The 55,666-nt window shown below is 38.6% G+C and overlaps 1 protein-coding gene across 1 annotated transcript; it reads left to right on the forward strand.

Moving 5' to 3' along the window:
* The first annotated feature begins 4,202 nt into the window (after positions 1 to 4,202).
* On the forward strand, positions 4,203 to 21,551 carry LOC138166069 (flavin-containing monooxygenase 5-like). The gene is made up of 6 exons (XM_069094512.1): positions 4,203 to 4,242; positions 7,069 to 7,217; positions 11,452 to 11,655; positions 12,780 to 12,940; positions 14,473 to 14,618; positions 21,394 to 21,551. The coding sequence occupies exons 1-6, from the start codon at positions 4,203 to 4,205 to the stop codon at positions 21,549 to 21,551; spliced, it is 858 nt and encodes a 285-aa protein (XP_068950613.1).
* The last annotated feature ends 34,115 nt before the right edge of the window (positions 21,552 to 55,666 follow it).

The raw sequence follows: 55,666 nt of genomic DNA on the forward strand, positions 1-55,666 counted from the left end.
CTCTCTCTCTCTCTCTCTCTCTCTCTCTCTCTCTCTCTCTCTCTCATCTTCAGTCACTCCTTAACCAGTAGCTCCTTCTCTACTACAAACATACCCATCTCCCCCATTCTCAAAAAAAAGCAAACCCACCAGCTTATATTTTTTCTCCCATTCACATAGAAATTCCTAAGAAAAACATATGCATACTCATTGCCTCTAAGGTCTCACCCTCTCACTTCTCGACACATTGTGCTTGGATTCTGATCCCACTATTCAACTGAAATTGCTCTCTTCAAGGTTAGCAGTGATCTCTTTAATGTTAAATCCAATGAACTTTTAGAATACTCATTTTTCTGGATTTCTTTGTCATTTTTAATGCTGCTAGGCACCACTAACGGTGGTTAATCACCATATGTGGTAACAAATACTCTCAAACTCTTTAGTCTTATCTTTAAGACCCTGTGCAATCTACCCCATACCTATCTTTCCAGATTTATGTAACATTAGCAGTAGCAAAATGCAGAGGAGTATGGATAGAAGCAAGCACACAGCCCCCACAGTCTAACATCAATGTGTATCACAGTGGGTGGCATGATGTGATATGAATGGCATGGTATAGAACAGCACTATTGTCACACAATAAAATTCTCCTCCTGTGGAGTGTATTGTCACGCACTCACTCCCCTTCACCAGATCTGTTTTGGCCAGACTGGACTGATTGCTGTTCTCAAGGTAACACTCTCTTACCCCTAGGATTTTTTTTCTAGGCTTTGCCCAAACTTGCAATGCATTCTGCCTTCATCTCCTCTTAGGATACTATGCTTCCTTCAAAGCCCAGGTCAAGTGTAACTCAAGTGCAACTATAAACATTTTGCTTATTCTCCCATCCCCAGTTTGTAATCTCTTCCTCAATTTACCTCATATTATAATAATATACATAGTTCATCTCCCCACCACCAGCACCAAATGCAAACTGTTTGGGGACAGCGACTATTTTGTTTTCTCTTTATTTCCCTTGTATCTAGTACAGTGCCAATTCTCTGACTTCCTGCCCCTTTTCTTTTTCTTCTCTCATTCCTACTATTCTCTTAACAGCGTCGCATACAGACATTCCTTAACTCCATTGGTAGTCCTCAGGACTAAGAAAGGTTTTCAAGATTGGTATGAAAAAAAGACAGTTTTTGAAAAGATAAAGAAATGAAACAATGATTTCCACTAAGATATTGCATCTTGTAGAAATAATAGGTTTACCAAGCTGGTGCTTTATTTGGCAACAGAAGAAATAGTAAGGGAGATGGAGGACATGGCAATATGGACTGGTGATATTCACTACCTGGCAATGGGAGGAAACGTTTCTGAACTCACTTAAAGATAGGAACAACCTCTTTTAAAAGCCTCTTTTAAGGGGTAGCTAGGTGGCACAGTGAATAGAGCACCATCCCTGCAGTCAGGAGGATCTGAGTTCAAATCCAACCACAGATACTTGTCACTGACTAGCTGTATGACATTGGGCAAGTCACTTAACCCTGATTGTCTCATCTCCTTCCTCCAAAATAAATAAATAAAATCTTCTTTCAATTTCCCCAGGGTGAAGAGGACTTTGTGTTCTCATAGATTGGGCCAGTTGAGTCCAAAGTCTGGTGAAACTAAAAACCGAGTTGGAAAAATCTTTTAATTTTAGCCCTGTGATAGATTATATCTGTTTTCTGAAGACAAATACAGCTAACTTTCTAGAATCTTATCACCACATTGATTTCAGGGTGATAAAGTTTTCATTCACAGAACCTCAGTGACCAGAGCGTCACTTTTGGCATCAGGAAAATGTGAATTCAAATCCTACCTCCAATATAGGCTAGCTATGTGAACCTTGGAAACTCATCTCTTCTGTCAGAGCCTGAAGCAAACCTATAAGACTTAAAATCACAGCCCAATTGCAGATCTATTTCCTTTTTCTTATTTTTGGATGGGGGAAGGCAGGGAAATTGGGGTTGAGTGACTTGCCCAATGTCACAAGGCTAGTAACTGTTAAGTGTCTGATGCTGGATTTGAACTCAGGTCCTCCTGACTCCAGCAGCAGTGCTGTATTCACTGCACCACCTAGCCGCCCCAGCAAATCTATTTCAATCAATAAACATTTATGAAGTGCCTACTCTTTGCCAGGTACTGTGCCAAGCACTGGGGATACAAAAAGAAGCAAAAGACAGTCCCTGCCCTAAAGGAGCTTACAACTGAATGGAAATTCCCCACAGCAATGAAAGTAGGGGTCTGGAAAAATAAAAAAGAATAATCATAACTCCTGTTTGGTTTTTAAAATCACATGTGATTTTAACAACATATGAAGCTGTTACTGACAGTGAGGAGAAAAATTAGAGCAAAAATGACTTGCCCAAGGTCACTCAGCTAATACATGTCAGAGTCAGAATTTAGGACTGTCTGACTCCTAGGCTTTCCCTCTGTCTATTAGACCACACAGCCTTTTGTAATTCTATAATTATTTTTTTTATTAGGTAATTAGAATAAGTAGTTATGAGCAACAAATACAGTAAAAACCCTGGGTTGGGGGAAAGGACTAGTATTCATAATAAGATACTTATTGTCAGGGTAACTAGGTAGTGCAATAGATAGAGCCCTGAGCCCTGTGCCCTGAATCAGGAAGACCTGAGTTCAAATCTGGGCTCAGATCTTAGTTGTGTGGTTCTGGGCAAGAAACTTCTCCACTGCCTCCCTCAAATGAGAATAATTATAGTACCTATTTCCCAAGATTGTTATGAGGGTCAAATGAGACAATAGTGATAAAGGGCTTGCCACAGTGCATGGGGCAGCTAGGTGGCTCAGTGAATAGAGCACCAGCCCTGGAGTCAGGAGGACCTGAGTTCAAATACAGCTTCAGACATTTACTAGCTGTGTGACCCTGAGCAAGTCACTTAACCAGATTTGCTTCAGTTTCCTCCTCTATGAAATGAGCTGCAGAAGAAAATGTCCAACCACTCCAGTATCTTTGCCAAGAAAACCTTAAATGGAGTCACAAAGTGCTGAAAATGATTGGACACAACAAAGTGCTATTTAAATGTGGGCTCAATATTATTTGACTCAGTGAAGATTATGTAAATAATGATAGCTCATACTGATATAGCATTTTAGGGTTTGTAAATTCCTGTCATCACAACAACCTTCTGAGGTAGGTGTGTATAATTATTCCCATTTTTTTGATAAAGAAACTGAGAGACAGGTCACAGCTGATAAATATTGGAGGGCAGAATTGAACCTGGGCCTTTCAGGAGTATACTGTCCATTAGATCAAACTGCATCAGCAGTTAGGAAAAGGTGAGAAAGCAAATAGGTTGAATTTTTCCCTGAATCTCCTCACTGCATCACACGGAACTTTTTCAATGACAATTTCTGAGAAAACTTTTGCTTTTGTGTGGGTTTTTTTTTTCACTATATTACCTTGTGTTTCTTAGGAGTAGAATTGTAAAGCACATTTTAATCTGAATGTACTTTTGCACCTTCTCAGACCACAAAGCATGGCTTTAAGTCGTATGTATGTAAGCACTTCTGGGAAAAACTGTCTCCACTCCAACAATGTGGCCATTATTAAAAACACCTCTTCAAAATTACTCTGAGGGAGGAATGAATACTGACTTGGTCTAGGGACTCCCTGATAAGAAGTAAGTTTCTGGGCAAACATTCTCCCAAAATAGAGATAAGAAGAGGATTATTTGTCCTTTTTTTAAGGCACAAATGCAAGGACCCCTACCAACAGAGACAAAAGCCAAATACCCTTACTTTGTTTCATTGAAGTCAGATTAGCCCAGTGGTGATACCACCTCTCCAAAAATCTTCCTTCTAGGCTCTCTCTTATGGTAATAAAAGAGAGGAGAAAAGTGAGACTGACAAATTATTATTTTTTCTCTCAGTTGTATTAGATCTTGAGGGAGTCGACTCTCTTTGCACCAGCACTTTCCATGTTTTTCTTTCATCTCTGGTCAATGGGATATAATTTAATCTAGGTACAACTTGACCAGTAGTCAGTGAAAAATTAACTCAAGGGGAAAAAGTAAACTAATGTCAAGAAAGGGGATATTGAAATAGCTTCATAGGCCTATTGTTACACCTAAAGAAGTCAACAGGTGATTTCTAAGTCTTCTGTCTCCAAAAGCTGAGAGCCCTCAACATTAAGAGCTAGCAACTCCAGCAACCAACCATATGAAGAGTCCTCCGCGATGCAAGTTGCGAGCAGAAAAAAGAAGAGGGCCTTTAAAGGTATGTGTGTATCTGGCTAACAATGAAGCTGCCTTTAATGTTATCTAATATGTGCCTTCACTTATAAGAAGCATCACCACCTTGGAATTAGAATTACAACTTGTGATTCTCAGGTACCATCATAATCCCAGTAACTAATGAATCTCTCAAGGTGATCGCTTAGCTTATCTCGAATTTCAAACAGAACCATTTTTTTCTGAAAGCAAACAGAGACAAGGGAATGTAAGGCTGACATTTGCATCAGCATGTGTGATATTTGGCTGGCAATTTAACAATTCAACTCAACAGGCAATCATTAAGCCTGCTATGTTCGAGGCTCTATGCTAGGTCCAAGGGCTAGTTGTATCTAAACAATAAAGAAAGGGGGAGGGAACAGGCCTTGCCCTAGAGAAGCTTCCATTCTCTTAAATAAGGTTGGCAAGGCTGTACCTTCATTTGAACAGGCTGCAAACACTAAGTGTATTTTTATATTGCTTTGGTGAAAAATTAAATCAAGTTCCAAGGCTAGTAATATATTCTTTGTGGAGTTATGGTGAAACTCAGAATTTATTATCATCCTACCTATTATTTTTACATTTGCCTGGCTATTTGCTCTGTGGCTGTCATACTTAGTCTCTGTGTGACCACCTAGTTCAGTGTCTGTGGTCTTAGGATCAATACAGGGCTTTTAATGTGTTTTGCCTAACTATTCATTAAAGGTTTGCAGGCAGAGAATTAAAATGCAGCTGAGTCAAAGTGCCGTCGGAATCTTTGGTCATAGAAAGCGCTTCCTCTGGAGAGAAAGCTCCTCAGATTCTGGATTTATGCCGGACTTCTTCCTTTTCTTGGAAGAGGCATTTAAAACAGGGGCCCACAGCACCCCACTTTGGCCTTCTAAGTGCTGCATCACTACCGAATTTTCATTCTCTGACTACTATAGGTTTCAATCCTACAAAGATTTGTGGCAGGCAAAATCTCTGCTCAGTTTAAAGTAACTCTTCTGAGATTAACTCCCTCTTCCTGCCTTTAGGAGAGAAAGCTCTTTGGTAGTCCTCTGAAATTCTGGCTGCATTTACCCTCAGTCAGTATTCAGTTAAAGCTTTAAGGATGGCAGCAGCCTGTGGTCCTGACTCCAAAGGCAGCAGATCAGGCTTAGTAAGGTTCAGGCTCTTTGGACAACAAGAAAACGACGCATGCATTATACTGTTCCCTTCAGCTGCATTTACTTGCAGAACAAGCAACCCAGTTGGCAGCCGTTTGCTCAAGATAAATGTTTAATATCTACACTCTCAGCAGAGGAACCTATTTTAGGGCAAGAGGAATGGGGAGTTGTACAATGGGGGTGTATGATTGTACTGACAAGTTAAACCATATATGAGAATACGCAGCCATATCACAGTCTGGGTATTCACCAAGAATGGTTGCTGCGATAGAACTGGAATTAGAGAAAATTCTTTTTAATCAGGAGGAAATAACCTCGTTACAGATGAGATGTATGGGTGATAGCATTGTTATTCGGAAGAATAGAATGTTAGAAAGGCAATATGGGATAGCATACTGATGGCCCACTGGGTTTGGAGTCAGGAAGACCCAGGTTCGAATCCTCTAAATTGATTAGTTCAATAATCCTGGTCAGTCAGCTCACCTATCTATCCTTTAGCTGTCTCATCTATAAAAAAGAGATGATAATAAGATCTTATACTTAGATACAGGAGGGTTGCTAATGTAGAAACTAAAGCCCAGAGAAGTTGGTGATTTGCCCAATTACCAAAGCACTTATTTGACAGAGTCACTGTGATGATAAAATTAATTAAATTAATTTAATAATCTATGTAAATAACTTCATAAGCTCCATAGCATTAAATACATGTCAGCTATAGTCTTGCTGTTATTATTACGTTTGTGGTTATGTAATCCAATCCCTCATTTTGCAGATGGGGAAACTGAGGCAAACAGGGATTAAGTGAGTTCCCCAAGGTCACACAACTAGTAAATGATAGAACCAGAATATATGATCAAGTTAGGTATTCTTCCAATGATACCAAGCTGTTCTTTGCATTTTGAGTTTATTTTTGCCCCTGTTTACGTAGGTGGCTATAATTCTGCTTTGACTTGTTCATATTAATTATCTCTTAAAAGTTATTAGACTGTTTGAAGTAGCAGAAACATAAAAATTTTTAAAAAGGACTTTTTTGTTTAGGATTTATTACTATAGAGGATTTCATGCTTGCTTTACAAATGTCTTGATATTGCTTCTGTTTGGCAATTAAAAAATAATAACAATAGCTGACATTTATAGAATTCCTTAAGGTTTGCAAAGTTATGCTGCATACATTATTTCACAAGTACCACAACAACCTTATGAGGTAGAAATTACAGACATTATCCCCATTTTAGAGAAAAGGAAGTTGAGTTTCAGAGAGATTGTATCTCACCCATCATCAGATGACTCCTAAGTGTCAGGATTCAAACTCAGGTCTTCCTGATTCCAAGTTAAGCACTTTGTCCATTAAATCTTTCAAATTGTTCAATGAAGCCTCATAATGGCTGATGGATATTAATTACTTGGTCATTGCTCTCCTTGGAAGGGGGTTGACATTAAGTGACCTGATCAAGCATCACATTATCCCAGATTTTTGGCCTGGAGTCCATGCCAAATGTGAGTTTTTCTATTTGTCTTTTTTGGAGAAATAAACATAATGACACAAATCACAGTCTTTGACTTTAATAACGAGATCCATGTCTATTTCTGGAAGGAAACCAACCAACTGACCAACCCGAGAACACATGGTGACTGATTCATTCCCCTTTTAATCTGATACTGAGCATTGATGATTGTTCCTTCAGATGATTCAAGGGTCAATGGAAAAGAAGAGATTGGTGCTGGAATTAATGGTCGGGGTGGGGGGGAGGCAATTAAATGCTGTTTGGATGAAGGACTAGAGCCTACATGTTTTGAACAAAGTGACGATATTGGAGGTCTCTGGAGATTTCAAGTAAATTCAAGTTTTCTTATAAAGGAAACATCATAAAATTCAAGGAATGTCCAATCATATTATTTCCCTGCAGTTAATGGTGTTGAACTTGAAGTTAGGAAGACCTGAATTCAAATCAACTTTACCTATATGACCCTGCTCAAATCATTTAATCTCTGTCTACCTCAGTTTCCTCATCTGTAAAATGGGTTCAATTTTATCATCTATCTCCCAAAGTTATTCTGAGAATAAAATAATATTTGTAAAGTACTTGGCAAAGTTTATGAAACTACATAAATAAATAATTATATATATATATATATATATATATATATATATTACTACTACTACTACTATATAAAATGTACATTTGCCAAAATCACTGTTTTATGGAAAACTTACATAGGGCAAACGTTCACATGGTGGTCAGAAGAAGTGATACAAGGATACTCTCAAGGTCTCTCTTAAGAACTTTGTAATTGATTGTGTGACATGGGAGACACTGGCACAGGACTGCCCAGAATGGCATGCCCTCATCAGAGAAGGTGATGTGCTCTATGAGCAAAGCAGAATTGAAACAGTTCAAAGGAAATGCAGGATACACATATTTAGAGGACCTTGTGTTCCACCTGTGGTAGAGCATCCCAAACTCGTATTGATCTGATCAGCCACAGTCAGACACATTGAAATACCACTCTAGCATAGTGATGTCATTTTGGTCCTCTTCAAGAGCAAAGGATAGCCACCAACCAACCAGTGTTGTTGTTGCTGCTGCTGCTGCTGCTACTGCTACTATTCAGTGGTTTCCTATTTCTTATCAGGTAAAGTTCAAACTTCTTTGCCTGATATTCTAGGTCCTCCAAGATCTGGGACTGCCTTATCTCTTACTACTCTCCATACACTCTAGTCCAGGGGTGGGGAACCTGAGACCTCGAGGCCCTCTAGATCCTCAAGTGCAGCCCTTTGACTGAATACAAACTTCACAGAACAAATCCCTGTAATAAAAGGATTTGTTCTCTAAAACTTGGACTCAGTCAAAAGACTTCACCTGAGGACCTAGAAGGTCACATGTGGCCTTGAGGACTCAGGTTCCCCACCCCTATATCTAGTCTCTGCCCTATCTCCCTCCCGCAACTTGCCCTATGTTCTTCCACCTTTGTTCATATATTCCCCGTGCCTGGAATCTTCTTCTTACAACTCTTTCCCTATTGAATTTTTGTGCATTTTTTAAGACCCAAATCGAATGCTACCTCTTCAACAAAGGCTTCCCTGATTCCCACAACCTATAATGACCTTGTCCTTCTTGGATAAAGGACAGCATCTTCTCTGAATTGCAGCATCTCTCCCAGCACCTTGCACTGTGATCTTCACATAGTAGGTAAAAAAATAAATGTTTGTTGAATAAATGAATATCTAGCAGATGAGAGTGTCCATGTTTGAGTGTTGGAGTAATCTTTCAGACTAAGCAGGTGACATCTAGGTAATAATGATGAGTGTGTTTATGAAGATGAATGGAGGCTTTGTGGGCTCAGTCGACAGAATATCAAAAGATATGAGATATCTCTATAAAACTGTCCTACCACAATAATACATAGTTTGGTAATCTTTGAATGACTAAAAAGAAAATCCACTTTTGAGATTCCCTTCAAATTTCTACTTTTCCTAGGAACCAACCTTAATTCTTTTCAGGTTGAGTTTAAACAGGATTGAACTCATCAGGTGAATCTTAGGGGTTTGAATTACTTTAATTCCATCCCTTCCTTCCATTATTTTAAGACTTATACTTTAGTCCAAGGCCTCAGAAGCGAATGATTTGGGAATATACAAAAAGATGGAGAATACCACACTCTTTCTTTTTCTTCAAATGTTAATTGTTGATAAGCTGTCAATCAACTAAAATCCATCTGTCTGCAAGAAACCTTTTTCAATCCCCCATAATGTTGTACCTTCTCTCTGTAGAATATCTGTGAATTAGCCTGGCTACATCTGTACTTAACTGTTTGTGTGTTTCCCCCATTAGACCGTGAGCCCCTTGCCACTGCTGGCTATCTTCTGTCTTTTGCTTTGACTGAACACATTCCCAGACACATTTTTGTTGTTCAGTTCTGTCTGATTCTCCATGACTCCATTTTGGGGTTTTCTTGGCAAGGATACTAGAGTGGTTGGCCATTTCCTTCTCCAGCTCATTTTACAGATGAGGAACTAAGGTAAACAGGTTAAGTGACTTGCCCAGGGTCACATAGCTAGTAAGTATCTGAGACTAGATTTGAACTCATGAAAATATCTTCCTGATTCCAAGCCCAGGGCTCTATCCAGTATGCCATCTACTTGGCCCCTCACCCCAATACATAGTAGGTGATTAATAAATTAGGTGATATAGATATATAGTAGGTGATTAAGTTAATTAATAGTAATTATTGATTACTATTAATTAATAATAAATTTATACATCGGTGATTAATAAATGCTTATTTCCTGACTAAATAGATAGCCCTAATTTTTATTGGCTGCTATAATGGGAATATTAGATATATCCTGCCCGCTACCACTACCTAGAGATAGCTATATGGTACAAGGGACAGAGCAATGAACCAGGAGTTAGGAAGACCTGACCTGAGAACCACTCTCAGACACTTACTAGCTATATGACTCTGGGTAAGTTACTTACCCTCCTTCTGACTCGGTTTCTCATTTGTAAAGGGATAATAATAGCGCCTATCTTCCGGGTCATTGTGAGGATAAAATAATTTAATATTCATAAAGTGTTTAGCACAGTGACTGGCTCATAACATGTATTAAATAAATGCTTCCTTCCTTCCTACTTTTGTTCTTTGTGCATTTCTTTAGAAATCTGATTCAACCTAGACATTCTCCCATAGGAGTCTGAGAATAATAAATCACATTCATGCATCACTTTGAGGCTTATGAGCTATTTTCCCCACAGTAATACCATGTTACAAGAGGTTAAAATTATGATTACCTCCATCCTATACATGAAGAAACTAAGAATCAAAGAGACTTGAGGAAGTAGCCCAGGTTACACAGTCAGTAGGTGTCAGAAGTAGATTCAAACCGAGTTTTCTGATTCCAAGTCTAATGTTCTTCCAGTAACGCTATGCTGTTTCTTTACAAAGTATATGCTTTTGTTTTAGAGAAGCTAGTGCTGTGTATCTCCCTTCCCACTTTGAAAACAACTGGGGGGGGGCAGCTAGGTGGCACAGTGAAAAGATTCCCACCCCTGGAGTCAGAAGGACCTGAGTTCAAATCTGGCCTCAGACACTTAATATTTACTAGCCCTGTGACCTTGAGTTAGTCACTTAACCCCAAATATCCTGCAAAAAAAGGAAAGGAAAGGAAAGGAAAGGAAAGGAAAGGAAAGGAAAGGAAAGGAAAGGAAAGGAAAGGAAAGGAAAGGAAAGGAAAGGAAAGGAAAGGAAAGACGGGAAAAGGAAAAGGAAGCAACTAGGGGTTTGTTGGGCAGAGGGCTCTTGGATGGAGTCTTAGTATTCCCTAATGGGGAAATGCCTACCAATGCCCCAGCCCAGCCCCCTGCTGTGGGCCCACCTGCCAGGGGAAGAGCGAGAGAAGGCAAAGGACAAGAAGATAAACAAAGGAAGCATCCACACCACAGGGGGGAGAGGCACAAGTTGAGTAAAAATGGACTCTTGGACAGGAAGTTGAACACTGGTAAATTTCATTAAGTGTCCTACAGGCACAACAAGTCTGCTTCAATCCAGAGCAACCCCAGGAGTTCTAGCCCTGCCCCAGTTTATATATGATCTGGAGCAATGCCTGAGCAAGTAGGTCAAGAAAACCCCAGAGATGCACAGCCCTCACTGGGTTATGTCCAGAACCACTGAAGTCTCGCAGGCAGAGGGCGACCTGGTGTCAGGTGAGTCCATCATGCTGGGGACCGAGGCAGAAATGATGTGTGACTGCAAAGAGGGAATGGTCTAACCCTGTCTGACTCTCATCTGCCTGCTGACTCACAGAGAAAATATTTGAGTCAAGAGAGAGAAGTTCTGTGTCCAAAAGGGCAAAGTCAGGTGGTTTCTACCTCCTTGGCACCAAGGGGTTTGAGATGTCACAAGAGTGGCTACTGAGGTTGTTGGGAAAGAGGAGGAAAGGGAGGAAGAGAAGGGAGGAGAAACCACTCCTTCCTTATCATTGGAGATATAGACTATCTATTTCTCATGGAACAACCTGTCTCTTCTGCATCATTAGAAAGGAAATTCCTGTTTCTTACCTCCTATAGGAGAAATATGAAGAAGGAAGACCCAGCATCTGTAGATACGTAATGATTAATACATCAAAGGAGATGACCTGCTTCAGTGACTCCCTTATACCTGATCATTTTCCTAATTATATGCACAACTCACAATTCCTGGAATATTTTCAGATGTATGTCAAGCACTTTGACCTTGGGAGACATATCCACCTTCAGCTAAGAAGGCATACTGTATATAACTGCATATTTGCGTGCATAATATTTATGTAGGTAGGTATTTTGCTTGTATGAATGCAATATGTTGTATATACATGTGTATGTATACATATACACATCGCATACTTCTCTGGGTTGTTGTAACAATCAAATGAGATATTTGTAAAGCATTTTCAAAATCTCTCCACATGTGCACATGTATATATTATATATATATATATGTAAACACATGCCTACTTATTTATTTTTTGCACAAGAGAAGCATCGTAGCTTAGAAAATAAAGGATCAACCTTAAAGGAAAATCCAACTGAGTTCAAATCCTCCCTCTGATTTGTTAACTGTGTGACTCTATGTAACTTTTCAGTGGCCCTGACAGCTCTTTGAGATGGATGTTTTCAGTAATCAATTAACAAGGATGTATCAAGTAGCCATGTTTCAAGCACTGTTCTAGGTAGTAAAGATACAAAAACCAAAATGAGGGGCGGCCAGGTAGCACAGCAAGTAAGAGCACTGGCTCCAGTTTGGGATGACCTGGGGGTCGAATCTGGGCTCAGATACTCAGCACCACACCCAGAAATAACTGGCTGTGTAACCTTGAGCAAGTTACTTAACCCCAATTGCTTTAAAAAAAAAATGAAACAGATCTCACCCCCAAGGAGATTACATCATATAGGGGGAAACAATGTGTATGTATGAAAGCAAATAAAATATTTCTATGAAACAAACATAAGAGAATTTAACAAAAGAGGCATTTAGCTGGGTTAAGGGTAGGGATGCTGATCTGTTATCAGTGAAGGGAGTTTCCACACTGGACATTCCCTCATCAATGGAAATACAGATCCAAAATGGATAGATGTGAGTGTGTCACATATCCTCTTTGATAAAATATATAACATAGATAGTATTTGTTTTGGATATTTATATAATATCCAACATAGGGTTATATATTCATGCATGTACCTGTTATGTATAATACATGCATATATCACACACGTATGCATATGCAACATTTTATTTTGTGTTTGGAAGTTTTGTTCCTTGTCATGTTATCATTTCTACATATGTGTACATCAAACCATGAGAATTCTGTGAAACTGAAAGTTGAGTTTGTGACCTGAATTTGTCCTTTTATTCTCAGATCAAAATGTGCACTGTAAGGAAGTGCCCAGATTTCTATTCCACTGGTCAGTGGGAGGTTGTGGTAGAGGTTGATGGAAAATTTCAAGCCTCCATCTTTGATGAAGTCATGGTTTGTACTGGATGTAACATTGACTCTCATTTATCACTTCAGTCCTTTCCAGCTTTGTTACTTAACCTGGAGAATCTTTAGGTTGGAAGAATATTTCCTAACTAATACAAAGGAAGAAAAAAAAAACTAAGAATATTTATCAAAACATTGTGACTATCAAATTATTTTTGATAAGCATATGACTTTTTATGACCTTATGTAGAAATCAGCATATGTATAGGCAGCTAGATGGCACTGTGGTTAGAATGCTGAATCTGGAATCAGAAAGACCTGAGTTCAAATCCAGCCACAGATGCTTTACTGACTTGAGATCTTGGGCAAATCTCCCTCAGTTTCCTCATCTGTAAAATGGAGATAATAATAGTACCTGCCCCTCAGGGTCATTGTGAGGATCAAATGAGATAATATTTATAAAGAGCTTTCAAATCTGATGGGATATAAGTGTATACTATTATTAGCTATATATGGATATAATATTTGTTATATGCATATATGTACACAGACGTGGTAGTAGTTATATTGACAGCATGCCTAAAGATGAAGATCAAAAACCTTAATGTAAAAAAAAATCCCAGCTAAAGCCAGTGGCTCATTGACTTCAAATAGTTATTCAATATAATTTTGGTATAATAAAAGGATCAAAACATCACCTGCCAGCATATTTGTGCTGTGACTATAGATATGAGATAGAATGTGGTACTTAAAATCAGGAAGACTTGGGTTCTGCTCCTATTATCTAGGTGACCATGGGTAAAGTACTTAACCTTTTCTGAGCCCTTCTTATGTGTTCATTAATCAGTAAACATTTATTAAATTCCTACTACATGTGAGGCACTGTGCTAAGCACTAGGGATACAAAGAAAGATTAAAGACAGTTCCTGCTCTCAAGGAACTCCCAGTCTAATAGAGGAGACACCATGCAAATAACTGTGAACTAACAAACTATATATAGACTAAATTGGAGATGATCAACAAAGAGAAGATAAGAATTAAGGGGGTGTGAAAAAGCTTAGTGTAGAAGGTGCAATTTTATCAGAGACTTGAAGGCATTTAGGGAAGCTAGGAGGAGAAAATCAGAAAGGAAAATGTTCCAAGGCTTGGGAGAGAGGCAGTGAAAATGCCAGATGTCAGATGTTCAAGGAACATAGAGGAGGCCATATTCTATTCCTCACATCTATTAGGATAAAGTGAGATTAAAGTATATAAATTACTTTGGATACTTCAGAGTATAAATCTCAATTATTATTATTCTTTTAGAATTATATTTTAAAGTTTAGAAAATGTGCACTACCCAATTTGATAGCACAGTACCTGTGAGAAATATTATTATCCTCATTTCACAGATGAAGAAACTGAGGCTGAATAATAAGCATAAAGTGTATTTGTCTGGTCTTCTGTCTATAACTATCACTATATGGTGGTCCCTTAGAGGACCGGGAAATAAAAGGTTAAATCAAGTGTTATGAATTTGAGTTATTTGCAAGGTTATGTTTTTCACTTCCCAGAACTAATGGATTAGAGGTTAAATAACTGTTTCATTTCTAGGATGTCAACTACTCTTCTTTCCTTTTTTAAAATAAATAGGTATTGAGAAGTTCAAAGGTCACTCTTTCCATAGAAAGGAATATAAGAGTCCTGAGGGATTTCGAGGGAAGAGAATGATTGTAATTGGCATCGGGAATTCTGGAGCGGACCTTGCAGTGGAGCTCAGGAAGACAATAAAATTCTGTGTGTGTGTGGTGTGTGTGTGTGTGTGTGTGTGTGTGTGTGTGTGGCAAACACTTCACCCCTAATGGTCTCAATTCCCAGAGTATTAGATGTCTGCTCCATAAGATACAGCAATTCATTACTTGGTCCTTTCTATTAAGCAGGGGTCTAAGTCCTTTCTCCAAAATCCAAGTGATATAGAGAATAGAAGAATTAACTAATGGATTTTTAGTAGTGCAGATAGAAAATAGCTAAGAGAGGTAAGAATCACAGAACACTGAGGTGGGAGAAGCCCATGCCACCTCATCCAAAATTGTCATCAACTTTGTTTTCTTGGCCCAAACCACTCACAGGGAACATTTATTGTTTACTGTTACATCCCAGCTAAATAAGAAGTTGAGACAATTCGCTGGATAATTCAGCAGCAAAACAAAAGAATATGAGGACAGCTGTAGAATAATTTAGGAGCAACTCTCATCCTCAACCCTTAGTGAGCCAATGTCATTGTAACCTGCTATGGATATCTTAACAGCTCTCAATTCAGCCCTCCCCCTGGTTGTGGCTATAGAGACAAGATCTAAGAACAACAAAGGAAAATGTGTATTTTTCTGCTCTACAGGTGGTTAGTAAGATGCGTACCAATTGCCTCAAGGACACGTGCTAATCAATTGCATGATAAAGTTTGCTAATGAACTAAGGGAACTGTTCACAATAGCTACCCCTCTGAAGCCTTCCCAAGATGTTTGCTGGGTAAGCCCTCCCTCTTCTGGCCATTCTAGGTACAACAGAAAAGAGATTTTAAATTACTTGAGAATTGCCCATTCAAGAAATACCCAGTAATATTGATTTAAAAAAAAAATACATATAAATACAACATTGCATTTTAGGAGAAAACATAATCACTTAATCAATTGTTTTTGCCAGTTAAATAAAGCAAAAACATAAGACTATATATGTATTTTATGTATATATGTCCCGTGTGTGTGTGTTTGCACACGCGCGTATTATAGTGAAATCTCAGGAAAAATGGAATATCAGCTCCTTCAAGAACTGGAAAGGATTCTCAGACTATCATTTTCCACTGGTGTATGAAATCAGAATGCAAATTATGCTACCCCCTTTTCTCCAATGATATGCATAGTATATAATTGGATTTTCATCAGCTTAAGTGATAAGCTGCCCATCATTTCCACTCAAAGGCTAATTAATAATATATGATCTAATTGACCTCTCAATTTTGATGTCAGTGATTTCATGTGAGTTCTTTCCAGTGGTTTTTTGCACCTCCTTAAACAATTCTATGAGTAGTATAAATTGATGTTTATATGGTGACATAATTGAGAGGCATTTTGGAACAGTGGAAGGCAAGTTTGAATCAGGAAGACCTAGCTTGAAATCCCACCTAGACATTTACTAGCTATGGGATTCTGGGCAAGTTACAAATTTTCTCAGCCTCAGTTTCTTCACCAAAATGGGTACAATAATGGCATCTAGATGTTATAAGAATTATATAATCTAATAGGTAGATAATGTGTATAAAATACTTTGCAAACTTTAAAATGCTACATAAATGTCAAATAACTTATTAATGAATGTTTTGTGGGACTTAAGACCACCTCTATAGAGAGTTAGATTGAGTTGTAGTTCATTCTTCAGTTTGAAGATTAAAGTTAATAGGTTGAGTCCTTCTCATCCTGTAGGATCATAGAATAATAGATTTGGAGTGGGAAGATCATTTAATTCAACCCTCTCATTGCACAAATGAGAAAACTGAAAAAAAGAGATGGTGACTTACCTAGGGTCGCATAGCTAGGAGACATCTCAGGCTGGATTCAAATTCAGGACTCCCTGATGCAAAGTCCAATGCCCTATCTGCTACATAAATCCAAACTTAATACATCAAAACCTGACTCATTTAGGGTCCATGATTTTGGCAATTTTGGTCATTTGGTACATTACAGAACCAAGAAGGAAACAAAAAACTACCTATGAGCCTTAAAATGCCTGTCATCGAGTTCATATACCAAGGTTCATATATTTTACTGACAAGAAAATTCTTCAAATCATTATTTAGATCTTACTGACTTTGACTTTATACTCAAGTCTAATAACTATTGTCATCTGATTCCTCTGATCACAGGGGATTAGAAGCAACACATTTGTAGGAGGAATGTCTGGTGACATTAAGAAAGGAAATAGAAATTACCAGATTATGAGCGTCAAGATGATGGAGTAGACAAAGGATCTCCATGCAGCTGCGGCTCCCACCAACTCCAATTCATGTAAAAAGCAACCCTAAACAAACTTTGGAGCTACAGAACCCACAAAATGAGATGGAGAAGCTAATCTCCCACTGAGGACAGCCTGGCAGGCCAGCAGGAATTGGCAGGGGAGCCGAGCCCAGCCCCACACTGAGGTTTTAGCCCCAGGGCAGACCTGACCAACCACTGGCTGGAGGGACTCCAGATCACCAGCAGCTGTGGTGATCCAGAATTATGAACACATAGATTCTAAGGACAAAGTGAGAGGTCACTGCAGTGTGGACTTTGGGACCCAGTAGTTGGGAGTGCATTGGCTTTTGCCCCCCAGGGCAAGAAGCCACTGAGGGCTGCAGCACAGCTGTCCCCACATGACAGCTTCAGCTCCTGGCCTACATAATATAGGCGGACCAAGCAACCAGTCTGAGGGGTAATCACTCTTGCTTTAACCTGCTTGGATCTGGATTGCAGTCTAAGGTAGAGGTCCTGAGGTGTGTTACCAGCTTGCCAGAGCATGTGGAGGCTTCAGAGAGGGTACCCAACTAATGCCTGAGGCAGCTGAGAAAACCCCAGCATTTGGAACGAAGCTCCCTTATCTGGTGGCATAGTTCTACTGTGGCAAAAAGCCCAGGAGTCAAGTGACTGAGCGGTGACATGACCAGGCAAAGGAAGCAAACCAAGCAGAGCAATCCAACATTAGACTCCTATTTTGGGGCAAAAAGGATCAAAGCATGGAACAGGAGTAAGACAACAAAGTCAGAACTCCAGTACCAAAAGCTTCCAAGAAAAATACGAGCTGGTTACAGGCCATAGAGGACCTTAAGAAGCAAATAAGAGAAGTGGAGGAAAAATTGGGAAGAGAAATGAGAAAGATGCAAGAAAATTATGAAATGAGAGTCGAGAGCCTGACTGAGGAAAATAACGCTTTGAAAAACAGACTAACTCAGATGGCAATAGAGGCTCAAAAAGGCAATGAGGAGAAGAATGCCTTAAAAAGCTGAATTTGCCAGATGGAAAAAGAATCTCAAAAGCTCAATGAGGAGAATCATTCCTTCAGAATTAGATTGGAGCAAATGGAAACTAATGACTTTATGGGAAATCAAGATACTGTTAAACAGATCCAAACAAATGAAAGAATAGAAGGCAATGTGAAATATCTCATGGGAAAAACCACTGACCTGGAAAATAGATCCAGGAGAGATAATTTAAAAATTATTGGACTACCTGAAAGCCATGATCAAAGAAAGAACCTAGAAATCATCCTCCAAGAAATTCTCAAGGAAAACTGCCCTGATGTTTTAGAACGAGAGGGCAAAATAGAGGTTGAAAGAGTCCACCAATCACCCCCTGAAAAAGATCCCCAAAAGAAAACTCCTAGGAATATTATAGCCAGGTTTCCGAAATTCCCAGATCAAGGAGAGAATATTACAAGCAGCCAGGAAGAAACAATTTGAATATTGTGGAAACACAATCAGGATAACTCAGGATCTGGCAGCTTCTACACTGAGGGATCGAAGGGCTTGGAATGTGATATTCTGGAGGGCAAAGGAGCTGGGATTAAAACCAAGAATCACCTACCCAGCAAAACTAAGCATCATATTTCAGGGGGATATATGGTCATTCAGTAGAATAGAGGATTTTCAAGCACTCTTGATGAAAAAACCAGAGTTGAATAGAACATTTGACATTCAGATACAAGAAGCAAGAGAAGCATGGGAAGGTAAACAGGGAAAAGAAATCATAAGGAACTTATCGAAGTGGAACTATTAACATTCCTACATGGAAAAATAATAATTGTAACTGATGAAACTTTTCTCAGTATGAAAATAGTTGAAGGAAATATATATATATATATATATATATGTCTATATAGGAGGGTATATGGGTGTTTGAATACATATGTGACTGTGTATATATGTGTACAGGAATACATAGATAGAGGGCACAGGACCAATTTAATAGGAAGGGATGATACTTAAAATGTGAAATTAAGAGGTGAGAGAGGAATATAATGAGAGAAGGTGGGGAGAGACAGAATGGGGTAAACTATCTCACATAGAAGAGGCAAGGGAAAATGGTTACAATGGAAGGGAAGAACAGGAAGGCAAAAGGGAGTGGGTCAACCTTATTCTCATTGAATTTGGTTCGGGGAGAGAATGACATACACACTAAATAGGGTATATCACCCTATAAAAGAATAGGGGGAAGGGGATGAGGGGGGGGTGATGGAATGGAGGACAGGCTGGGGGAGGAGGAAAGTTGGAAGCACCCACTTTTGAAAAGGGATGGGATCAAAGTAGAGAATAGAACAAGTGGGAGGTGGGATAGGAGGAAGGGAAATATAGTCAGTCTTTTACAATATATCTACTATGGTAATGTTTTGCTTTAGCTACAAGTGTACAACCTATACTGAATTGCTTATTTTCCCAGTGAGGGTGGGTGACAAGGTAGGAAGGGAGTGAATCTGGAATTCAAAGTTTTAAAATCAAATTTTTAAATATATATATGTATATATATACACTATTATTATTAATACTATTTTACATGTAATTGGGAAATAAGTTATCCAGGCATAGAGATCCACCTGCCCTACTGGAAAAGTTGAAGGGGATATGGGAGAAGATATGGGAGAGAGCAGATTGAAGGAGGGGATATCCTGTGGGACTGATATTTTGGGGTGGTGGGTAGGGGAAAAACAGGGAGAATATTTGTAACTCAAAATCTGGCAGAAATGAATGATGTAAATCAGAAGTTAATAAAGCATTTGAAAAATGAAAAAATAAAATAAAATATTCTAGGAAACAATAAAAAAAGAAATTACCAGATTACAATCATTGAATGATAAGGTTTATAATGATGACAACTGGGTTATCAGGAAGTTACAGTATTTTCAGTATACCATACTTAAGAAATCATGGAAGTGGAGAGGTAGTGTCATGTTGGAGGAACAGCATGAATATCATTGCATCACAGAGTATTTGGGGGGGGTGGAGAGGAGAGGGAGTAAATGGATAAAGAGACTAGAAGGATAGGAAGGTACTAGGTTGTGAAGTGCATTGAATGCCAGAGTATTTTGTATTTGATCATGGTGGGGCTATAAGAAGTCACTAGAGTTTAGTGAGTAGGGGGTTACATGGCTGAATCTGTGCTTTGGGAAAATCACTTCATCAGTTGAATGAAGATTGGATTGGAGTGGGGAGACACTTCTGGCAGGAAGTGTCATTGGATAGTTCAGACGTAAAGTTGATGAAAGCATGCACCAGAGCGGTAGCATTATCAGAGGACAGAAGGAGATGTATTTGAGAGAGGTAGCAAAGGTAAAATCAATAGACTTTGGCAACAGATTATATGGAAAGGTGATCGAGAGAGGAGTCAGGTATAACACCTAGATTGCAAGCCTGGGAGACTGAGAAGATGGAGGTGCTTTTGATATTAATAAGGAGATTTGGAAGTGGAAAGGGTTTAGGGGGAAAGATTAGTTTAGTTTTGGTTATGTTGACTTGAAGATGTATAGTGGACATCCATTTTGAGATGTCAAACTGGAGCTGTGTGACTGGAGGTCAGCAGAGAGATTAGGAATGGGTAAGTAGATCTGAGAATCATCAGCACATAGATGGTAATTAAATCTGTGGGAACTGATGAGATCATCAAGTGAAGGATCAGATGCGTTTCCTTCCAGCTCCATATCCATGATCCTAAGCTCAAAGAACATTGAGATGATTATAAATGTGTTTATAGTCACAAATAAATGATAGAACAATCCTGGAAGACAATGAATCAGTGCTCAAACTAATTGCCCAGAGAAACTCCCTTGAACAGCTGACTCCCTTGACAAACTTTAGATATCTCTTTAGACCTTCTATAGCCATATCATGTATTGGCAAGCTTAAAGAGAAGCACAGCTGTGTTCTTCAGGTATGAGACAAGAAAAGTTTTCCTGGCTTTTCTCCATGGAAAGGAGGCCCTGGCACATCATAGTTATTTAATAAATCCTTGTCTTGATTGATTGATTGAAGACCAAAAAATTCTTACACTTAGAATTGCCAGATTACATTTTTCAGAGCCAAGTTCTAGTTCTGGGCAAGTTTAAGTTTTACAAGTTTTTTCTTAGTTTCTTATTAGTTAATGCCTACTGAATGCTAAACACTGTGTTAGGTGGTATAAGAGATACCAAAAGAACTTCCTTCCCTCCGTGAGCTTACGTGAGTTGGAGAGACAAAATATAGACACATACAGCAAGAAGAGATCTTCATGAAGCATTTTGATATTGGGTTGGGAAGATGGTCAATAAAACAAGAAGTTATATGGTAGGGTAGGAAGGGAAAAGATAAAAGAGGACTTTCTGCTGAGCCTCTAGTGTGGCTTGAAAAAGTGGGTAAGATTCAGATGCACAGAATGGAGAGGGGAGGTGGGAAGAGGAGGTAGAGAAATACTTGAATGTCAGACAAGAAGCTTAATTCCCATTTATTGAGCCAACCAGTTTTCCATTTCCTCAGAACAGCCAATGATGTTGTGTTTTGTTTTATTCTTGGCCACAGATATACTCACAATTCCAAACACAGACTCCAAGAGGATTATATCAACTAGCATCGTTGGCAGGGATGAAACCCAGCTTTCTACCTCTCTTATTCGCAGATCCCAAGCTGGCTTTGGAAGTATTTTTTATCACTGTACCCCATATCGGTACTGTCTATAAAGACCAGGCAAATGGGATGGGGCAAGAAGAGTCATCTTGACCCAGAGAGAACAGATCCTCAAATCTATGCAGACTTGAGTAGTCAGTGAGGACATCCACCAGTCCCACAAACCAGTCTGGCTCAGATTTCTTTGTGTTGGCATTGCTTTCTCCATGTTCATTTTATCCTGCTTTTAAATATTCACCTTTCTCAGAAGTCAACAAAGTGGGGAAAAAATTGCATCCAAGTAACATCTATTTGCTAAATGTGATTGCTTGGGGCCCTTGGAAAACATAGTTCCCTTGATGACTTGCCTTCTATGAAGAATCTCCATATTAGTTCAAATACAGGTGGTGCCCATACTTTAAAATGTGATCTCTTTGAAAGCAAAAAAAAATACCACCTGCGGGTACACATTAAAATAATGATTATTATAGGATACACTTAAGTCTTTTACAAAAAAAAAATACTTGGAGGCAGGGTGGAAGGGTGGCAAAGGAAATACAGTTTATACTGAGACCAATAAATGAGTCACTTCAGGTCACTAAAAACTGATCATCATAATCATCTTGAGCATTCCCTTATATGCTTGGCAGGATGTGCTTAGTAATTAGCATTTGTACATATAAGTTGAACATTATCAATATGTTATGCACTTAACTGAATTTTGACATTACCTTAATATAGTGAAATCTCTGGACCCTCATCACAACAATTCTTTGTGATAGAGTTCAATTAATTCACTGTAGTGCAAAACCATCTCAGATCCCAATCCCATATGTCCAGTGGATGTTTTTCAAGAACCTGAATTGATAAGATTTATTTCTCTTATTAGTCTAATATTTTATCTATTTTTGCTCATTGTTTATTGGAGTGAGCAAAGAATTACATTGTACATAAAGGTAAGAAATGAATTTTTCTATCTGAATTTATAATTTATAACAGAATGCTTTGTCTGAGTTCTGAGTTACCTTCTAAATAATTTACAGTTACATGCTACAGCTGTCTGAAAATGAGTCCTTCTTTAAAAATCACACTGTATTTTGCACAAAAAAGAAATAGCGTCAGCCCATAGGTAAAGTTTCAATAAAATGTATGTACATTTAAAGAACCCCTAGCTTCTGTGCTTCTTTGTAAAAGGTTAATAGATGCTGTCAAGTCTTAATTAACCATCCAAATGGGAACAATAATCTGAAATAGCAGATAATTCCCAAATCATTAATATTTAAGATTTGGAATGTACTTTTCTGCTTACTTTTGGACATGGGTATGTCTAATCTGGGAATTGACTACACAGAATTGCTGACTAGAGATCAACTGGGAAGCCCCCCCTCCCCAAACTTCTTGCTTCTACTCTGTGTAAGGCAAGTGGTGCAGTGGAAAGAATACCAGATTTGGAGTCAGACGACCTGGGTTTGAATCCTCATTCTGCTTCTTCGGATCTATATGACCTTATGATATCAATAAATAAATCAATCAACAAATACTTATTAAACATGTGTCAGGCATCGTTCCAGGTGCTATGGATACAAGACAGAGAATGAAACAATCCCTATTCTCAAAGAGCTTACATTCTAACAGGGGAGACAACTAGAGAGTAAATAGCATTAGGATAAATGCAGATGCAAAATAGTTAAATGACAGTAGTTGTTTGGAAGGGAGGGCACTGGCAGTTGGACTGAGTCAAGAAGGGTTTGATGTAAAAGGGATCGTTCTAATTGTCCATGAGGTGGCATAGTGGATAAGAAGGAAGAAAACATGAATTCATAAGTGCCAGACAATTTCCAAATATTACTTCATTTGGTCTTGATAATAACCCTGTGAGGTGGGGGCTATTATTATCCCCATTTGACATATGAAAGGAACTAAGGTAGAGAGGCTAAGTGATTTGACCACAGTCACAAAACTAGTAAGTGTCTGGGGTTGGATTTGAATTCAGGTCTTCCTGACTACAGGGCCATTGTACCATCAGCTGCCTCATTTCTGTGACTTAGAACCTCTAACTGACTTCAAGGTTCAGATCAAATACCACCTCCTACAAGAGAACTTATCTGATGCCCCAGTTTCCTGAGACAAGTCCTGAAAGAAACTAGAAATTCTATGAGGAAGAGATGAGGGAGTATGTTCCGGAAAAGCATGGGAATCAATCTATGAAACTAAACCTTACTGGTGATAGAACACTGAGTCTGGGGTAACAAAAAACATGCTGGTTTAGCTGGAACACACAGTGTGTGGAGGATAGTGATGTGAGTTAAGTACAGAAAAGTAAGGTAGGCTGGAGTCTAGAGAGTTGGTCATTTAACTAGAATAAATACAAACCAAAAATTCTTGAGCAAAAGAATATTGTCAGACATGCCCCTTAATAAGATCGTTTCAGCAACTCTGTGGATAATAGATTGGACATGGGAAAAGCGAGGATATGAAAGATTGATCACGAGGAAATGAGAGACTAAATAGGGAGGTGGCTATGAGAGAAGAGCAAAGGGGAGAGTGATCTCAGGCTTGGTAGGGTTTCAGCATAGCATTGCTCTCACCAAGTTCATATCTAAATATGGCATCAGGGTATCAATCCTAGATGAATCCTCATTTCAGCTACAACTGGGGTGGATCCCAAAGGTTGCTATTTGCTCCCATCACTGTTTGGAAGATTGCAAAATCTGGAATGGATTCAACTCTCAGACTCTTGTACTAACTCACTCTCCTAACATTTTGAAACTCATGAGGTCATAGCCTCCAGATTAATCTCATTCATCTAAAATGATCAAATATATGTCAAGACAAAAAAAACTGAGACTTGTATTCACAGGCCACATGTTGACCTCCATAAGGCCTTTCCCCTTAACAGTGTTATCTCTTTTCTCACCAGAACCTTGTTGCCATTTGTCCTTGGTTTTGGAAGAGGGCTGATGACATCACAAGGGTGATGTCTTGACTTGTGCATGAAGAGAATACCATCGGGCAGTAAGAAGTCAAATCCAAGAAAGAAAGGTTGAACCTTTACTCAGGTAGTTCTTGTGAATATATACCTTCAGTCAAACAAATAGGTTCCTCATTATGTGGTCAACAGAACAGAACCAGTAATTGAATACCTAGCATGTTCTATATCACTCCATTTCATTTGCCTTATACATTATCAACACCAGAAGCGGTCACCCTAGAATCTTCCATATAGGGAAGTGCTTTAATGGCATTCTGCATGTGCTCGTAGGAATCATCTCCATGCCAGACCTCTATTAAATAGATTTTATTATCACCATGTGTCAGAAGAGGAAACTATGGCACAGAGGTCAAGCGACATAACTGACCCAGAAGATACATGTAATGCCAGTGCCAAGACAGACCTGTGTCTTTTGATTCCAAGCCTGGTGTTATTCCTCTACTTCAGCTGAATTAATTCTGTCATACACCCAGATTCGATGGTTTAAATAGATAATATAGGATCTATATAGCAGATTTTCTACTTTGTGGATTACTTATAAAAATATTTAAATTATTATTAAAAAACAAACCCTGATGATTGCCTTCTCTAAGTATCTCCAGATCTTTCTACCAATTTACATATGGCAGCATTTCCTCTCCCCTCAAGCTCAGTCACGTAAAATAGTTATTTAGATCATCTTGCTCTGTCTTCAACATCAGGTTTTTTCTTGACTTGTTTTGGTTTTCCTGCCTTAACTTTGCTGTCTTGATTTTGTTCTGAAATTCTTTGTCTCAAATCAGTATTTTTGAGTTCTGATTCTGCCCATTTCTTTTTCAGTGTCCACTCTTAAACTGATTTCTTTTGCAAACTATTTTTGTGTCATGGGCCCCTTTGGCAGTTTGGTGAAACTTACGGACTCCTTAGAATCATCTTTACATGCATAAAATTAAATTATTGGATTATAAAGAAAACTAATTATATAGAAGTACAATTATCGATCAAAAAACTAACAAATAAGTTAATGGACTCCAGGCTAAGAACCCTAAGACAGTTGGTTTTCTGGTTTGTTTTTATGAATGTTTCCTTAACAATGCTACTATCTAAATTTCTTTTTTTAAGCTTCTATTAATCAATCAATCAATATACACTTACAAAGTGCCTACTATGTGTCAGGCACTGTACTAAACCCTGGGGAAACAAAAAGAGGCAAAAGACAATCCCTGCTCTCAAAAAATCCCCTAAATCTAATGTGTCTAAATTACTCTTCAAGTTCCTGAAGCTATTCCCTCCTTGTTTTGGGTGGGGTGGTAGTTGTTACAGAATTGTTTCTGTTGTGTGTGTTGGGGAGGGGGGTGGAGTGAGTTCTTTTCCTTTACCTCATAAAATATTCTCATTATATTATCTTTTTCTGTGTGTTTGTTTTCTTCTGCTGCTTTTTGTCTATGTCGTGAACTCTACTTTTTTATATTGAGATATCTTTTTCTGTGTTTGTTTTCTGCTGCTTTTTTTTCTGTGTCATGAACTCTACTTATTCTTGTTTTAATTGTCATTATTTTCCTTTATTTGGTAACTTAAGGGGAGCTGTGCTTAAACACAAGATTTACTCAGTTCTCTTATTGGAAATGCCTGGGACACTCCTTAAAAGCACTATTTGCTACTGTGCATGCTGTTGTGACTGACCACTAGGTGGCGACAGATGAAGGATTAATGATTGAGAACTTCCCAAGATAGAGGCAAGTGACATTTTGTTTCCTGGGAAGAGGAGTTGGTTATTAGAGACTATAAGCATCCAATCTTCTATCCCCTCTTCTATAGGAAGCCTCTCTCAATCCCTCTTAATTCTAGTGCCTTGCCACATTTAATGATTTCTTATTTATCCTGTGTATATATAGCTTGTTTCTACATAGCTGTTTACTTGTCCTATTCCCCATTAGATTGTGATCTCCTTGAGGGGAGGGGTTGTCTTTCACCTTTTTTTTTAATATCCAGCACTTACCACAAATATCTGGTACATAGCAGGAATTTAATAAATGTTTATTTGCTGACTATTGACTGATGGATGAGCAGAGACCTGAAACATTAGGTGGACCAAAGGTTGAGAGCCATAGAGAAGCAAAACAAACAAGTAAAAAGGGGTGGCTAGGTGGTGCAGTGAATAAAGTACCAGCCCTGGAGTCAGGAGGACCTGAGTTCAAATCTGGCCTCAGACACTTAATACAAAAAATTAGCCGTGTGACCTTGGGTGAGTCACTTAACCCCAATTGCTCCTCCAAAAAAAAAAGAGAGCCATATCATGCCAAAAGGGTCACTTGAAGAAGACATCAAGTAAAAAAGCATTTATGAAATGTCTACTAAGTGGCAGGCACAGTATTGAGGATACAAAGAAATGGATAAAAACATTCCCTCCTTTCAAGGAGCTCACAGTCTAATGGGCAAGACAAAATGCAAACAACTATGCACAAACAAGCTACATACAGAATAAACAAGAAATAATCAACAGAGGGAAAGCACCATAATTAAGGGGGATCAGAAGAGACTTCCTATAAAAGATTGATTTTTTTGCTGGAACTTGAAAGAACATTGGAGAATTTCAATCCCAGGTCATGATACTAAAGTAAGTGACAAATAATGTAGTAGAAAGAGTGTTGGATTTGACGCAGGGGATCTGGGTTTGATCCCAACTCTTTTGTTTATTAGCCATGTGATCTTGGACAAATCACTTGCTATCTTTGACCCTCAGATATCTCATTTAGAAGATGAAGAGGGTGATACCTTTAAGATGTCTTCTAGAGTTTGAAAGAACATGAAGAGTCATAAATAAACCAGGGTTAAAAATGCCCCCAAAAATTTGAGAAAAGTTAACAAATTAAATAATTTAGTATGCTTCTGTTCTCGGGTCCTGTAAAGTCCTTTTAACAGAGGATCTAAGCATCACAATTATGCCTAATTCTGTACCATAGAGGGGAAATCCTAGATCTGAATACCAGATGCTATCAAGAATGGATATAGATATAGATTTGGATAAAAATGTGTTTTTAGCAATGTTGTTGTTGTTCAGTCATTTCAGTGATGTCCAACTTTTCATGACCCTATTTGGGGTTTTCTTGGCAAAGATACTAGAATGGTTTGCTATATCCTTCTCCAGTTCATATTACAGATGAGGAAACTGAGGCAAATAGGGTTAAGTGACTTGCCCAAGGGTGCATAGCTAGTAAGTATCAGGCCTGATTTGAACTCATGTTTCCTAACTCCAGGCCTGACCCATTACCTACTGTGCCACGTAACTGCCTTGTGAATATAGTTATAGATATAAATGTAGAAATGAATATATAGATATATGGCTATAGACAGATATGGGTATATACAGATATAAATATAGATAAGGATATAGATATAATATAAATCTATGGATATGGATACAGATGTAGACGATTCTGTGTTCCAGATCCATGAAGCTATTGGTAAACAGATATATCAACAATGCAGTATTCACAATGCCTACAGTAGCTATAAATATGCTGATACAGTTATTAATCACAAAATGTAACAGGCTTTATACATGGGGGACATAGCTAGAACATTTATTCAAATACCAGAAAACTGAGTCCCAAAACCAGAAAGTCAAAGCCAGCACAGTAGCCATGGAGTTGGCACACATAGTTAATGCAGTAAATACCCAGATTCTCAAGCCTTCAAAACAAAACAGGCTACCTCAGGCAAAGATCCTCCTTTCCTCACTCACGGTAACTGCTCAGCCTTCACGCAGCTTGCTCCCAGCAGCTCTGGCCCCCCACAGTTCCTGTCCCAGCAGTCCTCAGCAGGAGTCCTTAGCAGAAGTTCTGGCTGACTCAAAAAAAAAAAAAGAAGTTCACGCTGCCACTATTTCTAGTCACCAAGCTGTCTCCAGCCTGGCTCCTACTCAGCTCTGGCTCCTTCCTGCCCCACCCCTTCCTGCTACATCAGAAAGTTCAAGGGGCATGGAAGATCTTCAAATCCTATTACCATGACAACAGAAAACTACCAGTGAGAAAATTTATTGTACCAATGCAGATCAGTAACTATTGTACAACTTATAGTCTTAGAAAGTAGTCACTTGGGGTGGCCAGGTAGCGCAGCGAGTAAGAGCACCGGCTCCAGGGTCGGGATGACCTGGGATCAAATCCAGGCTCAGATACTTAGTACCACACCCAGAAATAACTGGCTGTGTAACCTTGAGCAAGTTACTTAACCCTGATTGCTTAAAAAAAAAAAAAGAAAGAAAGAATGTAGTCACTCAGGGTACTGAGAATTTAAGTAATTTGCCCAAGGTCACATTGTGGATCAGAAGTAGCACTTGAACCCAGATCTTCCTGACTGCAAGGCTAATGCTAACATAGTACATGCTGCCTTTACAACCCCCTGCCCTTTTTCAACAAAGTGGGGGTTTCTCATATTAACCTGTGAAGCATTTTACAAGTAATTCAACTGGTAGAGCCAATGTTTCTACAAAACATCTCATGTAGCAATTTCACAATGACTACCTCAGTAAATCAATAATGGATCTTTATATGGTCAGTAAAAGAAGCCTAGACTCAGAGATCCTAGGTATAGTAAAATCCATCCCCTGAAGCTTAAGTAGAGATGGTTCCATCCTTAGTATCACTGACCTAAAATGTGCTCCATCTCCTCTTGGTTCAAATAGTAATTTTTAAGCTTTTGGATAGAACCAATACTCATGGAAATGAACAAGCATAGTCCAAGAATAAACAACTGTGCTGGTCATAGGCCTAGAAAGAAAATATTATCCACAAAGGCCATTCATTATCTTGCTTTCACTTTCATTGAATGGGTCTCAGATTCATTTTCTTTTGCCTGATAATATTTTTTAATTAAATCATGGCCTTTTCCTGATCTCCCTGGTCATTTTTTTTCCTACTTTCACTGTGAGTGCCCTAACTGGTTCTTTCTGATTAGAAACCTGACTTATCTCCAAACTTTCTTTTCTGTTCTGTTTTAGTTTTTTTTTTGCTCTCCATTCCTTACCTTATCTGCTTTCTGATATGGAAGTTTAGTTTCAGGCACTGCCACATGGCATCCACACTTTGAGACCCTCACCTCCCACTGGGTCCTTCCTCATTTTCTCTTATCTAGACCACCAAGTCTAGGCAAATGCAAAACTCTTTTCATGTTGGTGAATTTCTATAGGGGAGAGGATTGTCATAAGAGATCTGGCTATCTATGAAAAATCCATGTAGGTCAACTGTAGCTGGATTAGAAGCCTTTTCATCTGACCTACCTTCATGGTTCAGCCTTGAACACTGGTTCTTCTCTCTCAACAGGATTGTTCAAAGCCTCTGATAGCCCTCAGGCTGCTCTCCTCCCTATGAGTATATTGTCAGGGGTTTGGAGAGTCAGCACCAGTGCCATTAGGGGGCAGTATAAGCCTCTGACTCAAAAGTTCTAAACATGGAATTATGCAGTTGGTCCTGGGAAGGTGTCACAAGTCCTTAATTCAGTTTTATGCCATGATTTCAGATCAGACAGCTTTACACTTTGAGAAGCTATTTCTTTTTAACTTTTATTTGGAAGGGGATGCTAGAGTGGTGCTATAATTTTCTTAAGTTATTTACAAACTTAGATAAATATTTAAAAAATTTAAAGCATCCCATTAAATCATGGTGGTGCTTGTTTTAAACGAAGTTCAAAAAATTCTACAACCATTTTCAGAAAATTTGACACCATAACAAGATAAATTATATAAATAATGGATGTTTTCCTAAAACACAGGTCCAGTCATGTTATTCTCCTACTCAATAAGCAACAGTGGCTTCCTATTATTCCTATTCCCAGGACAATTACAAAATACTCTTGCTTGGCATTCGAAGTCCTTCATATCTTAGCACCTTCCTACCTTTCGAGTCTTCTAATACCTTACTCCCAACATGTACTCTTTATTTTTTTGTTTTTTTTTTTGTTTGACAAGTTGTTATATACCCTTTCTTTTTTTTCATTTTTCAAATTCTTTACTAACTTCTGATTTACATCATTCATTTCCACCAGATTTTGAGTTACATGTTTTCTCCCCATTTTTCCCATATCCACCCCCTCAAAATAGCAGTCCCACAGTATATCCCCTCCTCCAATTTGCTCTTTCCCATATCTTCTCTCATACCCCCTTTGACTTTTCCAGCAAGGCATGGTGGATCTCTATGCCCCAGTGCCTGTATATCTTATTTCCCAATTACATGTAAAATAGCATTATTAATAGTATATATATATATATATATATACATATATATTTAAACATTTGATTTTAAAACTTTGAATTCCAGATTAATTCCCTTCCTTCCTTGTCACCTGCCCTTACTGGAAAGTTAAGCAGTTCAGTATAGCTTGTACATGTGTAGCTAATGTAAAACATTAACATAGTTGATATATTGTAAAAAACTGACTATATTTCCCTCCCTCCTATCCCACTTTCCACTAGTTCTATTCTCTACTTTAATCCCATCCCTTTTCAAAAGTGGATGTTTCCAACTTCCCTCCCCCTCAACCTGCCCTCCATTCCATCATCTCCCCTCTCATCCCCTTCCCCCTATTCTTTTATAGGGTGAGATACCCAATTTAATGTGTATGTCATTCCTTCCCCAAACCAAATTCAATGGGAATAAGGTTGACCCATTCCCTTTTGCCTTCCTATTCTTCCCCTCCATTGTAACCATTTTCCCTTACCTCTTCTATATGAGATAGTTTACCCCATTCTGTCTCTCCCCATCTCCTCTCATTATATTCCTCTCTCACCTCTTAATTTCACATTTTAAGTATCATCCCTTCCTATTAAATTGGTCCTGTGCCCTCTATCTATGTATTCCTGTACACATATATACACAGTCACATATGTATTCAAACACCCATATACCCTCCTATATAGACATATATATATATATATATATATATATATATATATATATATTTCCTTCAACTATTTTCATACTTAGAAAAGTTTCATCAGTTACAATTATTGTTTTTCCATGTAGGAATGCTAATAGTTCCACTTTGATAAGTGCCTTATGATTTCTTTTCCCTGTTTACTTTCTCATGCTTCTCTTGCTTCTTGTATCTGAATGTCAAATGTTCTATTCAACTCTGGTTTTTTCATCAAGAGTGCTTGAAAGTCCTCTATTCCTCTGAATAACCATATTTTCCCCTGAAACATGATACTCAGTTTCACTGGGTAGGTGATTCTTGGTTTTAATCTCAGTTCCTTTGACCTCCAGATTATCATATTCCAAGCCCTTCGATCCCCCAGTGTAGAAGTTGCCAGATCCTGAGTTATCCTGATTGTGTTTCCACAATATTCAAATTGTTTCTTCCTGGCTGCTTGTAATATTCTCTCCTTGATCTGGGAATTTTGGAACCTGGCTGTAATATTCCTAGGAGTTTTCTTTTTGGGATCTTTTTTCAGGAGGTGATCAGTGGATTCTTTCAACCTCTATTTTGCCCTCTGGTTATAAAACATCAGGGCAGTTTTCCTTGAGAATTTCTTGGAGGATGATTTCTAGGTTCTTTCTCTGATCATGGCTTTCAGGTAGTCTAATAATTTTTAAATTATCTCTCCTGGATATATTTTCCAGGTCAGTGGTTTTTCCCATGAGATATTTCACATTGCCTTCTATTCTTTCATTTGTTTGGATCTGTTAACAGAATCTTGATTTCCCATAAAGTCATTAGCTTCCATTTGCTCCAATCTAATTCTGAAGGAATGATTCTCCTCATTGAGCTTTTGAGATTCTTTTTCCATCTGACAAATTCAGCTTTTTAAGGCATTCTTCTCCTCATTGCCTTTTTGAGCCTCTATTGCCATCTGAGTTAGTCTGTTTTTCAAAGTGTTATTTTCCTCAGTCAGGCTCTCGACTCTCATTTCATAATTTTCTTGCATCGTTCTCATTTCTCTTCCCAGCTTTTCCTCCATTTATCTTATCTGCTTCTTAAGGTCTTCTATGGCCTGTAACCAGCTCCTATTTTCCTTTGATGTTTTTGATGCAGGAGTTCTGACTTCACTGTCTTCCTCCTGTTCCATACTTTGTTCCTTTTTGTCCCTAAAATAGGAGTCTAATGTTGGGTTCTTCTGTTTGCTTTGTTTCCTTTGCCTGGGCATGTTGCCACTCAATTATTTGACTTTTGGGCTTTTTGCCACAGTAGGACTCTGCTACCAGACAGGGGAGCTTCTGTCCCAAACACTGGGCTTTTCTCAGCTGCCTGAGGCATTAGTTGGGAGCCCTTGCTGAAGCCTCCACACTCTCTGACAAACTGGACATACACCCTAGGACCTCCACCCTAGACTACAATCCAGATCCAAGCAGGTTAAAGCAAGAGCAATTACCCTTCAGACTGATTGCTTGGTCCCCCTACACTCTGCAGGCCAGGAGCTGAAGCTGCCATGTGGCAGCAGAGGCTGCACCGCAGCAGCTTCTCACCCCGGGGGCAAAAGCCCCGCACTCTCACTTACTAGGTCGCAAAGTCCATACTGCACTGACCTCTCACCTTGTCCTTCACATCTATGTGTTGATAAATCTGGAAACATCCACAGCTGCAGGGGATCTGGAGTCCCTCCTGCTGGCAGCTGGTCAGGCCCGCCCTGGGGTAGAACCTCAGGTGGAGCTGGGCTCAGCTCCCAGAGCACTGCGCTGGCCGATTCCTGCCCACCTGCCGGGCTGTCCTCAGCAGGAGGTTAGCTTCTCTGTGTCATTTTATGGGTTCTGTAGCTCCAAAGTTTGTTTATAGTCCCCTTTTATGTGAATTGGGGGAGGTGGAAGCTGGGAGCAGCGGGGAGGACCTGCTTCTACTCCACCATCTTGACTCTGCCCCCAACTTGTACTCTTTAAACCAGTGACACTGGCCTCCTGGCTGTGACACAAACAAGACCCTCTATCTCTCAGCTCCAGGCATTTTCTCTGGCCATCTTTGTGACCTCATATGACCTTGGACAAGTCACTTAACCCCAATTGCCCTACCTTCCTCCCTCCAAAAAAGAGCAAAAAATAAAATAAAATGTCTGTGACAGATAGGTAGTGTAGAGATCTAGGAATCAGTAAGACTGGATTCAGATAGTGACTTAGCTTAGTTATGTGGCCCTTGGCTACACACATATGTACACACATACATATATATATATATGTGTGTGTGTGTATATAATCCCATTTGATTCTCAGAAAATCTCTTTGAGGTAATGCTATTTTCAGTCCTGTTTTTACAGACGAGGAAACTGAGACTATTTTAAGTGAGTTGCCCATATACATATCACATACATGTGTGTGTATATGAGTGAGTGTGTGGAGAGAGAGAGAAATTTCATTCGATCTTCATAAAATCTCTACAACAATGTATATACATATATTACATATGTATGTGGTTATGTGTATACATATATATGTATAATCATTTTGCAAACCTTAAACTGGTACATAAATGCCAACTCTTATTATTAGTAACAGGAAACTGTGTACTAAAGGCAACTGAAATGTTCATGGTGAAAATAAAAGCTATGCTTTCACTCTGAGCAAGGTAAACATTTGAGGTTAATGGACTTTGGTTTGTAGCTATAATTTTATTGGCCTATCAAAGCAACTGTAATTGTTCTGCAATTTGTAGTCCTAGAGTTCCCTGGGGCACTGAGAGGTTAAGTGACTTGTCCACAGTCGCACAGCAAGTATATGTGAGAGGACAGGCTTGAACTCCATTACGCCTGCCCCTGAGACCAACTCTCTATTCACTGTTCCAGTCTGCCCCTCAAGGATTATGTTATCTGTTGTAAATAAGTTTATACTCCATTAATCTTTTGGAAAACCCCAATTACCAGGCCAAGAGTCACACAGCTCAGCTTTCCCCATTTGGCTTTGTTTACCTTGAAGAACAAAACAATTCTTCTTCTTCGGATAGAAAGGGCACAGAATTCTCATTACCTTGCACTTTTGTTTTCCTGGTATCTTATATCTGCCTAGCACCATTTCCCCAGGCATTCAAAGTGCTTCACAGATATAATTCCATTAATGGTCTGTACACTGATAATGCTAGTGCATCATTAAAAATAACCACCTGGAATATTTTTATAATTAAAAAAACTTGTGGTGACTCTTTTAACTCTTCTTTTTAATTTATTAGAACCGCAGCTTATTAGCTTATTAAATGCTCCCAGAACAATACATTCACTACTACAAAACGAAACCACAGAAATTTTAGGGAAGAAATCTAATGTCTCAGTCTCTGACACAGGTAAAAAGCTATAACCATACAAGACCTGCTGGATTCTAGGACCTCCAGCAACTGTATGTTTAAGCAAGAAAATGTCTATGTACAGCTTTGAATCATCTTAGTAGTAAATGAAACAATTTTCAATCATCAACAATCATCAAAAAAGCATCAGATCCTATCACTCAGGAACCTGCCCTCTGCTGGTGTATGAGGGGTACTGCCATGAAATGCTCTCAATATCAAGGCATCATCACCCTTTTTCCCCTCTGCTTTGGGACATCCACGGAAAACCCCAAATGTGCCCCATATCTTCTGGCAGTAGATGCCAATCACAACCTATCCCATTGCCATCTTCATCATAACTGTTAGCTCCTCACAGCTGCCAGCATCGCTGATTTGGCAGTTTCTAATTTTGTTTTCCTTGGCATGGGGACCTGGATGCTTTTCCCACCCCTGATCTCCTTTCTCCACACCATACCTATGATTGCAAAATTAAGTTAGTCCCAAGAACACTCCCATTCCTTTCAAACATGACTATTTCTTTGGGGTAGGAGGGCTGAGACATGAAATTCAAGAGAAATTGTGGATATTAATGTCATGTAGAGGTTCATTCCACTTTCACTTCCCCTGAAAGGACACTAATATTATTTGTTAAAAGAAAAAATGGGAACATAGGACTTTCACAATTACCAGTCTTTTATGCCATCATTCAAGGACTGATATCCATTTGTGACTTCCTGTAATAATTGAGATAAGTTACTATTTTTGCTACATTGTACTCTTAGAATATACAATCTAATATGTATCTATTGAAAAAATAGTCAGAATTGGAGGTAGAATTAAGATTGGGCTTCTTCTACCAACCAGATCCAGGAATTCAAGGAAACTAGGAACAACCATACTCACCTTAAGTTAACTATAAGATTTAACAATTTTGGGAAGACACTGTCATAAAAAGAATTTAGGCAACATTTTTTTATAGAGTTCTAACGTTTGCAAAACCCTGTATATATGTGATCTCATTTGATCCTCACATCAACTCTGTGAGGTATAATTTATTATTATCTCCATTTTACAGATGAAGAAACTGAGGCTAAGATAGGTTAAGTGACTTGTTTAGGATCACACAGTGTTTGAAGTAGAATCTGAATTTATGTCTTCCCAACTTAAGTCCAACATTCTGTGCTTGTCCTTTGCCATCATCCCTGATACTTAATCTTAGTGTGGCTATTGGAAATGACATCACATGTAACTGCTCCTTAGAGAGTGGTTCTGATGGGATCCTAATGAAGCTGCCCACAGATCCAATATTCTAACTTCATTATAGTCCTGGCCCTAGTAAACGGCAGGCCCGCTGTATCTACCCAGCCTCCCCACCAATGTCCTAACTTCTTTGTATATGCCTCACTGCTTACTAGAACAACAGTTCAGTCCCTGAACTCTTAGTTCCCACAGAAACAGCAGGTGTGTCCATATTATAGGAACCTAGCTACTTCCTCTACCTGGTCACTGCCCCCAGACCTTTTCCCACAAGAACAGGTGTTCAATCACAATCACATCATCCATATAGCCCAAGACAGGATCACAATAGCCAGCCAATCGGAGGGCAGAATGACCAGAATGTTTAACCACTGAACTGAGAGGTCCCACCTCTCCTCCATTACCTAATCCCTTAACAAACTCCTCCTGCCTTTATAATAGTAATGATATTCCTCTGTTCTATTAAATTTCTGTTCTGTAATTGCATCTTTACCCTGTAAAAAATCCATCTTGCTTTCTCTGAAGTTGCTGGTTCCTCTTGGAACTTAGCCCACTTCATGAGAAGCATCAATCTAAATAAATGCCTATACTTGGATTAGAGGTGGTCTAACTCTGGATTCTTTGAGATGATTCCACCACAACACATCATGAAACTATAACAGTTTTTGGGTGGGCAGAGCCCCCACCTCAACAGTTTTTGGCATCCCTGGGTTTAAACCACAACAGCTTTTTGGCATCCCTGGGTGGTCCTGAGTCTCTGACTCTGACCTCCCCCTCCACGTGGAGCAGAGTCTCTGATTCAGACCCCCTCTGATCCAAATGCAAGCCTATCTTTTCCCCTTCTCTTAGCTGGGAGATCCTTCAAGCACCTAGGAAGGCTTGACTGGATTACTTGGGTCCTAGCGTCCAAGGCCCTCATGGTTGGCAAATCCCTCTAGACAAAGGACGCTCTGCTTGGGACTTTTGTGGGGAGTTCTTTATGAATTTATTTCTTCATCCTTCAATGGGATGCCACTGAAGAGATGAATGTGGCTATAGTGGGGATTTCCTTAGACTTACTGGCATTTGGTCCCAACTCCCATCCTAAGGGACTACTAAGCTGTAATAGCACCTGGTTTTTATATAATCTGGAAGACCAAGAAAAGTTATTGCTATCTGTGCTTTCTGTTTGTATCTGCTTGTGTCTATATCTGTGTAAAATCTGAGTATGCCACCTTGTAAGATTCAAAATGCAGCCAGGCAGTAAGAAACACTGTACCTGAGCTAGAAAGATTGATAATCTCCTAAAGAAAGGTCGTTGGCAGAAAAAAACATTTCTCCTTTACTTCTTTGGACTCCAGCCAAGTTCTGGAAGTAGAAAGACAAATGGACAAAGGGTTAAAAGGGGAAATTTCTCCCCTAAGATTCATCTAAGAGAAAAGGGGTCACTTCACTGATCGAAGAAAAGCAGGTTTCAAAGCTACACTTTGGAATAGGACTAGCACTTAATCCTTTCCTGGGTCACAGAAAAAGAACTGTATAAAATCATTGGGAATATATCCAGTTAATTAAATTCATTCTGGTTAGTATTTGGCACTAAGATAAATTGAGGAAATGCATAGATCTGAAAAAGAGATGCCTCAGAGATGAAACTGAGCTCTCCAGTACCGGGAAAGGGGAACCAGGCACCACTGGATCTTTTCCAGGGTCCCACTCACCTTTACTGGAAGGTTAAAAGCTCTCATTTTCAAAGAAGTGTTTAAAGGAGTGAACACCTGAGTGGAATTTACTTGAGCAAAAAAAACCCACTAAGTTTCTCCTTCCTGTAATCCTACCTCTGATGAGGCTGGGGCTACCGTGCCTTCTCCCTGTCATCCTGGTTCTGACTGAGCTGAGGATACAGTGAGAAGTTACAAGCACCAAGATTCTCTTCCTTGTAGTCCCAGCTCTTCCCAGGCTAGGGCTACAGTGCCTTCTCCCTGTCATCCTATCTCTGACCAAGCTAAGGATACAGTGAAAAGTTAGAACCATCAAGATCTTTTTCCCCTGTCATCCTGGCTTTGACTGAGCTAAGGCTGCAGTGAAAAGTTAGGAGAATAGTAGGGAATCTGAGTTAACCTCCCCAACCTGGTGAAACGAACAAGTGGGGAGGCACAGCAACTACATTGGGGCCCCACTGGCAACAGTCCTTAGGCCCTTGGACACCCTGAAGCCCACTCCTCTAGGTAAGTAGATGAACCTCTCCTCTTAAAACCTCAAGTCCTTGATCCCACACCACTGGAACCTGGAGTTTCTGCTCCAAGTTCCCTGAAGCCAAGCAACCCCTATCAGGAAGCTTGTGGGTTCCTCTGAGACCCTCCTCCTTATTCACCAAAACCCCCTCCTCACAATGTCCCCCTGGAGCTTTAATTTAGGTACTAAACTCTATAACTTCCCAGCACTATCTGGTCCTTAGTCTCTCCCACATGAGTAGTGGTGCCCTCTTTCTCCTTTCTTCCCAAATTGACCACCCCCACAACCAGGTTCTGCAACTGTACGGAGATGAGAAAAGGATAAGGGGAAAACAAGGCCAAAAGTCAACCAGCCTCTGCACTTAGTAAGACCAATAATTTTTATATGTGATTTGGAAATGCAATTAATGTCATCTTACTGTTTGTGTTATTATTGTATTTCTACATTGTAGTAAAATTCTTTCATGTGGTAAAACTTGAGTGACCACTGTCAGACAGAAATGGTGTTAGACAAAGCAACTTTTAATCTGAATTTAGTTGAAAGTAAAATACAGTGAAAAAAATTGTTCAAAACCAGGTATGTTATTTTATTAAGTCCTGCTAATCCTATCTTTTAGCTAAAACAAGTTGACTCTTACTTATGAAAATTGTAAGATTGTTAAATAAGTTATTTGGGATTATTGTTATAATGTTAAAACTTAAAACTGATCCCACAACAGTTCTAAGGGTAGACACTCCCTACTCCCCTCCCTTAGGAAGATGGTCAAGGTCGCCTCCAATGTAGTGCTACAGAGGGTGACTGGAGGCCACATGTGCCAGCTACCATATACTGGGATCCTAAAAATAAAACATGGGAACCTTGAAAGACATCATGGCAAGAAAAAAAAATCAGTATTGACTTGCCACACAGAAAGTATGTGGCTTTCATGAGCCCAGAAGAATATCATAGGGTGGATAGGCAGATCAGCCCCTTCTTTGGGGTCCCTATTCATTTCTCCTTATTTGTAAACTTGCCAGATCCTTAGAAACCATATGGTGGGCAAAGTCATCAGCCCCAAGAAAAAAATAAAAGCTTGTTTGGGTTATGGAGTTCTTAAACAATGAACTTGGCTTACTGAGAAATGAAATATCTTGTGTATGTAAGTCATGGTAAACTTTTATTGCTTATTTTAACTCTATCAGAGTAAAAACGATTCTCTCTAGCCCTAAGCTGTGATTGGTGAGACTTGTCATTTGAGGTAAAAGCTGTTGGTACAACTAGCATGTCCCTGCTTTTTCCTTTTGTGACAAATTTTCTCTAATCAGAGCAAGTGGTCAGTAAAAGATAGTAAAAGTACAATGCAGGTATGTGAAATTTTGCTGTTCTCGATATGAATCCATAGTCATTCCATATCCCAAACAACTGGGCAAATTAATACATGGGCTTGTCATCTGCCTACCTGCATAGTCAAGTGAAAGGTTAAATCCCTGGAATATAACATTTTTTTTTTCTAAATGACATGGGAACAGTTAGACAAAGGGAAAAGAAATTTGTGAAACAAAAGTACAAACACAATGTTAATCATTATCCCATATACTAAGGCTGGGATACATCTGAGGTACTAAAGTGTGTTGGATATGAGCTATTCAGACTAAAATTATATTCTTTTCTGTAGCCTAAATAATTTAGTAAAAGGGTACTTGGCCTAGTCAATTGCCTGTTACTAGATATATCTGTCTTTCTCCTTATATCTTGAGCCCTGCATATTGAACTTGCCTACCAGATTTGTGTCTCTCAGATTACAGGCCAATTCACCCACAGTTGGCAGCAAGCAGTGGACACCAGTCCATACTCACCTACCATCTCCTGGATGTGATCTATGCTCAGTTCCAGTCAACTTCCTCTGCAGGACCCACTGAGACAGGGACATCTCTACTCCCCTTGCCAGCTTGAAGAAGGCATGGAAGCAGTCTGTCTCTTTCCCCAAATGAATTTGGGTCCCAAGTCTTTGAGGGGGGAATGATGGGATTCTAATAAAGCCTCCCACAGCCCCAACTTCATTATAGTCCTGGCCTTAGTGAACAGCAGACCAACTGTATCTATCTAGCCCCCCCCAACCAATGTCCTAACTTTTTTGTATATGCCTCACTGCTACTAGAACAACAGGTGTGTCCCTGAACTCTTAGTTCCCACAGAAACAGCAGGTGTGTCCATATTATAGGAACCTAGCTACTGCCTCTACCTGGTCACTGCCCCCAGACCCTTTCCCACAAGAACAGGTGTGCAATCACAATCACATCATCCATTTAGCCCAAGACAGGACCACAATAGCTAGCCAATCGGAGGGCAGAATGACCAGAATGTTTAACCATTGAACCATAGGTTATTAATGATATTCCTCTATTCTGTGTAAATTTCTGTTGTGTAATTGCATCTTTACCCTGTAAAAATCCATCTTGCTTTCTCTAAAATTGCTGGTTCAGCCCACTTCATGAGAGGCGTCAATCTCAATAAATGCCTGTACCATAACACATCAGGAAACTGCAACAGTTTTTGGGTGGGCAGAGCCCCCACCTCAACAGTTTTGGGCATCCCTGGGTTTAAACCACAACAGTTCCATCTATATTTATAAGCCTATCTTGTATAGTGGTAGGCTGTACTAAGTCGTGAGATTTTCTACTGAGACAAACAAGGGAAATTGTTTGTTGTTACTGTTGTTCAATCATTTCAGTTTTCTCTGACTCTTCATGACCTTATTTGGGGTTTTCTTGACAAAGACATTAGCATGGTTTGCCGTTTCCTTCTCCAGCTTATTTCACAAATGAGGAAACTAAAGTAAACAGGGTTAAGTGACTTGCCCAGGGTCACACAGCTAGAAGTACCTAAGGTTAAATTTGAACTCAAAAGACTCACCTTCCTGACACCAGCTCTTGTTCTCTATCTTCTCTGGGCCACCTAATGCCCTCCAAAGGGAATTATAGCCTTTTTGCAAATGTACAGATCTAGGGTGAGCAGAGACCAAGTACATTTGAATACATAATCATGAATGATAGAAATATAAAAACAGGTGTTGGTAGATTAAAGTGCTATAAAAAATGTGAAGTATTATGAATAACATGAATGGCTCCTCCTCATAGTCATCCAAAGCATGAATGACCATTTATTGAGACAAGAGTAGATAGGAGTCTTGTTCAAATATGAGTGGGGTTGAATAAACTCTGAGGTCTCTTCCAAAAGAGCGTCTATAGTTTTGATTCTATGCCAAGGGATGCAGTCATTCTAGTTATTACTCTCTACTATCTGCATGTCACCCTCTCCTTCCAGGAAGACAGGGTCTGGTCTCGCCAGACAGCATTGCTGTTGTCTGGGCAATGTGACTATTCAATACTGTCCTTTGTAATCTGTAATATTCCTCTCATGTTTCATTTGACAGATTTTTCTGTGATGGTCTTTCTTGGATGACATTTTAATCTTCTCATGAGACCCCAAACACTACATCCAATTAACCCCCATGATACTGTCCCTTCTTCATGGCCACCACATCCAAACAAAATTAGAAATGTGAGTTCAGAAGGAAAGAAATAGAATTTCTAAGGCAACTGATTAGTCAGCAGGGTGTTAGAACAAATCCCCAGAGTGCCAACTCAGGGCTCTTTGGTGAATAATCCCTCAATGATACAGGATTATCATAGGACTTGGAGAATACCAGGAAAGATTGACAGGTTGTTTGGAGAAGGTATCCAGTTTTGAAGCCCTATAAACCAAATAGTTTGTAGCCCTGATCATGGACCTTTGAGAGAGTCAGATTCTGCTAAAGAGGCTTTCCGAGAATTAAAAGTAATATTCACTACTTTCCACTTCTCTACATATTCTGAACCAGGAGTGTGTTGGAGTTGGCTCCAATTGTCCCATGAGAGCTAATTGTTAAAATTTCAGTGCTAAAATTTATACTTCAGGAATCAGTAAATGCTATACATCAGTGCTTGGTTTAGTGTCTTTTATTGTCTAGACTTAAAATGATGGCAAAAATGTTAATAATGCAGATGAAACATAAAAGTGTCTCATATTTATGTTTTTTGAATGGGCAGTTGTTAATCAGTCCACCACTGCCCTGAGCCCTGTTGGAGTAATAATAGGTGCCTTTAAGGTAGAAATAGGGATTTTATCTTATCATTGCATAGATGGTCCCAGAAACAAGACTATTACTAATACTCTAGGAGAAAATGTTTAGGATGAAATGTAATTATACTATTTAGAAAGGAGAACATCACTGGCATCAACCACGAGAACTTAGAACTTTCCCAGTGATACCATTTGTTAAACTAGCAACAGATCTGATGGGATATTTAGTTTGTAGGGCTTCAAAATTGGATGCCTGATCCAAAACAAGCAGATGTACTTTCTTGGAATTCAGTATATGGATGCCCTAGGGAGGGACAACCCTTGTAAATCCTCCTCTGGTCCAAGAGTTTTGCAGTCACTAAGCCTAGGCTAAGCTTTATTTAGCCTCTTTGGCAATAAGACCAGGGAAATCCATATACCTAGACTCTAATAATTGCTCTATATGTCAACGCCATCCCTGCGCTGAGGAACAAATCTCTCCCAGACAGGTTCCTGTACATGTGGAAAATACTGTTCATAATCCTTGGAGTGGATGGTTGCCTCCCAACTGTATTATAATGGGTGGATAGCCGCCCATTAGGATGAGGATCATTGTCCCAATCCAATCCAGTATAACAGGCAGTAATTAAATGTCTACTTCATTCAAGACACTGAATTAAGTGCTGGGGAGACAGAATTTTAAACAGTCACTGTCCTCAAAGAGCTTATGTTCTATTTGATGTATACAATACTTAGACACATGTATAGGCAAGATGCTCACTTCAGCTCCACTCCCTCCCACCCTCTTCAAAACTGGGATACAAAGGAGCAGAGACAAGAGAATAAGTCTGTGGTCAGTGCCATGAAAGGCATACCAAACATAAAAAAAAAAAATTAACCTTCAGGAGTTCCAGTTTGGACTGAATCCCAGCTGTTACAAATACTAGATTCTAAATTCCTGAGTCTTTATTTAAAGACTGACCCTCCTGAGCATGCAAGGTAAATGTAGTTTACATATTGTGGCATATTTTCTATACTCATTTGTCTGCTTTCAGCAAAAGTGTCCAGGAAGACTAAATAGATTGAACTGTGTGTTTGCTAGAATTTCTGGGTTCCTTGTGGCTTGCGTAGTATCTGGGTATTGCCACCGATTCATATTAGCCAGGTGGGAAATATTTTATTATGTATTAAATATATAATATGTGTATATGTATATATGTATGTGTGTGTATATATATATGTATATATGCTTTTTCAAAGTCTAGGTAAAGAACAAAGTATGATATTCTGTGTTCAAGGATTTTTTTTTCTGCTCCCATGATGAATGATTCCAAATATACCATGGTTATGTAGCCACAGCACAGTAAGAAAACTCAACTAAAGAGGTATAGGTAAATAAGGCTATAAAAGATAAAATGGCCATGCTTTAAGTCACATAGCCTTTGTCTAGATAATTGCCCAAGAAACCCTTGGGATGACATAGAATTCAGTATTTGGAGATAAAAGAAATCTCAGAGAGAGAGAAACAATTGCTACTCTGACCAAGTGAGACCCTCACCGTCTTCTGGCTTCTATGAGATCTGGACCAGAGATGAGACTCACAGTGGATAAACAATGAGAGCCATGGGGAGTCTTTCCACTGACCACAACTATTATCGTTATTTTCCAGGCATTTCAGTCATGTCCAATTCTTCATGACTCCCATTTGGGGTTTTCTTAGCAAAGACACTGGAGTGGTTTGCCATTTCCTTCTCCACTTCATTTTATTGATGAGGCAAACAGAGATTAAGTGATTTGCCCAGAGTCACGCAGCTAATAAGTGGCAGAGGCCAGATTTTGAACTCAGGTCCTCCTGACTCCAGGAATGGCATCCTATCCACTGTGCCACCCAGATGCCCACATGTATTATTAGGTATGATATTATGTTATGTAGACTTGCCCTGTGTTTGACAACTATATCCATACCAGTTAAAGAAGCATATATACACATGTATGTGTAGTACATATTTATGTCATATATATAGACAGATATAAATATGTAGGTATAGTTATATAAGTATAAATTTACCCAGTTTATGTTGCTTACTATAGAAGGAAGGTACAAGATATTGGTTATCAGTGACTTCTGGTGCTTAAATATGTACATGATTATTTGAGGCAATGGAAAACAGTAACAGCCAAACTAATCTATAGTGGTATATAAATTCTTAGGACCAGCAATAACATCAATCTGGTTAATAATAATAATGCTTAATTATAATAGGTAGCATTTATAAAGCAATTTAAAGTTTATAAAGCACTTTTCAAATATTAATTCATTTTATCCTCATGGCAAAACTGGAAGTTCTGTGTTGTTATTATTCCCATTCTACAGATTAAAAATCTCATCTGGACAGAGGTTAAGTAGCTTGCCTAGGGTCACATTTCTTATAAGGATACAAAGATGGATTTGAATTTAGGTCTTCCTGTCTCCAGACCAATACCTCATCTGCTGTACCATCTAGTTGCCTTCAAAACTTGTTATTTTGGGACAGTAATAGTCATATGTGAATTCTTCTACTGACACTAGACTGACTCAAAAGACCTGACCTTGACCAGCAGAAAACAGATTAACTGTCTTCCTCAACTTTAGTTAGGTTTCTCTCAAGTGAGTGCTGGGTTCTGTAACATATACATATATTTCTTTTTTTTAAGCAATTGTGATTAAGTAACTTGCTCAAGGTTACATGGCCAGGTATTTCTGGGTGTGGTGCTAAGTATCTGAGCCCGGATTCGATCCCCCAGGTCATCCCGACACTGGGGACGGAGCTCTTACTCGCTGTGCTACCTGGCCGCCCCACACATACATATATTTCATTGCTCTCTTTTATTGCTTTTAAAAAAAATCTGAGGGTTTTAGATGCATATTACTCCTAGAAAAGGGGCAAAAGGTATAGCTCTTAAAGAGCACACCTCAGTGACTGCTAGAGATATTGCAATGACCATTGATGTTGGAACATCAAATATTTCCAGCACTCGATGAAACAGGATTAATTGCACAAAAGTACAAAGGAAAGTGTGGTCCAAAATTTAAATCAATGTAAATACTAACAAACTGTTGCTGAAAACAGCCTGATTAACCTTTGGGGAAATTTAAAGCCCTTCAGAGGGAACTAGCAGCTGGAGGAGTTATTACTGATTCCTTTTCTTTACAGTAGGAACTTCTTCAATTTAAAATAATAGTGAGAACAACAGCAACGACAACAAAAACCTAGCTATTAACCTTTGTTATGAAGGAAAAAAAAACACCTGTCATGGGCAAGACATATAAAGACTGGAGTTTTGAAGAGTGACAAAAAGTAATTTTACCAATGAAACTCATTTTTTCATTCAAGGCTATACTTAAATAGTTGTCAGAAGATGCCTACCTGAATGTGTAGGACCAGATCATCTTTATCAGACTGTAAAACATCCAGTGAAAAAATGTATGAAAGTCTCATCGTCACTGAGGGAATTAGGAATTGTGACTGATTTACTGTTATATTAAAGGAGAATTATTTTGGAATTATACAAATTCCTAAGGAGAAATGAAATATTGCAACATGATTTTGCACCATGTCACACATCATGAAAGGTTAAGAAATGTATCCAAAAGATAGAAATAAATATACTTCAATGTCCTGTAAAATTACCTGATTTAAATTTTATCAAAACATCAGTTATAATAAAAGCTAAAGGTGGAAAAAGAGACTATTGATCAAAGATACATTTAGATATCCAGTATTACATGTGGGTTCATGATAAAGAAATGTTAAAGTCCATGTCAAAAATCTTTGTGAATTTAATGCCAAATCATGTAAAAACAAGTGACTGCAGCAAAAATGACATACCGAATATTTAAAAGCTATAAATTTTATTATATAATCCCATACATTTAAATATTTTATTTTGCCTCAAATAATACATACATCACTGTACTTATTCCTCATCTCCAACATTCCTCCTCCTATCTCTGTGCCTTTGCATAAGCCGCCTCCCACACCTGGAATTTACCCCTTTTTTATCTCCACTTCAGTCCTTTCAAAGTTCAGCTTAAATTTCACTTCATATCTGAGGCCTTTATTGTTTCCCTTAGCACCACACAAAAACTTTGTATTTCCTGTGTATATATTTTGTATTTCCTTGACAAAGTCCTACCATAATGGCTCACTGGAGCATGGAGATGACCCTGGTAGCTGGAGGACTATGTCAATGGCACATAAACTTTGGTAGATCATATCACACTCTAAAAGCTTTGAGTATAATTTTGGGAACAGATTCAGTCTTCTTTCCAAAGACCAGACTTGTTAAATGCAGAGGGGTTTTTCATCAGTAATCTGGTCACTTTGGTGATGAATTTTTTTGGCCATACACATTCATTAAACAAAGATAACTATAAAATGGACCTTAGTCTTATATGGTCCCTTCTCAGCACTAGGTTAGACAGAGTAGTTGAAAAGGGGTCCAAGGGTGCTATGAATCATGCAGTTTTCAGACTATATAGAAGCTTTAACCTGACTGTTTGTATCCTAAACATGCGATCCTTGTCCAATAAATAATGAAAAGGCATGCTTTCAATGGAGTTGAATGATACATGTTGCTACAAATAAAATTTAAAAGAAGGAAATTGGAGCTATGCTAAGATGGCTCATAAGTACTTCTTGAAGAGTAAAAGAAAAGATTTGTAGAATTGATTTTATCATATGCCCCAAAACAAGAAACATTATTTCATGGTATATATTACCATATTCACGATAAAGCATTTGAAAGAAGACAACCTTGAAAACATTCACTCTGCATACCAATGTTGGTTGCAAAGAAAGAAGAGGTAGAAAAATTATCCAAAGATCTCAAAGAGATCCTCAAAATTAAATCTCCATGCACTCTGACATTTGTCCAATGTACTCAAAGGAATAGGTGAGGATAATGGGAAATACATCAGAAAGCATTGGTCAGAAAAAAGAAATGAAAGAAGCCAAAGAGATGTATCCTACACAGAAGACTCATGTCTTTATATCCTGATTATTTTTCTTTGAGAAAAGAATGAGTAGGTATTAGACATGATGAAATTCTAATAGCATCAGAAAAATTTAATTGATTATATTTTTAGTAAATTTACTTTTGATTGGTTGGAACTTCTTAGATCAATTGCCTGAGGGTAGTCAGATACTGACTCAGAGCATCAGTAAACCACTAAAAGAAAGAATCATAATGAGAAAAAGGCAAAAGTCAAAACAACTCAATCCTGAACTATAAAAATAAATAATAGATTTTTTTAATGGTAATGGACAGCAAAAATGACATTGACTCTGATTGTAATAGTAAGTCAATTATCACAGGAAGATCAAAAGAGTCTAGAAAATACATTAGCAAAGACTTGACTTAGTTGTCAAGCAAAGAAGGATGGTAGCCATAGGCCACATTACTTTAGAAAAATAAACTTGCTTGTAATATCTTATGAATAAAGATGATAAATTAATTTTTTTTGCTTTTTAGAGGGCAATTGGGGTTAAGTGACTTGCCCAAGGTCACCTGGCTAGATTTTGTGTTAAGTATTTCAGGCCAGATTTGAACTCAGGTCCTCCTGACTCCAGGGCCAGTGCTCTATTCACTGTGCCACCTAGCCACCCCAAGATGATAAATTATTACAAGCAGAATTGCCTTATAAAGCAGTTAGAAAGGGAGGATAAAAACAATTTAAAGATTATCTGAAAAAAGATCCAACTAAGCAAAGTCATCCCAAGGGCATTTAAGGATGAAAATGGAATGAAGAAAGCAAACATAAGAAAAATAGAAAAGATCTGAACATTTTAATAACAAATTGTTTTCACTTTTAAGGATTTTAGAGCCACCATACTTGGACTTTAACATAACATTGCCAGCTGATTTTACAAAAGAAGTAGAAATACACTAAAAAGAACAAACATGGAATAAGTAGCCAGATTTATTCAAGTGTATATAGAGTAGGCCCATTCTACAGGCAATACACTTGCTTGGGCACTGAGGGATCAATTCACAAAGTATTTAAAGGAAGGAAAGAGATTGAAGGATTGAGGAGAAATCCTTAGCAATACTAAAAATTGTGATTAAGAAAACATCAACTAGACACTTATTTGCCTATTTTTCAATCTGTACAAAATCTTTACGAGAATCATCGATATATTCATCAAAGATATCCTTGGTGAAGATGTTAGAATAGGCAGGCTTTCATAATTGATGACCTACAATAGTCTATACCTTTACCATCCTACAATTAACTGAAAAAGCATAGAAAATACAGGATCTCCTTGTGCTTATTGTCTATTGACTATGACAAAGCTTTGATTCAGTAGAACTAAACACTGCTTTAAAAGTCTCCCTTTGAACAAAATGTCTCCCATCTAGGAAACAAAATTACTCAAGATTCCTTGAAAGAAAAAAAAAACAACAGAAATAATTTTGTACATTTGACCTATGATAATAATAAATATTAGGCAAAGTAAAAAAAACCCAACCTATATATAGGAAAAATGACAGGTAGATATCCTGAGTGTTCCACTGTTATCCTTCCAATGTCAGAGGAAAGTTAGGATGGCACCTAATCACATGGGGTAGAATCCTTGTGGTGAATTTATAGAAGGACAGAGACAAGAGTCCACAGGACAGACAGGGGTTGATGGGTAAAGTTCATCAGATTTATCTTCCACTTAAAGTAATTACGGAATACACTGTAAGACAACAGTATGTCTAGTGCCTAAAACTTGTATGGAGATCCTTTTAATCATTTTATTTTCCAGTGTTTAATAAATCTAATCTCTTACTCTAATAAATAAATATGTCATCAAGTTTAAAAGAAAAAAACAGTTGAGTAAACAGAGGTTGCCCAATATAAATAATTTGAAGGAACTTGAAAATAGTCAGGATATAAAATTCACAGATCTATTTGAGTTTCTAGGCAACTTTTTTTTAAAAAATGTACCATATATTGCTTTCCCCATCAAAATATAAGCTTCTTTACAGAAGTGACTGTCTTGTTTTTTGTCTTTGTGACTTAAGTCAGCACAGTGCTTGACATAAAATTACATTTCATAAATATTTGTTTGTAGATAGAGTCATTGATTGATGACCTCAAAAGCTAATTAGTCAAATCCACATCTGAAAAAGAATCCCTTATAAAGGTTACCTAACAAGTAGTCTGCAAGCTTCTGTTTAAGTCTTTAAAGACAGAGAACCCACTATTCCCTAACGGTATTACATTCCACTTTTGGATAACTCTAATTATTAGAAAGTTTTTCTTGATGTCAAGACTAAATTTATCTCTTTTCAATTTCCATCCATTTTTCCTAGTTAGTCATTGAGTGTCAAGCAAGGCAAGTGTGATTTCTCTTTCCCATGACAGCTCTTAAAATCCATAAAGACATCTCTCATATCTCACTAATCCTTCTCTCCTCTGAGTTTAAATCCCCTTCTTCATTCAAACAATCCATATATTACATGAAATCAAGGTACTTCACCATTCTATATTCTAAGTAGATTCTAGCCCCAGTGCACTTTATATCTCCAACTTATCAATATCCTCTATAAAATATGTCACCCAGAAGTGAATACAATGATCCAGTGTGGTCATATCAGGATAAAGTGCACTGGGGCTAGAATCTACTTATTACAGAAAGCATATGAACCTTTCTGTCTCTTGTCTGATCATGAACTCTTCCCCATTCATAGATATAACTAGTCATTTATTCCATGCTTTATTCATTTATTTATGATATCATCCTTCATATCTTAATCATGTTCCAATTTTGAACTTATCCTGGTATAGAATGTGAGATTTTGACCTATGCCTAACTTCCATTTTCTAGTAGTAGGTTAATAGTACTAAACAGACTACTTTCCAGTTTTCCCAGCAGTTTTTGTCAAATAGTGAGTTCTTGTCCTAATAGCTGAGGTCTTTGGATTTATCAAACACTAGGTTACTGTGCTTACTTGCTTCTGTATATTGTGTACTAAATCTGTTCCATTGATTACTCCATTTCTTATCCACCACTAATCTGTTTCAATGATTATAGCTTCATAGAATAATTTTTAATCTGGTATTACTAGATCCCCTCCCTTTTTTCCCATTGATTCTCTTGATGTTCTTGACCTTTTACTCCTCTGATGAATTCTGTTATTTTTTTCAAGCTCCATAACGTAATTATTTTGTAGTTTAATTGGTATGGCACTAAATTAGTAAATTAGGTAGTATTATCATTTTTATTATATTGGTTCAGCCTACCTATAAACAAATAATATTTCTCCAATTATTTAGAGCTGTCTTATCATTACTATGAGTGTTTTGTCAGGTAGGGTGCCAAGTATTTTATATTGTCTGTAGTTATTTTAAATAGAATTTCTTTCTATCTTCTCCTGTTGGAATTTGTTGGCAATCCATAGAAATGCCAATGATTTCCATGAATTTATTTTCTACCCTGAAACTTTGCTGAAGTTGAAATTATTTTTATTAGTTTCTTTAACTGACTTTCCAGAGTTCTCTAAGCAAGCCATCATATCATCTGCAAAAGAATGATAGTTTTGTTTCCCCGTCCCTAGCCAAAAACCAGTAATTCATTCCCCCTTTTTAAAGCATTGTCTAAATAGCCAAATCCTATTGCAAAAAAAAATTGCAATACTGTGTTCTTTAATAACCATGGACTACCTAGATCTGTTTGATTTTGTCCCTAAATTCCTTACTTTTATATATGGCAAAAACACCATTATATTCACAAGGTTTTTTTATTTCTCACCCAAGATTTTGTAATCTTTGGCAAAGCCTTCTAGGTTACTTCTAGCAATATCATTTGTGCCCATGTGAGTCAGCAGAAATGTGTAATCACCATGTTTTGACAAGTCTTGGGAGATTTTCAGGTATATCTGTAATACATGCCCTGGCAAGTCAGCAGACCTCTTTTGTTATCTGATCAGAAGAAAAAAATAGCATGTAAATAACCCTCAGTTGGGACTCTAAAGACCATTATTCTTTAGGTTTTAACATTTATTGGGAAATTTCCCACCTAGCAGCATCTTTGAATCTTTCTCTTCATTTTTTTGGAATTGATTCCTAATCAGAACATTCATCTTCATCTTTAGAAAGATCCTTGATGCTCATGATCATACTTCCTTCTTTCTTGACATTCTTACTCCTGCTATTCTCCTACCTTTGCCTCTTTAGACCCTGCTCTTAAGGAGTTCACATTCTAATGGGAGATAAAACATACAAATAAATATAGATATAAAATACATAAAGTACAAATGGAAGGGAATCTCAGTGGCCAGGAATTAGATCACAGGGATATAATGGTAAGGGAATTTAAAGATCTTCCCTGCCCCTTAATGGAACTCGCAGCCCAAGAAGAGAAGTTTTCTTAGGGCAATCTTATTTTTCAGGAAGGTCCACACCTTTTTTTACTATGTAATTAGGCAGTGGGTCAAGGTTGTGACATCCTTTGACCATTAGTCTGAGGTGAGATTTTGCTTTGGGGCTCACTTATGGAAAGAGCTGTGTGATTTGGTCAGATGAAATTCTGAGTAACCATTGAGCCCCCCAGCATTGAAAACCTAGATGTCGGTGCTTCTCTCTCTGGTAACTAACTATGTATGTATGTAATGGTCAAATGGCTAGAACTCCTGTCTATTGAATTGTGTTATTTTCTCTGTACGTATCTTTTGTCTGCTTGTAATTTCTGTTTGCATTTTCTGAAGTTCAGGGTGTTGACTTTTTCCCCTGAACTAAGTGAATGATATATATGTTTGATTAAAGTAAGATTGTTAAACCTTTTTGAGTTGCCTTCCTTTTGGAGAGTAGATCAAAGAACCTGTGCTAGCAGCCATCCTGGTGTGCTAGGGTGCTCACTGTTACTAGGGGTTGGTGAAGAAAGGCAAGAAAGACTTCTAGAGGGAGAAATTTGAGCTGAGTCTAGAAAGAAGCCAGGAAAACCAGGAGGCAGAAGTGAGGAGGGAGAGAATTTTAGACTTGGGGGGCTACAAGTAAAAAAGCAATAGAGTAGGGAGATGGAGTGCTGTGTGCAAGAAACAGCAAATGATAGCTGGGTCATAGAATATGAAGAGGGGAGTAAAGTATAAGAATATTGGGAAAAGTAGGAAGGTGCCACATTGTAAAGGGCTTTAAATTGAAGCAGAACCTTTTATATTTGATTCTGGAGGGTAAGAGTCAGATCTGCAAATTTAAGAAATTCACTTTGGCATCTAGATGGAGGATAGAATGGTGTAGAGATAGAGACCAACCAAAATGTTATTGCAGCAGTTCTGGCATGAGGTAATAGGAGCCTGCATCAGAATGGTGGTGTATATAAGAGATGTTGTGAAGGTAGAAACCACAAGAAGTGATAACAGACTGGATGTATGGGATGAGTGCAAGTGAGGAGTTAAGGATGACACCAAGGTTGCTGGCCTAGATAACTAGAAGTCTAATGGTGTTCTCAACAGTAATTGGTTGTTGTCCTTCCTACTCAAAAAGGATCAAAATGACATCACTATGGGGGCGGCCAGGTAGCACAGCGAGCAAGAGCACCGTCTCCAGTGTCAGGATGACCTGGAGATCGAATCTGGGCTCAGACACTAAGCACCCACCCAGAAACACCTGGCCATGTAACCTTGAGCAAGTTACTTAACCCCAATTGCTTAGGGGCGGCCAGGTGGCTCAGTGAGTAAGAGCACAGTGTCAGGATGACCTGGGGATCAAATCTGGGCTCAGATACTTAGCACCACACCCAGAAATAACTGGCTGTGTAAGCTTGAGCAAGTTACTTAACCCCAATTGCTTAAAAAAAGAAAAAAAATGACATCACTATGTCAGGGCCATAGTATAGTATGTCCAAATATGTCTGATCAGATCATCACGAGCTTGGAAGGATCTACCACAGGTTGGGAGTGGAAATGTTTCTAAATTCACTTGTCTCATGTTTCTTTCTAGCTTCTGCAATTCTGCTTTGCTCATAGAGCAAAGTGCCTTCTTTGATGTGAGCACATTATGCTGGGTCGTCCTGTACCAGTATATCACATGTCACACAATCAATCCTGACTTTCTTCAAAGAAACCTTGAGAGTATCCTTGTATCACTTCTTCTGACCTCCATGTGAGTGCTTGTCTTTTGTGTGAGTTCTCCATAAAACAGTCTTTTAGAAAAATGTACTTTGGGCATTTGAACAGTGTGGCCAGCCCACCAGAGTTGTGCTCTCTGCAGTAGCATTTGAATTCTTGCAGTTCAGCTCAAGAAAGGACCTTAGTGTATGGTACCTTATTTTGATAGGCAATCTTCAGAATTTTCCCAAGACAATTCATTAATAGGGAAGTCTGGAAGAAAGGAAGTTTATGAGGGAAAGATGATTTCAGTTTTGGATATGTTGCAGTTGAAATGCCTAAAGGATATCCAGTTTGAGATGTCCAAGAGATAATTGGTGATATGGGAGTGGAGTTCAGGAAAGGCTAGGGCTGGATATAAAGATCTGGAAGTCATATTTATAAAGAAAAGTGAACCTATGGGAGATATGAGATCATGAAGTGAGATTCTATAGAGGAAGAAGAGAAAAGAGCCCATAATAGAGCCTTGGAGGCTAACTAATTGAATGAGTTGGCATGATCTGGAAGCCTAATTGCACAAGGTTTAGAATCAAATGAGAGGAAAGGAAGTGGAAATAGTGAGTTTAGATTCCCTTTTCAAGGAGTTTAGACCACAAAGAGAGGAAAGAGATAGGACAATAGCTAGAAGGGATGGTAGGATCAAGTGAAGGATTTTTAAGAACAGGAGATATAAGAGTATTTTTGTAAGTAGCAGGAGAGAAGCCATCAGATATGGAGATACTGAATATTTGAGAAAGATGACAGAGGGGCAATCTGCTGGAGAAGATGGGATGGAATGGGATCAAGGGCACAAGGAAAAGAGTCACCTCTTCATAAAAGACTGGGATGAAAGAGATGATTAGACTCTTCAAAGTTCTTCCCTGAGGTCCTACTTCATTGCAGATGGTGATGATGTGTCCTGTGAGGTAAGAAGGAGCAGGTATAGTGGAGGGATTCTGCTCAGGAAGTAGGAGGTAGCAACAAGAAGAGGGGATTGCCTGAAGACAGACTCTGGAGAATTGCAAACAACTTTAAAGTGCAGAGGCAGAGGCCTAGATCTGAGGTAATTGCAGGGCCCCTTGGGAAGTTCCCCAAAGAAGTTGGGAAGTGAGTAGCCTGAATCCAGAGCTAACATCAGAGCTCTCTGGGAGAATGTCAGAAGGAAGAGGCATAAAGAAGGAGTGCATGCATTCCAAGCAGGGGAAGCAGCCTATATAAAGATACAGAGATGATAGATGCATGAGAAATAGCAAGAAAGACAGTTTGATTGCCACAAGAGTACCTGAAGGTGAGTGATATATAACAAAACCAGAAAGGGAGGGTTGGTGAAAGTCCTTTATATATCTCCAGTACCTAAATCAGTGTCATTACTGAACCACCAAAGAGAGCAATTTCTATTTGATTCTAGAGGTAATAAGGAGTTGATGAAGTTTAATGAGAAAGCAGTGACATAGTCAGACCTGGGCTTTAGGAAAATTGATTTCACAGTTGTGCAGAGGATAGTTTGGAAAATGGAGAGGCTTGAGTCACAGAGACCAATTAGGAGGCTATTACAAATAATCTAGGCAAGAGGTAATGAAAACATGAGCTAGAATGATGGCCACATGGGTGAAGGGAAAGATATGGATTTAAGAGATGATGTAGAGGCAGAATTAATGAAACTTTGCAAATCATTCATTCATAAGTGAAGTTAGAGAGAGTGAATGATTAAGCACAACACCAAGATTGTCAATTTAGGTGAATGGATGAGTGGTGGGATCTTCAGCAGAAAAAAGAGTTTCAAAGAGGGGTCAAGATAAGGAGGCATGGTTTGTGTGAATATGAAAAGCCCATGGAACAGTCAGCAGTAAGGTGCATTAGGCAGATGGTAATGTGGGATTGGAAATCAGAAGAAAGATGAGAGTTGGATCTACAGATTGAGGAATCAACTGCAAGTCAGTCAATAAACAATTATTAAGCACCTACTATATGTCAGGCACTGTGCTAAGCACTGAGAATACAAAGAAAGGTAAAAGACAATCCCTGTCCTCAAGGATTTCACAGTCTAATGAGGAAGGTAACATGTAAAGAGCTATGTACAAACAAGTTATATACCAGATGAATTGGAAATAATCAACAGAGGGAAGGCAGTAGAATTAAGGATTGGGAAAGGCTTCTTATAGAAGTTTGGATTTTTACCTGGGATCAAGGAAGCCAGGAGGTGGAGATGATGGTAATTAAATACATGGGAACTGATAGGATCAATGAGAAATGAATCAAAGGAAGAAGAGAGGAGAGAAAAGGAGAGGAGAGGAAAGGGAGGAGAGGAGAGGAGAGGAG

This window comes from Petaurus breviceps, unplaced genomic scaffold (assembly GCF_028583685.1).
Source record: "Petaurus breviceps papuanus isolate PSGF00001 unplaced genomic scaffold, PetGlider_PUasm1.0 220, whole genome shotgun sequence".
Classification (NCBI taxonomy): domain Eukaryota; kingdom Metazoa; phylum Chordata; class Mammalia; order Diprotodontia; family Petauridae; genus Petaurus; species Petaurus breviceps.

What these genes read in the sequence shown, in the direction of transcription:
- LOC138166069 (XM_069094512.1), top strand. Translation starts at nt 4,203, where the DNA reads ATGCAAGTTGCGAGCAGAAAAAAGAAGAGGGCCTTTAAAG. An exon ending in GAGGTCTCTGGAGATTTCAA is followed by an intron (nt 7,218 to 11,451) that starts GTAAATTCAAGT and finishes TACCTCCTATAG; the next exon opens with GAGAAATATGAAGAAGGAAG. An exon ending in TTATCACTTCAGTCCTTTCC is followed by an intron (nt 12,941 to 14,472) that starts AGCTTTGTTACT and finishes TTTAAAATAAAT; the next exon opens with AGGTATTGAGAAGTTCAAAG.